We start from the raw sequence: 64299 nt of genomic DNA, 5'->3' as shown, positions 1-64299 counted from the left end.
TCATGGTCTGAATCAAACAGATTTCTCATCTAATGTTGAGACTGTCACTCTAGTGTTCAGTTCATACAAATCTTTTCCCACAAAATCTAAGGTGATGATGGACCACTCATTGAAAATTGGACCAAATAATTATCTGTGCGATCTCTATAATTGGGAAGTAGACCAAAATTTCTTCAAGAAGAATAAACATGCGAGAAGCACACCTTCTCGAGATGTGAAGAAGTTTCCTCCTAGGCACAACTCCCTGGCTTTGAACAATGCAAACAAGTCTTCAAATTCCATTATAAATAAGTGTCATTCTTTTTATCAAAGTAGGTACGTTTAAAACTTGGCTCACTGTATGATAAATAATATGCACAAACACCTAGACTCTTCTATTCATGACTTGGCATAAGACAGTGGACTCATTACTTCCATAAGTCAACATTACTAATATATTTTTGAATATCTTTAGTGCTTCACACCCATATTCGATCATGGTCCCTAAACTCCTCAAATCCTCCTTCAACCAAAGCCTTTGTAAATTTATCAGCTACTTGATCATGAGTCAAACTGTGTTGCATGTGAATCACTCCACTATTGACTTCTTCTCTGATATAGTGATGCTTGATCACAATATGCTTTGTCATTCCATGAAGAATTGTATTCTTGGTGATAATAAAAAATACCATACTAATTTCAATAGTAATCTGATATATGTCACATGTTTAATACACTAAAATGATCATAAATGCAATTCTTTTAAGCTTAAAATTATTTAGTATACTTTTATTTTTATAATGATATTCTGACTGTCCTTATTTTAAAGTACTTTTATGTAATTTTATGACATCTAATTCATAAATAAAATAATGTTATAAGTCAGAATATAGATGGATTTATTTAAATATTTTTAAGGGGTCTATTATATTTTTAGAATGATATTATCGTTTTTATGATTTTCTGGTTTTTTTTGGAATTTTATGTCATTAATAATTGTAGAATGAATAAGTTAATGGGCCAATACTTATGGGCCTATTATCCGATTTATTTAAAATCGGATATATAACGGCTAGTCAAATTAGACATTAGAGCTAGTCAAACTAGCCGTTATACACAGACTGTATAAATACCTATGTTATGTTAATGAAAGTTAAAGCTCATTTTTCTCCTTCTTCCTCGTCTATATTCTATTCTTCTCGCCTTCTGCTCGAAGGATTCAGCATTGTTGACATGGTATCAGAGCCAGGTTCATGACGGCTGGATTCTTCAGAGACTTTGTTCGAACGACAAGGTCATCCTCCGGGGAGGACCGTTTATTTTCGTGACTGTTAGTCTTCCAAGAAGATTGTTCGTCTTCCTTCGAGAAGTCCATTTGTCTTCTAGTGGCGGCGGTAATAAAAAACTGTTCGTCTTCCTTCTGGAAGACCGTTTGTCTTCTAGTGGCAGATGTATTAAAGGACTGTTTGTCTTCCTTCGGGAAGACTGTTCATCTTCTAGTGGCAGCGGTATAAGAGGACTATAAGAGGACTGTTCGTCTTTCTTTGGGAGGATTTTTTGTCTTCTCAGACAGCGGCGTATCAAAGCTATGGGAGGACTAGCTCTGGGTCATCTGAAAGGAGGACTGTCTGAGCTGAAGATCATTCCATGGCTATGGGGGAGGACGTAACAAAAATTCCCATAGAGCTCACTACTATGGCTACCTCCACTACAGGGTCGTCATCATCAGAAAATCCAGTTGTGTTTACTGATCGATGGCGTACTCAACTCCTGATTATTGCTAAATGTAATATCTTCAATGGAAAAAAATTACTCATGTGGGAACGTACTATTCAAGCTGCTGTGAAGCCTCGCAAGCTCCTTAAGTATCTTACAGAAAGTGGTCCAAGCGAAGATCATCCACATTATCCAAAGTGGCTAATGGAGAAAGAATTTGTGTTTGCATGGATGTTAGATTCTATTGCATCCGAACAACAAGCCAGATTTTCTACGTATGGGACATCCAAAACTCTATGGGAGGCCATTCATCGAAGTCACCCAAAAAGAAATGATAAAGCAAAGATCATTGATCTGATAGTGCAATCGTATACCCTTAATCAGGGTGATATGGATGTTCCAACTTATTCTAACAAATTAAGAGACATCCATAATGAGCTAGATCAGTGTCGACCTCCTTCTAATGATCTGGTAGCTCGAGCTCATGAAGCTACAAATCGCCTATGTGAATTTTTACAAGGCCTCCAACCCGAGTTTGAAAAGATCAGAAGCCAGTTATATAACAGGGAGGAGGAACCAACCTTCGATGAAGCAGTATCCAAAGTCATGCAAGGAGAAAGCTGTCTGAATTCAGCTCGAGGACACATTGAAAGTACGGCCTACACTATGAAAAATCAAAATCAACAGAAGACTGACTCAAACAAGGTGAATAAAGAGGAAATAATCTGAAACTATTGCAAAAAAAAAGGACACATTAAAGACAAATGCTGGAAGCTCCATGGAAAGCCTCCCCATATGGCAAGAGCACATCTAGCACATCAAGGAGAAAATTCTGGGAATGATCTTCCCTCAGCCCAGGACCTCCAGAAGATGATGGAGGAACTTCAAAATCTAAAGACAATAATCCACACCGGATCCATCTTTGGCTCTACTTCTACTGCCAATACTGGTAAGAAATAATTTTTGATGAATATAGCTTTATTTACTTGATTCAGGGGCATGGACCTAGCAAATGCACGGATCCTTGATTCATGGGCGACTGATCATATGTCTTCAAGGAGAGAATCCTTTATTACATATGAAAAGCTCACTCCTGGGAAACATGTTCAAACTGCTGATGGCACACTATTCTCGGTTGTAGGCATTGGCAATTTGAATATACAACCAATTGGTGAAGTGCAAAATGTTTTGTATGTTCCCAAATTTTTTTTGTGAGTTTAATTTCTGTACAGAAATTAGCTAAGATAAAAGAATATAATGTCTTATTTGATAATATGGATGCCTATTTATGTCATAAGGAACTCGGGTGGAGAATTGGACTAGCTGCGAGAGGGCGATAGGAAAACGCGTTTCTTTCACGCTTCGATCCGCCACAGAGCACAATCGAACTATACGACCCTACTCGAGATGCATGACCAGGACCTTGATCAGCTAGCAGGCGTAGGGGTGGAGTATTATTACTCCCTCCTCTCCTCACAGCCCATTGTTATGAGCGAGGCCATTCTCTCCTCCATCCCCTCCTTGGTGACAGACCAAGAGAATGCACTTTTGCTAGCCCCCCCGACGCGACCGGAGATCAAAGAGATAGTCTTTTCCTTGGGCCGTAACAAAGCCCCAGGACCGGATGGATTCACGGCCGAATTCTATATAGCATGCTGGGATGTTGTCGGCACTGACTGGGTACTAGCTATCAAGGAGGCGTTCCAACGAAAAGTCTTTGCAAGGAGTTGGAAATCCACTTTTTTGGCGCTCATTCCAAAAGTGGATACCCCAACTTCCTTCCGTGACTTTCGTTCGATCAGTCTTTGTAATGTGTGCTATAAAGTCGCATCAAAGATCATTACAAACCGACTTGGATGCTTCCTTGATAGACTTATCTTGCCAGAACAATGTGGCTTTGTCAAGGGTCGACATATCCATGACAGCATCACACTAGTACACGAGCTAGCCCAGTCGATAGACACTCGTATTCCGGGCTCCAATGTGGCTTTGTCAAGGCCTTTGATCGAGTTGAGTGGAAATTCCTCCTCGAAGTGTTACGGCGCTTCGGATTCACAGATGCATTCATCGCACTTGTTGATGCTTGCATTAGGGAGAATCACTTCTCCCTTTTGATGGATGGAAATTCTACTAGCTTTTTCATGGCTACGCGGGGACTCCGGCAGGGTGACCCCATTTCACCTACCCTCTTTATATTGATGGAGGAGGCCTTTAGCCAATCGCTCACACGGGCGATCAATCAAGGCCTCATCCAACCGTACTTCACGAAGAGGGGCTGCCCGATTCTTTCGCACTCCTTATTTGTTGATGATGCCATCTTATTTCTTAATGGATCTAAAAAGTCCATTAAGGAATTTATGAGTGTCCTTACAGTGTACGAGCAAGCATCCGGCCAGCTCGTCAATGCTTCAAAGAGCAGCTTCATTGTTGGCCCCTCCACCACTATGAGGCGCTCGGAGATCATCCGGCATTTCACACAATACTCACGAGGACAGCTTCCGTTTGACTACCTTGGATGCCCTATCTTTCTCGGCCCTACTCGACATCATTACTTTGATGCCGTGCTAGGCAGACTGAGAAAGAAATTGGAGGGATGGAAACTTCGTTTCCTATCCCCAGGAGGGCGCATCCAACTCATCCGGCATGTCCTAATGAGTATCCCACTACATACCTTGGCGGTACATTCCCTGTCTCTTACGGTTCTCCGCTCTGTGGAACGCCTTTGCGCGCGCTTCTTATGGTCTGGCCACCTTGAGGGAGAGAGGCGTCATCATTGGGTTTCTTGGGAGAAAGTGTGTCGGCCGACGGATGAGGGGGGGTCTAGGGATCAAACGCCTCTCGGACGTCCAAGACATGCTTCAAAAGAAACTTGTTTGGCACATGCGAACCACTCACTCCCCATTGGGGACTTTTATTCTAGCCAAATATGGCGAATGGGCCCGGCGCGAGTCTGATATTAAAGGCTCCAAGAGGTGGCGGACGTGGCAGCGTCACTGGCTCGAGATGATTCATGTGACCCGTTGGCAAATCGGGCGAGGAGACATTAGCGCGTGGTATGATATTTGGCACGCCGACGCGCCACTTGCTTCCCATCCTCAGTTTGTACCACACCACGTGCGCCTCACTGTAGCCCAGTTGCTTAGAAGCAACACACCCCACCTCTGGGAGCAGCACGGTCTCCCCTTGGACACCTTCCTCGAGGTCCAGACAATGCCCCTCGACTCTCATTCTGATGATGCTACCTGGACTCTCACACCCCATGGCACCTACACGTGTCGCTCCTCTTGGGAGCATTACCGCGAGAAATTCCCCCCACAGGCCTGGGGTCCGCGCATCTGGCATCCAGCGATTCACACGCGAGTCTCCTTTTTCTTTTGGAGACTCATACACCGAGGCCTCCCGACGGATGATCGCGTGACTCGCATAGGCTATTCCCTTAGTTCACAGTGCCATTGCTGTCCCACCCACCCTCACGTGGAGACGGTTGACCACCTCTTCTTCCACAGTGAGACAGTAGTGGCATGCTGGCGTCTCATTACCGATCGCCTTCGACCTCTTACCCCGTCTAAGTGTTTTGGCAAGTTTATCCTCTCGCCAACTCGCTCTGTACGGAGCCCCTTCCTCCCCATCATCATAGCTTACTTGCTATGGGAGATTTGGAAAGGGCAAAATTCCTCTCGTTTTGCAGGTACACCCATGCGTGCGGCGGACATCATGAGACGAGTTCAGTTGTGGCTTCGGCGGATTTATCCTCTTCTGCCCCCCCGAGTTGGCTGATCAGAGTTCGCGTGTAGGCTCCTCCGCTCCATTGGGATCTCGGTGACCCCCGTTGTGACCCGCATCCAGTATCGAGTTATCCATTGGCGTCCACCGTCCATAGGCTACCTCAAACTAAATGTAGATGGTGCAGCGAAAGGGAACCCGGGGCCTGCCGGAGGCGGAGGCATCCTCCGAGATCACACAGGGAGTTTCCTTTTTGCCTTATCTTCCTTTTATGGTGTACAAACTAATACGGTAGCCGAGGCTATGGCGATACGTGACGGTCTCCTCCTGTGTGAGGAACAGAACCTTCATAATATCGTCGTGGAATCGGACTCACAGCTATTAGTTGATATGTTTCGTACAGGCACATGCTCTCAGTGGCGACTACATCGAGCGTGGAGAGACATCACGAGGTGCCGCTCGCGTATCGCGTGCTTTCATCATCAGCTGAGAGAGGGCAACCAAACAGCTGATGCCCTCGCCAACCATGCGGTACAAGCTTGCACCCCCACTTCACTTTTCTATTCTTGGCAGGAGCTTCCACCCATGGCTCGAGGATGCCATCGGCTCGATCGTCTTGGCCTGCCCTCCCTCCGCACACGCCGCCTCTGCGTGAGGACAGGCCCGCGAGATTGGAGGATTTCCTGGAGCACTGGCGTACGAGGCATGGACCGCGCCTGCCCCGACTAGAGCGTCACTGCGCACTACTTCCAGCACACATGACGACGGCAAAGACCCACCCCCACTAGAGCGCCGCCAAGCGCTACAACGACCTCGTGCAGCCTCCCTAGAGAGACGCCGACGTACACTCTTCCCCGAGCGTCAGTGAGGTACCACCTATGTATCTTTTCTTTTCCCTAACTATGGGCATGGACGAGTGGGATCCGCGTGTAATTGGGATATATATACTCGATCCACGCCCACAAACATTGAAAAACACTACACTTTATAAATAAAATCTCCCTGGGTGGCATCCAGGGCACGGCTGATCGGACTACGGGCACAACCCTAGGGTTGGCTGTACCCAGCACCGTGATTTTTGCTTAAAAAAAAAAAGAAAAAAAAAGCTAAGGTCCAACAAGGACTCTACTATCTGCCCTAGCAAAACCCTGGATCCTTCGGAGGAGATAGAACCAAGGTGGTAGCCATAGCCGCATCATCAAAGGAGTCACTCATGGAGATCCATCAAAGAATGGGTCATCCATCTTTTCATCTTCTCAAACACATGTACCCCCATTTGTTTAAAAACATTTGATGGCGCGGTACCGTCCGACACCACAGGACCATCGCTCAAGGAGTCGGCATCGTCATCGAGCCTGCCACCGACGCGCGCCCAGCCTGCGCGACAAGCCAAAGCGACGATGCGCACGCCCGGGTTCAAATATCCCGGGTGACGGCGCCATCTTCGACCCTGTGACCGCTTTCATCTCCCGCTTTTATTTCCCACTTTCATAGCTTTCTGTTCTTCGTACCTGCGTTGTAGCGAGGGGAAGTTCCCGTATGAGGATATCTTCCCCTCCCGCTAATGGGCCCTAGCCCTTAGCCATTTCCCTTTATTTTGTTTTCTTTCAAGGGGCCTATCCACCTATTCCACTTTAAAAGGAAGGGGTGGGTGCCCTCCTTACACACTCTTGAATTTCAATGAAAAAGCTATAACGTTAGAAGTTGAAGAGTCCCCCGCTGAGGAAGAAGGAAGAAGGAGGGGGAATAAGGAAGAGGAGAAGGAAGAGAGGGGAGAAGAGAGAGGGACGCCACCGCCGCCACCGCTCTCCGCCACGAGCGCCGCTCTGCCGCCGCTTCCACCGCCCTCACTTTCGCCGCTCAGTGCCATCGCTCCAGCCCCCGTGCGTCGCCGACCATCAACCAGTGCGCCGTCCGCGCCACCGATTGCAGCGCTGCCGTCCGCACATTCGGACGCGCTGCCGAACGCGCGTTGCCCCCTACCACCCATGCGCCGCGGTTGTGCGGCCCCGCGCCTGCTACCCGCCTCGTGCTCGTCACCCCGACGCGACTGCGCGCTCTGGCCGTGCCCGCTCCCCGCCTCGCGCGTGTCACCTCGGCGCGACTGTGCGCTCCGCCCGCGCCCGTCAGCTGCTGCACCGCGCTCTTGCGGGTGACGCAACCCGTGCGCCCGCGCACCGCTGCCCGCAGACCCGAGCGCGTCACCACCCATGTGCCGTGCGTGCGCCGTTGCTTGTGTGCCGAGCTCAAGGGTGTCCACGTGATGAGCAGCCTCTCTGCACCGCGTACCCGCGTGTGCCCGGGCGTCGCGCTCCTGCACCCCGCTGCTGTGCCACCAACGCCACCATACCGTCCGCGTCGCCCGCGCCATCGAGCTGTCGCTGCCTCTATCTACCTCCGTGGTACCACTGATATAGCTATCGCCGGACGCGACGAAGGTACCCCTTGCCTGCCCTTTTCGTCTCTTACATTTTCCAGTATACTTTCGAATTGCCTCCACCGCGCTCGGGTTAGACATAGGTGAGAGGGACAGGTTGAGAAAATGATGAAGTATAACTCGAGAGTCTTTCCTGTATGGTACGAGTCGGGTTCGCCCGTCGCGTGTGAGCATCTTGGCGGGAAATTCCCGTTCGGCCACATAGTCGCCCTCGACCCTCTCGAACGAGGCTCGAGAAGTCTGGACTACCCGTCCCTAGGGGACCCCGTTGGATCCCGGGAACGACATGCCCCGCGAGTCGGCACTTGCATGTACTACAGTTAGTACTGTTGCATTTCCGTCATTTATCATATCTGTTCATCGTCATTATCGGACGACACTTCCCGTCGTTGTCCGATAGAGATCCTTATTCGATACCAAGCCATTACCCTTGGTGACGACCGGACGGCGTCCTGACGACGTCCAACATCAACATTTATGTGGAAAATTTGATATGTGAAGCGTGTCAGTTAGGAAAGTTTAAAAGAACTACCTATCCTCCCAGTAACAACTATACAACTAAACCTTTCCAAATAATCCATTGCGATGTTTGGGGACCTTCTCCACAACAAGATATACTAGGAAAATCAATATTTCCTAGTATGTGTAGATGATTATAGCAGATATAGCTGGGTGTTTCTTCAGAAACACAAACATGAAGTAACCAAGAATATAAAAGGTTTGTGTGCATTGAAAAAGACAGTTTGGAGATCCAGTACAAGGACTTAGAACAGATAATGCCAAAGATTTCCTGAACAATGAATTTCTAGAATTTATTACAACTGAAGGAATAAGACATGAAACCTCATGTCCTTATACTCCACAACAAAATGGAGTGACTGAAAGGAAAGTAGGAGATATAGTGGACAAGGGAAAAACTCTTCTAATTCATGGAAACGTCCCTGCAAACTTTTGGGTTTTGTTGTAATGACTACTACCACCTGATAAATCGACTACCTTCAAGGATTTTAGATTTTGAGAGTCCCCTAGAAATAGTGGAAACTTATTATCCAAATGCGAGGTTGAAGACTGGACTACCTGTCAGAATATTTGGATGTGTTGGATATGTGTACAACCATGCACATAAACAGATCAAGTTATCTACAAAAGGATTGAAATGTGTTTATATTGGATATTCTATTACTCAAAAGGGATACAAATTATATCATCCAATTACCCGCAAGTACATAGTATCCAAGGATGTGGTGTTTGATGAGAAATTTTTTTATTACAAGCCTCAAGGTACCGAGACCCATAGAGACATAACTCAGTGACTAGCAAGTGAAACAACAACAACACCAAGTATGGATGCTAACCAAGAGCCATATGAGGAACTTAGATTACCTGAAAATAGAACTGATATCATACCTTTTGAGTCAAGTGAGGTTGAACCCCATATCAACTGAGGAACATCAAATGCAGATTCATATCAACCAAGTTAGGTTGAACCCCATATCAACTGAGGAACAACAAATGCAGATTCATATCAACCAAGTGAAATTGAGAAGGGACAATCGGAAGAATTACATCAAGTAACCCCATATCCAAAATACTATCAGAGCAAGAAAAAAGAGAGATTACTAGGACCTACGATTTTGGATGAAGGGGGAGTACATTCTAATGCAGGGGGAGAAGTAGATGAAAACGAAGAAATAGAACATAATAATGAAGGGACAGAGCGGCCAATTGCCCTAAAGAAGGGAAAACGAGCATGTACCATATCCAATGATAAACTACTTAAACTATAAGCAAGTTTCACCTGGACACAAAGTATTTCTCACCAAAATACAAGACATTCCAATACCGAAGTCTCCACAGGAAGCTATGAAGAACACCAGACGGAAGGAAGCAATAGATGATGAAATGAGGGCCCTATTACAGAATAACACCTGGGAGATAGTTGATCGGCCCACGGATAAAAAATCAGTAGGCTGCAGATGGGTGTACACGATAAAGTGAAAATCCGATGGTACTTTAGACAGATATTAAGGCACGTCTTGTAGCCAGAGGATACACTCAAACAGACGGAATTGACTACCAGGAAACTTTTGCACCAGTTGCAAAGATTAATACTATCAGGATCGTTATCTCTCTAGCAGTCAACTTGTATTGGCCACTGAATCAGTATGACATTAAAAATGTGTTCCTTAATGGAGACCTGAAGGAAGAAATTTACATGGATATTCCCCCTGGATATGAAGACAAACTAAATCAGTAAGGTATGCTGATTTCGCAAGGCTTTATATGGTCTAAAACAGTCTCTGGAGCATGGTTTGGAAAATTTTCCCAAGCTATGAAAGGGCTTGGTTACAACCAAAGTAATAGGGAACATACTATGTTTTTTAAACATCAAACTGAAAGAATGATAACAATCTTGTTAGTGTATGTGGATGATATCATCATCACCAGAAACGATTATAGAGAAATTAAGACCCTTGAAGATCATTTAGATAAGAATTTTAGAGTTAAACAACTAGGGCCCCTAAAATATTTTTTAGGTATAGAATTTACAAGATCAAGTGAAGGGATACTAATGACACAACAAAAATATATTCTAGACCTCTTAAATGAAACAAGACATATGAATTGTCATGTAAGTGAAACTCCAGTTGAAGTCAGCCACAAGTTAACTATCAATGAGAACGAACCTAGGGTAGAAATTAGCTCATATCAAAGCATTGTTGGAAAATTACTCTATCTCTCACATACACGACCTGACATATGTTATGCGGTAAATGTGCTTAATCAGTTTATGCATTATCCAAGAAACTCACTTTCAGGCTGCTAACAGAATTCTCAAGTACTTGAAAGGAACACCAGGACTTGGAATCTCCTGTAGAAGGACAGGTAAGTTAGATCTTGTTCTGTATACTGATTCTGACTTTGCTGGTTCTCGTCTGGATTATAGGTCAATTACTGGATACTTCACATTCCTTGGGGGAAACTTGGTGACATGGAGAAGCAAAAAGAAAAGCGTTGTATCAAAGTCGAGCACTGAAGCAGAATTCAGAGTGATGTCAAAAGGGATCAATGAAGCAATGTGGATAAAAAATTTACTGGACGACTTAAGGATTGTGTATTCAAGGCCAATTCTCATCTGCTGTGACAACAAGTCTGCCATCATCATTGCCCACAATCCAATTGATCATGATAGGACGAAACACATGAACATTGACAGATTCTACATACAAGACCATTCGGAGCAAGGAATCCTAAAGACTGAACATGTCACCTCTAAGGAGCAATGTGCAGATATCTTCACCAAGGGCTTACCGATCAAGAACATGCACTACCTGGTGTCCAAGCTTGGAATGACTAGTATACATTCCCGCGCTTGAATGTATAAGTTAATTGGCCAATACTTATGGGCCTATTATCTGATTTATTTAAAATTGGATATATAACGACTAGTCAAACTAGCCGTTATAGCTAGTCAAACTAGCTGTTATAAATAGACTTTATAAATACCTATGTTATGTTAATGAAAGTTAAAGCTCATTTTTCTCCTTCTTCCTCGTCTATATTCTATTCTTCTCACCTTCTGCTCTAAGGATTCAGCATTGTTGACAATAATTAATGGATTTATTTAATTCACAAATAAAATAATTCATAAGTCAGAATTCATATATTACTGAATATATTTAAATAATTGCAGTATATTTTAATGGATTTTATGCAGCTCTGCTAGATGTCACAATCTGATTTTTTAGGATTACGGCAAACAAATGCCATCAGAAAATCATTAGCTGTGGCCAATGACTGCATACTGTATTGCAATATATATATTATTATTATTTACACGATAAAATGTGTAGCCAATAGAAAAAAATATTGGACTGATTTTGGAAAAAATATTGAGTAATGTGCGTGGCAGCACATCGTATAACTTTTTAACGATGAGGAAATGCATCAAAAGAAATAAAATTCCTTCTGCAGCTTTATCTTTTTAGGTAAAAGTGGCTGAATGTGATTAAATGCATAACTTAAATGCATAGTTCCATGCCAATGATTGCTGATTTTTTTGGCAAAATCAAGGACATATGTCAGTACATAAGTGATGTTAATCATGGATTTTAATGATGAATAATTGGGAAATATAAGGATTCTGGTCCATGATGGTGATCATCGAAAATAATCGAGGAAGGGAAGAGAGAATAAATGAAAATTCTACAGAAAATCAATTTCAAATGATGACTAACAATCTAGAAGGAGATTTGGACTCAAATTCTTGAGAAAATCAACTACCATATATATATCTTCTATAGATAGAGCTCCCATAATTATTAAGAAAATACCCTTGGAGTTTTTCTTAATTATAATTAGTAGAGTGATTTTCTAATTAAAAATATCTGGCATTATCTCTGGCACAATCTTCCAAGGTAAAACCACTTTTCTCCACTCACTTCATACATACCGCAATCCCTGTTACCTAGGGCTACCAAAATGCCAGTTAATATAACTTAATTTGAATTAATTATTCTAATTTCATTATAAAAATCCCAAATTATTTTACATAGGTTGGATAAATAAAAAAATAGGAGTAATATTTTCTCACCTTTCTAGAATTATTTTATAGTTAATTTTCATTAGTTTAATTTTATAAAATTATTTTTACTTCCTAAAAAATATAAAAAACCTAAAATATAAATTATCTAAAAATTAATTTTTTATGTACTTGCTCCTCGGAATTTGACCCTCTTACCCACTCAATGCTTGTAAGGAAAATTAAAAAAATATTGTTGTATAAATAAAAAACCTTAAAAAACATATTTAAACTTATTTTCTGTTTGATCACTCGGCGTACCAATGGTTGACCCGTTATCACACAACAACATAAAACTTTTTTCTTCATCAGCACCAAGATCTTTCAAAATCCTCTAGAGCCATATATCCTGTTGAATTTCACTTTCTACAACCACATACTCAGATTTTGAAGAAGATAGGCAGTCAAACATTTTTTACTTCTTTGATCTCCATTAAATTTTTTTTCTACCCCATATGAAAAACATATCCACTTGTGTTTTTGATCTCTGACACGCCCAATCACTACATACATAACCATTCAACTGAAGATTAGATGACTTTTCCTAGAATAACCCATGCTATTTGGTTATATTCATTCAACTGAAGATTAGATGACTGCCTATATTTCATAATTCTTTTCTCTGTTCTAAAATAATTAGAAGGATAACTCAGAAATATGAACACCATAATCATAGATATCATAATATTTAGTCTTGTATTTTCAAATAAATTAATATTCTGACCATACTTCTATATAATTGCTCATTCACTAAAGTCATATAGCCACTTAAATACGCCTTTTATTTGGTTCTTATTAAAAGTGCACAACTTGCATGATATCATATTAAAAGTTTTCAACATTTTTTTGCATACCTTCCTTTAGAAATAAATATTTCATTTTCATCTTGACATACTTGCAGACCAAGAAAAGGATGAAGCAAAGCAAGATTGGTCATCTCAAATTCAGACGTGATGAAGCTCGAATTCTTGAATAAGATAATAAGAAGATCCCATATAAACCATATCATCAACATAAATGCTCAAATAATTACATCACATTTGCTCATCTTGCTTTATAATGAAATTTTTTTTCACTTCTCTAAAAATTATAATTTATCAGAAAAGATGTAGTCTTCCATACTATGATTTTGGTGCTTGTTTCAAACCATATAGATATTTTTTTTAACTTGTATTCTTTATCTTCTTTTTTTTTAATCTCAAATCCTTCAGGTTGCATGCATAAAATCTCTTTAAAAAATCAACAAAGTATATTTGACATCAAAATGTTATCCCTTCCATGTCTTTCGAGTTTCAATTGAGAAAAATATCCTATTTAAAATCTTGCAACATGTTAAAAGGCCTCAGAATAATCAGTTCCTTAATTTAATGCATAGCCTTTGGCTAATGACACTGACTTACACTTATGTGCACTTCCATCCACTGCATGATTGCTCTTTTATATCGATTTTAATCCAATTGGCATGATTGACCATGATAGGTCCATATACTCCCATGAGAGATTTTTCTTAATATTACATATTGATTCATCTCTTGCCATTTTCTGCTCCTACTTTGTCTACCCTTGTTCTTCTTGACATTTAGGAGTTTCACTCCAATCCTAGGACCTTCCTCCATAAAAGGTTATAAAATATGAAATCCTTGTTTTTAGTGTTGTACCAAAAAAAGTACTTTGATCAAATTTTTTTAAATGCATCAAAATAGTCTTAAATGACCAAAAATTGATTTCTTCTCATATTATGCTTCATAAGGTGTCATACTACTTACTGGTTTTGCAGAAGAAATATTGTGAATTTGAGCTGCAATTGCTCCAACTTAACACTCAATGGCATTATTATTTTTATGCATCATGCCCCTATTTGCTTCAAAAAGATTCCTGATCCTCTGAGAAACTCCATTATATTGAGTCTTCCACAGAGTAAACTGCCTCTGAATCTCAACATTTCTTTAATACTCATGAAATAATTTTGAAAGAAATTCTCCTATGTTTTGTGATAACATCATATTAAGTCAATAAGAAGTGCTTTTATGCTTTATTTTTTCCACTTATTTTAGGTTTTCAATTTAGTTACACACCATTTATTGATTTCTTAGACTAACCCCTCATGACTCCTTAGAGTCAAGTGTGATTTTCTCACATCTTTTTGGAGTTTTGTTTTGAAATACAAGACTCAGGTGAATTAAACAGTGAATCTTGGATGTAAATGGGAGCACAAGATAAGTGTAATCCACATCCTCAAACATATCATGAAATCTAAGCCATGAACAAAACCATAAAAAGATGCCCAATACACAAGAAGTTCATTCTTCAGTTCCATTTATGCCTTTTTTAAGAACGGGGTCAAACAGAGGTAGGAATTATTGAACAAACCCACAATTTGAATCTGAAAGGCTCATTTTAAAAAGAAACAAAGGAAATGATGTATATCCAAGATGGGATTCAAGTAATCCTAGCCCTTCAAACTCTAGAATTCAGTCCGAAGGCTGGAGAGTTAAGGCACTTCCATTTAAACTTATCTCCCCTCTCTTTGTATCCCATCATGGAGTTTCGCTCCCAACTTATTGTTGGTGGTTTAGTGATAAAGTTAAATTTATGGTTAGATGTCATTTTTTATTTGATCTTAATGAATTAAATTTATAATCCAACACACACTTAATAATTCTAGCAAGTGACAGGTTGTCTCCAAAGAAATGGATCTTTGGGATTTAACTATCTCTAGATAGTGATCTAGGTAGGATGAGAAGGAATATGTGTAAGGTAAGAGGTAGTTATGCGATGGAAACTGTGAGATGAGAGGGAAGGTACAAAGTATTTAAGGAAAAAGCAACCAACAATAGATGAAGAAGTAGGGAGGATGACGTGAATAGAGTGAATGGAAATGAGGGAATAAGATAGGCAAAGACAAAAGGGGAAGATGGTGGATGTAGGAGATGACTGTGAAGGGAGATGGAGGATGATAATGTGTTGGGGTTTATGACTCAAATAGAGGAGAGAACAAGGGACGAGATCATGACAACGTAGAGGATGTGTGATTGAGACGATGGATTATGGTGGAAGTGATGAGGAAGGTGATATGAATCTAATTATTGTATGTGATGGAGGAAGACAATACAAGGCAAGAAAATAACCTTATATTCCTACATTCTGTTAGAATCAGGGCTACTTCCTTGTGCAAATCAGCCTTTTCACTTCTTTGTTGACCTTCTCCATGCACTCAAGACACCAAAAAAAGCTTGATGGAACTTCAAAACCTCACGCTCTTTCAATTGGCCTCTATAGGAGGAAGTGAGCTCAAAAAAGTTTTTTACAAAGATTGAATATTAAAGTTATAAATCCAAACCATACATATGGATAGAAGACAGAAACGCAAAGCTACCCTCAAAATTTCACCTCAATCAGCCTTTTGATAGTCAGATATCAAGCCCTAAAGTTGGAGACTTCTTGGTTTTTGATTTAATTCATTTATTTCTCTCTCCTTATCCTTGTCACCACCGCCACATCATTTTTAAGATTTTATCTCTAGTTTGGCATTAAATGTGATGATTGGCCATGATTGTTCTGCTTCATCCTCGATTGATCGATTGCATCCTGCCACGTCTCTTTGCATGCAAAGACAAAAAAGAAGGAATAATGGCATATCATTATTAATAATGCTATATTAAAAAGACAGTATGACATGGCAACACATCAACATGCACCACATCAATGCAAAATTAAAAAAACCCCAATACATGGTGGACACATCAATATCATGTGTACACGTGGTGCCATGTGTCTTGTGACATGTCGAGTTGGTGTCACACTTTTTGACCAGTCAAAAAACAATCAATAATAAAATAATACATATTTAATTCAGATTTTTTCAGCCTCCACATCACATCAGTTAGTTCCTAATCATCGAGTTCTAAACAATATTAGTTTGGGTGCATAAAGAAGTTCACGAAGACAATTGAGTGGTCAAGATGGGATCTTCCACCGTCAGTATAAAAACAGATATATTTAGGAAGATGATGCAAGGACTCCCCTGGCCAAGGCAGTGAAATATTAGAGAGGAGTTCTCTAACAATTTCTGAACTCATCCGTAACAACTCGGATGATCGATTAGGGCTTGACAGTGGACCGTAACCCAAGTCATTTTAGGAGTGTCAAGTGGATAAAGGACTATACATACACAATGTCTAATGAGACATGTTCCATGAGTGAGTTGATGCATACTCCTTTCTATCTTCTTGAGCAAGAGTGTAGCTTGGCACCCCATGGCTGGAGACAACCTATTGGTTGTGTTAAATTAATCTTCATTAATTAATATATATGATGGTATATTTAACTAATTTAGAAGGCCAGTAAAGGTCACTGGGCCACCAGAATCGTTAACTAGATATACATGGGCCTAGAGGTCACACACAAATGGTATTTTGGATGTCAAAAGATATACATAAAGTTTTGTGCTTTTTATGAAAAAAACCCACTTAGTATAAATAAGAAAAATGCCTGAACGTAATTCAACCAAGGAGGATTTATTTAGGGGACTTCCCCTTGTTCCTCCTTCTCCCCATAGCTTATCTCCATTCCTAATGCAATTGGGACGACGCAACGATAGAACAAGGACAAAGCTCGTTTAGGTGAAGGAGGAGGTTCAATGTGCCAATGATCACGTGGATACATTTAGAAGCTGCACACATGAGCAGCTCAATATGTGTCACTCTAGGATCTAAGAAATCATAGATGTGATCTGTGCCCAAATGATTTGATTCATTGTTTTATTGATGTTATTTTGATTATATTTCAAGTCTTTTGTTGCAGGAATCATTTTTTTTCATCTGGATCAAGGCCCTAGAACTCAAAACCCTATCATAAAAAATCATCATTATTCACTGAAATCTCCAATATCAGAATTTCTCTTCAAGCAACCTTGGAGCTTATTCACGATAAGCCAAAGGGCCACTGTCCATCACCTGTAGCATGATTTTTTTACCCAAGAGTTGAGCTTGTGGTGGTTCACACAAGTCCAGAGATGACCTCAGGACAATAATAAAACTCCATAACATTTGAAGCAGATTGACTCTATAGCATTTTTTTTTGATTCAGCTCATTGACTCCGAGGAGACTCGCTGAAATCAGCCAATAGCAATCATCATTTGCGACTCTATAGAAATTGACATAATGCACCATTTGAAAAACCTTATTTAAAAGGAATGGATTAAAGTCACTCCTTAATATTTTGACTGTATATCTCTCATTTATTGAAGAATATATGTGATTTTTAAGGCATATGAAGCACCACTGATATAAAAAAATTAGGCTTATTAATTCACTTTGATGAAATCCCTATCAGGATTGGCCCATCAGCCATCACTACCAGCTGACGCCTTCTGATTCATTTGTGTCGGCACCCACCCTCACCAATTAGCTGAACGATATTCTTTAAGAAAATTGACTCAAGGCCCACAGTTTTTCTTCTTGTTTTGTTAACACTATGCTCATGGATTTCGTCTACTTGCCTTACGTCCCACTCACTCATCAGCTGAAAGCTCTAACAGAGGCAATAGCATACCAAAAGTGTTATAAGTTGGGAAGCCTGTATAAACAGCCCGCTATAATGAATTTTTAATTTAAAAATAAACATAGCCACAAGGAATGCGCCTTATGAATGTAAAGCTGCTGGCCTCTATGCTTATTTGGTTGTGTTCTACGACCTGCCCTCAAGTCACCATGGCCGCAACTGCTTGAGCACTATGCTTGTTGTTTGTGTTTGCTAAGTGTTGCTTTAGTGCAGCCATGGCTGTCTGGCATATGAGGGCTGCACCCTTTTATTTTATTTTTATTTTCCTTATTAGATACAAAAGATATAAGAGGACCATTAGTTCTTCATGTAATTGACCTGAAAAGTTAAGTATTACTAGGGATTTTGTAGTCAATTTAGGAAATTTGTGAAATTCTTTGAAATGCTACGACTCCTTAGAAAAGCAGAAAATTGATACAAAATAATGGTCGCATGAATCTATAAACTTGCTTTAAAACAAGTAAAATGAGCATGCATGCATGGCTTAATTTTGATAAATGAATCATATTTCTGGGTCTAAATTATTAAATGAACTTATATTTTATAGACGAACTGTGCACTTATATCCTCTGTAAAATATGTATTGGAGTTTCCTAATTTTCTCTGGTGCAGTGACTCTCTCCCATCTTTGATGAAAATCCTTCATATTTTCATTTGGTTCAGGAAGATATTCCACATAAGAAACAAAAGGTAAATACATAGTTTCATCTAGAAAAAAAGAAATAAGGGGGTGATTGGGTTTCTTGACTCTGAAGAAAGTTATATTTTTTTTCTCTTTCTTGACACTGAATCTGACATTTTATTTTCTGCTTTTTTAATCTGTTATTTTCTTTACTAAATATCTCTTATTAGTTTCTTACACTTATTTAATGGATCCCATTTTACGTTCTGTTATATATATATATATATATATATAACAGAACTCCTTTCCCCTACTTAAATATTTCTTAGTTTGCTTCATTTATTTTTATCCTCATGGTGTTTTTACATCTTATTTAAATTTATGTAGTCTCACATTAGAAAAACTCATTAATCCACAAAGATATTACTACGTCATTCATTGATCTTGTGGTTATTATCCCAGTTATCTTCTCTTTCACCAATAGTTTCATATATCTTTGTCACTAATTTATAATGCAATAAATTGCTCGTATATTCCCTGTATTCATACTACACATTCTATGTGCAAAAAGTTACAAATAACTAGTTCGAAGTTGGCATTATTTATGATATAAGCTTTTACATATCAGAAGATATTATATCATTAATGAATAGAGTAATTATAGAATTCATTATGGCCTCTTGTTTATATATTGCCTTAGTGATGATACATAGTCCTCAATCGTGCTGAGTAAAGTAATTTTCACGAGTTTCTCAAACTGCACTTAGATTTACTTCTAAACACCTTTATAAGTTTTAGTAAAATGAACACCTTGACAATACTTATCAGACTGGAGGCTGATTTTTGGTGCATCGAGGAAGATCATATCAAGTCTAAGGCCACGTTGAAACAAACATAACCGAGTTATTAGTGCATAATCAAAACTCCAGAGCTGGCCAAGATTAGTGGTATCTGGGTATTTGAAATCCACAATAAAATACTGTTGTCTCTTGGAAGAAGGCTTTGTCTTCTTATTCTAATAGAGGGAATAAGAAGAGCCCTGAATATTTGAATAAAATAGAGGGAAGGCAATATACTTATACCTTAGTCCCCCTTCTTAAGGGTCTGGGAGGACGTAATTATTATACTGTTAAACCTTCACAATCAAGTAAATCAAACCAGACTATTATTCCCAGAAAAATTGAACCAATTCGAATTATGCAAAGAAACCAATTATTGCATTTAGTTGAAACAACACGGTTTGCGTTGGGTCAGTATATTACTGTCAGATGACAGAGCTTTCTACTCTAATACTTAGCGACACAATGTGTTATCCAATTTATCTACTTCAATTTTAGATGAAAAGATGATACGGCTGCTACTTAGAAAATCAGTTGAGGTTAGAATATATAATCCATTGGAAAGTAAAAGATTATGAGTATCATTGGGCCGGAAATGTCAATACGGATTTTTTAATCATTCAACTATGCTAGTATTCTCTCACAATTTCTTAAATTAGCGAGGGAGTTTTTCGTCTGATTGTAATCTTCATTAAATCCTTTAGAAAAGAATGGCAATGTCGAACTTTGAGCACAATATTTATAAATAAGAAGAAATCCATGCCCTATAAATAAGAGTTAAATAAGAAGCTAATTCACTCCGCTCTTACCCAGTTCACCACGCATGCATTGTTTCAGCAAGTTCATCCTAAAAATACCAATATTTCTTGTGCAGCGTTACTGCCGGTAAAATTGAGTGACGCTGTAGGATTTATCATTAGGTTAAGGAAACGTGTCGTTAAATTATTGATCTTTAGAATAAACTTTGGAGAAATATTATGGTAATACCACATTTCAAATCAGCCCGTGAGGGAAGAAGACGCAGAACCTATATCAGCTTCCGCGGTCATCCTTCCCATCGGTGACAGTCTCCACCTCTGCTTTGATTTCTTCCCGCGGTTGATCCTCCGAGGCTGCAACAACACTCAAATTCAGTCTTCAACCAACATCATGAACTATACTGGGAATACAATAATTAAGAGAAGAATTAGCACTAGTGTTATGAACTAAGAAATATTTCTGGAACATCGACTATTCTTTCTGGAACCAATTTTATCTTCGTATATTTCTCGAGATATCTTCTCACATCACGGAGTAGGAAAACTGCGAGGGAATATTTCTTAGTTCAAAATCCCTCTTACTTACTGGAATAAAAGTATTAGTAAAAGAACTAACGCTAAGGTTATGAACTGATGATGAATGGTTACTAAGACATGAATTTCCTTGTTGAGAACCAAGTCCACCTTCATACATTGCTCGAGATATCTTCATCCGAAAGCAGAATAGGAAAATCACGAGGTCTATCTCTTACCTCTTTCTAACTGGAATAAAATAATTAATAGAAGAATTACAGCTGGTGTTATGAATACACAATGATAATTAATTGGTGGTAAAATATCAATCTTTTTTAAGAACCAATTCAATCTTCCTAAATTTTTCGAGAATTTTTTTATTCCTAAACAGAATAAGAAATCCGCGAGGGTCTATTTCTTCTTTCAAGATCCCTCTTACTCACTGGAATAAAATTATAAAGTACGGGCATTACAAAAAATGATTGGTAGTAAACCGTCGATTTTCTCGTTTGCAGCCCATTCTATCTTTATTCATTTCTCTAGATACCTTATAACGAACGAAGAACTGTAAAACCGCGATACGATCTTTGAGTTTAATATTCTTCCTACAAAAAACAAAATAACCAGTACAGGCGTGATGATCAAATAACGATTGGCAGCGAAAGAATAGCAACGGTTTTTCTCGTTGGCAACCAATTCTATCTTCATGCATTTGTCCATACATCTTCTTAATATCGCACAACAGGAAAACCGCGATACCATCTCATAGTTTAAGATCCTTGTTACAAACTAGAATGAAAGAACACGATAAATAAATAGTGCTGACGTTACGAACTTAAAAGATCGATTCTTATAAATTTCTCGAGATCATGACTTACAGAAGGGATCTGCGCGCGGCGAGTAGTATTCGCTGCCGACGTCGTCGTCTTCTCTGGCCTCGTCCTCCTTCCTCGACGAGAAGAACCGCGTCGGCGAGTCGCGAGTCAAGAGTTTGCCGGCGACCGAGGCGGGCGGTCGCCTCTGAAATCTCTTATTACCGCCATGGCGATACCGATCGTGCTTGATCGGGGCGATCGCCTCTGGCTTCGATCTGCCGCAACCCATCTTCGCCTATCGTGGTGCAGAATGGTGGGGCGTACCACCGGTTGTCATTAACGGCTTCTCTACACCGCGGTTACTCCGAAGGAACAGAGACGCGTGGCACGTCGACGAGAAAACAATCCTACTAACAAGCAAGCTATATCTCTCATATCAAAGAAAGAAATGTATTCATCAATGTTAAGGTTATGCTGAATGTTGCGTATTTTGTTCTGGGTTCTGTAGAATACGGTACTGCCCTGTTTCCTTTTACTTTCCTTTGAATTGAGTTCCAACTCGCAAACTCAATCTTTCATTAGGAGAGAAATGCAATACTACATATTTTTAATATGGGTTAATGGCACGGTACATCCCAAACCATGTCCAAAGTCTGCGAGTTAACCTTAGTTTTTTTTTTGGCACGGTATATCCCAAACTCACTAAGTCGTCTGCGATATATTCCGGTGATGACGTGGAGTCCATCGTGGCTGCCAAGTAGATCTCCGGCCAGATTTTTACCTGGCGGAACCCACCTGGCCACCACGCTGGATTCCACGTCATCACCGTGATATGTCTACCTGCCAAGAGAGCGAGAGAGAGGCGTGCTAGCGAGAGAGAAGGAGAGAGAGGTTCTAGAGAGAGAAAGAGAGGTGTTCTAGAGAGATAAAGAGAGGTGTTCTAGAGAGCAACGACTCTCTCTCTAGAACCCCTCTCTTTCTCTCTCTAGAACCTCTCTCTCCTCTCTCTAGCACGCCTCTCTCTCCTTCTCTCTCTAGAATGCCTCTCTCTCTTATCAGAAAACCCTTGGCAGGTTCTAGAGAGAGAAAGAGAGGTGGTCTAGAGAGCAACGCCTCTCTCTCTCTAGAACACCTCTCTTTCTCTCTCTAGAACCTCTCTCTCTAGCATGCCTCTCTCTCTCTCCCTCTCTCTCTCTCTAGAATGTCTCTCTCTCTCTTTAAGTTAAACCCTTGGCAGGTAGACATATCACGGTGATGACGTGGAATCCAGCGTGGCGGCCAGGTGGGTTCCGCCAGGTAAAAATCTGGCCAGAGATCCACCTGGCCGGATATATCGCAGACGACTTAGTGAGTATGGGATATATCGTGCCAAAAAAAAAGCTAAGGTTAACTCGCAGATTTTGGACATGGTTTGGGATGTACCGTGCTATTAACCCTTTTAATATTGCACATTCTCAGTATTGAACATTGCATATTTTGTTCTGGGTTATGTAGGATACAATAATACACTTTCGTTTTACTTTGTTCCAACTTCCAAGTGAGTTCCAACTCGCAAGCTCAATCTTCCATTAGAAAGAGAGAAATGAATTTATCAATCTTAGAGTTATGTTGAATGTTGCATTTTTTGTGTTTTGGATTTTGCAGAATACAATCCTACATTGTTTCCCTAAACTTTTCCTTCCAAGTGATTTCCAACTCAAAAGGTAAATCTTCCATTAGAAGGAGAGAAATAGATTTATCAATCTTAGGGTTTTGTTGAATGTTGCATATTTTGTTCTGGGTTAAGCTCAATCCTACACTCTTTCCTCTTACTTTCTTTCCAAGTAAGTTCCAACTCAGAAACTAAATCTTCCATTAGATGGAGAGAAATGTACTTAGTAATCTTAGGGTTATGTTGATTATTGCATATTTTCTTGTTTTGGGTTATACAGATTACAATCCTACATTGTTTCCTTTTACTTTTTCTTTGAAGTGAGTCCCAACTCACAACGTAAATCTTCCATTAAAACAAGAAAAATGGATTTATCAATCTTAGGGTTATGTTGAATGTTGCATATTTCTTGTTTTCCTTTATTCAGAATGAAATTCTGTATTGTTTCCTTTTACTTTTCCTTCCCTGTGAGTTCCAACTCTCAAGGTAAATCTTCCATTAGAAGTGGAGAAATGTATTTTTCAATCTTAAAGATTTGTTGAATATTGCATATTTTGTTCTGGGTTATGTAGAATACAATACTACACTGTTCTCTTACTTTTCTTCCAAGTGATTTCCAGCTCACAAGGTTAATCTCCGATTAAAAGGAGAGAAATGTATTTATCAATCTTAGTGATTCCTTTTACTTTTCCTTCCAAGTGAGTTCCAACTCACAAACTAAATCTCCGATTAGGAGAGAAATGCGACTGGAAGGCTTGAGAGCTCTGATTTTGGCCTGCTTGGCCCATTTCATACATGTTATAGTGAATACTTACCAAGTGGAGAGGTTTAGACTTTAGAGACTTATGGAACAATATTCTAAGCCACCGGTTCAAGGCCCAGTGGATTAAAGAATCTGCCGAGGGACGAATAATCAAATATGTCAAATTGGCCAAGATGAATATCAAAGTTGGAGCAGACGTCTATTAACGTGGCTGATTGGACCAGACAGAGATCATTGACAGAACTAGTCAACTCAGCCAACATGGCGGACAGAAAATCAAAATGGGATCAACGGCGGGTCCAACAATGATCCTGCCAAACTCTACAAGGATTCAAACAAAAAAGAATGAAAATATAGTTAGATAGCTAGTAGATAGATTGCTAGATAGCTAGCTAGATAGATATATAGATAAATAGATAGATGGATGGATGGATAGATAGATAGCTAGATAGCTACATAGATAGATATTAAGATCGAGAGAAAGATGGACAGATAAATAGACAGACAGACATATAGATATAGATATATATATATATAAATATATATAGATATATAGATATATAGATATATAGATATATAGATATATAGATAGACCAATCGATTGAAAGATAGATAGATATATAGATGGATGGATAGATAGATAGATAGATAGATACACAGACAGATTGGTAGCTAGATTGATAGAAAGATGGATAGATAGAACGATAGATGGATTTATAGAAAGATAGATAAATATAAGGATGGATGGATTGATAGATGGATGGATATATAGATATTTAGATCGATAGATAGAGAGAGAGACAGACAGACAGGTTGATACATATATATATATATATAGATAGATAGATAGATACAGATTGATATACAGAGAGATAGAGATAGAGTTAGAGATAGAGATAGAGTTAGAGATAGAGATTGATAGACATAAAGATAGTTCTCTCTCTGAGTCGAAGAACTGATTCGAAGATCAAATCAGGCAAGTTGGTCAATCAAAAAATAAAATCGAATCGAAGACAGGTCCCAGTAAGATCGCGTCAAACCCTAAAAAGATTCAAACAGAAAAGATGAATACCGAGGGCTTTTTCTTGATCACTATGCCCAAGTAAAACGTCAAGCTCACGCTGACGTTGATTTCTCGCGTCCGGAAAGAGAGATTATGGAAGGTGGGACGAAAGGGGGAAGGAGAAACAAAGGAAGGGGTGGTATAGAGAATTATAGATAGTGATGGAGAGAGAGAAAACAATTGAAAGAGAAAAGAGGGAGACATAGAGGAAGAGAGAGTGTGTGATAGAGAGAAAGGAAGAAAAGACGACAGAGAGAGAAAAAGAAAACAAGAGAGATAGAGTGGGGGGAGAGAGAAAGAAAAAACAAGAGCGAGAGAGAGATAGAGCGGGAGTGAGAGAGAAAGAGAGAAAGATAGAGGGAGAGAGAGAGAGCTATAGAGAGAGGGAGAGAACGCTAGAGAGTAGAGATAGAGGAAGAGAGAGAGGGAGAGTGAGATCGAGATAAAACGAGAGAGAGAGGGAGAGTGAGATAGAAAGATAAAACGCGGGAGAGAGAGAGAGAGGGAGAACGAGATAGAGAGAGAAAACGGGAGAGAGAGAGAGAGAGGGAGAGTGAGATAGAAAGAGAAAACGGGAGAGAGAGAGAGAGAGGGAGATAAAAAGAAAAAACGGGAGAGAGAGAGAGGGAGAATGAGATAGAAAGAGAAAACGAGAGAGAGAGAGGGAAAGAGAAAACTAAAGAGAAAGGGAGAGAGAACGAGAGAGATGGTGTAAAAAACGCGAGAGAGCGAGGCAGAGAGAGAGATAGAAAGAGAAAACGAGAGAGACAAAGAGAGACAGAGAGATAAAATGAGAGAGAGACAGAGAGAGAAAACGAGAGAGAGCCAAAGAGAGACAGAGAGATAAATTGAGAGAGAGACAGAGAGAGGAAACGAGAGAGAGACAGAGAGATAAAACGAGAGAGAGACAGAGAGAGGAAACGAGAGAGAGACAGAGAGATAAAACGAGGGAGAGACAGAGAGAGGAAACGAGAGAGAGACAGAGAGATAAAACGAGAGAGAGACAGAGAGAGGAAACGAGAGAGAGACAGAGAGATAAAATAAGAGAGAGATAGAGAGAGAAAACGAGAGAGAGATAGAGAGAGAAAACGAGAGAGAGAGAGCGAGAAACGAGAGAGAAAACGAGAGAGAGACAGAGAGAGATAGATAGAGAAAACGAAATAGAGAGAGAGGGAGCAATTAGAATACTAGATCGTCTTCTCGGCCTCTTTCGCGGTCAATAGAGAGACCTTTGAGACGGCAATTAGATCGTCTGTCTTCTCCCCGCCCCTTTTTGCAGTCAATCGAGAAACCTCGACGAGGAATAAGAAGAGGAGAGAGAGAGAGAGAGAGAGAGAGAGAGAGAGAGAGAGAGAGAGAGAGAGAGAGAGAGAGACAGAATGGGCACGGTCTGCTGCAGCCAGCCAGAAGTCAGCGGCGGAATCGACCCCATGGGCCTCCTCGTCGCCCTCCTCATCGCCTTCATTCTCATCCTCCTCTGCGCCTCGCCGCCCCGCCGCCGCCTCGTCGCCATCCACCACCACCACTGCCACTAGCGCCTTCCATCCAAGCTTCTCCAGAACCCCCCACAATAAGTAAAAAGAAACAAACTTTGCAGTTTGCACTGATTTCTTCATTCTCACCGTAAAATTTAACGAAAATTTGCGATTTTTCTTCTGGGTTTTGTTGGATTTCAAGTGGGCTTGTCTAGATTGCCCTGGAGGAGGTGCTCGATGCCATTAGCGCCTTCAATCCCAGCTTCTCCAGAAGCCCCCAATAAGTAAAAAGAAACAAACTTTGCACTGATTTCTTCATTCTCGGCGTAAAATTTAACGAAAATTTGCGATTTTTCTTCTGGGTTTTGTTGGATTTCAAGTGGGGTTGTCTAGATTGCCATGGAGGAGGTGCTCGATGCCATTAGCGCCTCCAATCCCAGCTTCTCCAGAAGCCCCCAATAAGTAAAAAGAAACAAACTTTGCACTGATTTCTTCACTCTCAGCGTGAATTTAACGAAATTGTGCGATTTTTCTTCTGGGTTTTGTTGGATTTCAAGTGGGCTTGTTTAGAATGCCCTGGAGGAGGTGCTCGATGCCATTAGCGCCTTCAATCCCAGCTTCTCCAGAACCCCCCAATAAGTAAAAAGAAACAAACTTTGCACTGATTTCTTCGTTTTCAGCGTAAAATACAAACGAAATTATGCGTTTTTCCTTCTGGGTTTTGTTGGATTTCAAGACGGCCTGTTTAGAATGCGCTGGAGGAGGTGCTCGATGCCATCAGCGCCTTCCATCCAAGCTCCTCCGGAACCCCCCAATAAGTAAAAAGAAACAAACTTTGCACTGATTTCTTCGTTTTCAGCGTAAAATACAACGAAATTATGCGTTTTTCCTTCTGGGTTTTGTTGGATTTCAAGTGGGGTTGTTAAGAATGCCCTGGAGGAGGTGCTCGATTCGGTATCTCATGATGGGTTGGCCTGAGCGTGTCCTCTTGAGCATTTTCTCTCTCTGGGCCTTGCGAGAGGCTTCTGCTCTTGCTCGTTCTTCCTTCCTTGCCTCAATTGCCGCCTCTTTCTCTCTCATCGCCTTCTCTTTCTCCTCTCTCTTCTTCTCGTATTCCTCTCTCAGGCTTTGCAGACGGGCGTCCTTCTTCTTCTTCTTCCTGGGCTTATTGTCCTCATCCTGCCCAATCTGAAAAAAAAAGAGCGGTAATTATCTGAACGATTAATCTTTCTGAATTGTGATCTTACAACTCTTTGATTATTAAAAAAACGTAGGTACCTCGTTTCTTAATTCTACGGGTAGGTGTTTTTCTCCATGCTGGGTTTGTTCTTTCACGGTCTTCTTGTATTTCTTTACAATTTTCGCGTTCTTGTAGAATTCCCTCTGCTTTTCTGGCAAAGAGAATCGAAATTTTATAATTTTAAGGGAGAAAAAAGCAGAACTGTAGATAAATTCTGAACCCTAGAACGTTATCCAGTACTACTGAGCTGCCGTAACTAGGAGACTAGAAAATTTCCAAGCTTTTCGATTTTCCTTGGAAACTCACGCATTGTCTGGTTTCAATCTATCACTAATTCGAAAAAAAAACTCAACAATTATCAGGAAATCAGATCATATGTTACCAATCCTGTCTAACAACACAGAAAAGACCGAAGTTGAACACGGATGCCGAAGATTTAGGCGTTTCGGAAGCGAAGAAATCTGGAAAACTCACTAATTATGGCAGGATTGTAGCCCGTGTCCTTCGATTTGGCGTTTGCAAAGGAAATCAGCGACAGCCCACCGCCTCCCCCTCCAAGTTTCTGCCGATTCTTCGCCCTCTGCGCAGCGGCGGCGTTGCTTCCACGAGGACGATCGCTGCTCTTCATACTCTCCTCTTCTCGCCCTCGCTCTGCCTCTAGGGTCAGAAAAATCCCCAAATTCTTACTTCTAGAGAATTCCGCTAAAATTACAGGCGAGAAATTCTATTTTGGGCCTTTATCTGGCCCATGTTCAGAAAAAAAAAGATTTAACCTGACTAATACTCGGGACGGATGACGGGTTTAATTTTAGGGTTCTTCATCTAATAATTGAAATAATTTCTATGATGGATATCAGATAATGATATCAATAACAGAATGGATAATGGATAACGGATAAAGTTAGTCGTGAATTTAGAGTAAATCAACATCACCTCGAGATGCAATCAGACGGAAAAGAACGTACATCATCAAGGCTTTCGTGGCGTTTCCTATTCGAGGTCAGGACGGATGACTGATGACAGATGGTCATCTGCTACAAACCCTACTTTAGTCAGACGACTCAGTTCTATTCAGACCGTGGCCATTGGTTGACGATTTCAGTTAAGTAATATTTTATAAATTTTTTTTGAAATATCGGTAATATTTTATAATATATTAATAGAATATATCACAGTACCAATCCTATTTCAGAGTCCCTCATTGGCATGCTCCCTTTATCCCTCTTCCCCCGTCACATTGAGCTTCATTTTCTTCTCTTCTTGCCACATACTGAAAATTTTAATATATTTTCTAATATGTAACTTTTTGTTATCATTTTGATAGAATTTTATTGTCGGCAAAGAGTAGATGTGATATTGTTCCCTCTTGGTCTGTAAACCGGCATTCTCAGCAATACTAAAGTGGTTTTATGTTTTAACATAAAGGAATTTTTTTCTTGAATCTAACAGATGTGATATATAACAACTTAGTTATTAAATGTGAGAATAAAATATGAATTTCGATCAACAAAAAATAATTGATATCAATCAATGCACCACTCAAGACAAGAGGAAGGGTTTTCTGAAGCCACATAAAAATCTTGAAAAAATAACCATGTTAAGAGATTAACTCAAACACAGATATTCTTGATGGTGGAAAATATCCTGCTTTTATAGTCTCTATCACAACTATTTATGATGTAGCTTTCAAGTATTTATAAAACCTGATCTAACTCACAAACGTTGAAGTAGAAAATTTTTGTCCTCTAAAATATTCTTAGTATAATAATAAACTATTACTCAAAATTTGCAAGTTCAAGACAATCTTTCATTTATTATTTAATATTTACTTTGGAATCTGATTTTGATACTTCCACTTCATTTTTGACAATTGCCCTGATTACATAATCTCTATCACAACAGTAGTAACTTTCAAGTATTTATAAAACCTGACCTATCTCAGAAATTTTGGAGCAGGTAATCTATAAATTCTCAAATAGTCTTCGTAGAATGATAGACTATTACTCGAAACTCAGAAGCTCAAGACATCCTCTTCTTTATTTTTTGTATTGCCTCAACCAAACTGTATATTTATTTTTTAATACTGACTTTGGACTATGGTTCAGATATGTCCACTTCATGTTTGACAAATGTCCCGCCTCTCAAATACAAACGGACACACTACCATTTCGTCTCATCCGGGCTGTCATCTTTTGTCCTCTCTCTGCTATTGTCCTTTCACGAGCCTTACGAACATTTTTGGAACCTTGCTTAATAATAATTCCCGAAAATTCACTCGAACCAGGTTGAGAGAAGATTTTCACAAATAACTAAAACGAAAAATAATAAAACGCGGATATTACTGTTCTTAATTGACAAGACAGGGGGCCGTCAACGGCTACGACGGTAGAGAGAGAAAGCGGAGAGCCAAACGAGAGCGACGAGAGAGACTGAGCCAACGATGGAGAGGAAGACGGCCGATCCGATGTGCCGGCAGAACAAGTCAAATCGGTTGCAGATCTTACCCCAGTTGACGTGGCTGTCCCCCTTGAGCCCCACGTACCCCACGCTGCCGGCGGTACCCGTCGCCGACGCCAACACCCCGAGCACAAGCTACCGCCACAGAGAAAACAAGCTCAAATCCATCAATTCCCCCCCAAACTTTGGCAAAATTGAACGAAATTGTATAGTATTCGAATTACCGCGTCAGACGCGAGCAAGAAGAAGAGCAGCTTCGGAGTTGCGCAGGACTTGACGAGGGTGATGGCGGAGAGCGCGAGAGTGAGTAAGCCGTACAAGGAGGTGACGGTGAGCGCCACGAGCAAGTATCTGAACAAGAAATTCGATCAAAACTTGAAAAATACCTAAGATTTTGATCCGATTACCGAGATTTGGGGATCACATTAGAGCGGGAGAGTTCTGGAATTTGGCGCTTAGCCGGATCAGGAGGGGGAGAGCCGGATGTTGAATCAGCTTGTTTTGCTTGCTGGTGGCCAGAACGATTAGGGCTGTAAGCGAGATCGCGACGAGGAAGAGCCGGAGAGCGAAGTCGATGCGGAAGTAGCTGACGGCGCCGCCGCGAGGCGGCGGAGATGCGGCGGCGAACGCCGCCGTCTTGCCGGAGTCGCCGTAGCGCTGCTCGTCCGTCGCCATGGCAAGCCAGATAAGATCTATTGACGAATAAACGGCCACAACTTATATATAATACAACGAATGGAATATTATATTAAAACCCCCCCATTAAATAATTGCAGGCTGCTCATGCCAGACTAGCGAATTAAATGCCGAGGCTGATTCTAGCCGTTGGATCGGTGCTCTTTATATGAGATGGTTTAATCTGCGCCGTCCGATGAGCTCGAAAAGAATGAAGTTGACTTGTTTGACTCGCTTGCGTGACCCGGGGGCACACGTTATCGCGGAATTGGCAGACTTATCCCGTAAGTTGATGAATGTCCTAATTTATTAAGTTGCGATAAGGGGTAATAATGTCAGCTGTCAGAATGCGACGTGGAATGGGCTTAATTTGGCGGGGATATGTGGAATACATTTGATGTGAACTGAACTTTGATCGAATCGAAAAGGGGGAAATGGACATAAATGATCGGAATTAATTAACAGAATTATTAGTCGCAACTAAATTAGGGGAATGATGAATATCATTAGTATCAGCGAAGAATAACTTCATTTGGCGTAATTTGGTCTCTCCTCATGAAGATTGTCATTCTTATTCATTTCTTTCAAGATGGGAGTATATTTGTGATTAATCTTTTTCAGGTGTCGTGGAGATCTCAGAGAAGGGCACGGTCCGCCTGGCTTGGTCTTAGCAAAAACCTAAACCTAGAGCTAAAGTTTGGCCCCGTCTTTGTCCAATCAAAGACCAGTTTGGTACACTCTCGGTTTTGTCGACCAATAAATGTGAAAGTTAAAGTTCAAAAAAATAAAGGTCATGGTTTTAAACAAAAACTTATAGCTCAAAGACAATATTCAAATACAACATGTGATTTTATTCGTGGAACCAATACAATAACTAAACAATGACCTCTCCTAAAATTTATTAAGTCACCGTTCTTTCTCACTAGAAGATCTAGATTTAGTGTTTCCAAGCACTAAATCATGGCACGATAACCCAACATGTCTCCCTTTTGCTCTCTCGTCGGGTCTCTCTCTCTTGCTCCCTTTCTTTTTGGACCTTTTGATAAGTTCAAAAATATGTGTTCATATGTCGCTATTTAAGGGTCTTTCGAACTTAAGAAATAAAAGTAAGGGGTCGAACCGTTGGCAGGAGGTGGTGATATTCAATTTTCGATCGAATTAGGAATTAGCATTCAAACCTAAATGAGATGATGAGTTAACTACTTATGAAATACAAATGGTTGAAAATTGCGACTAAACTTCTATCTTTTTGAACTCGAATGACTCCAATAGCTCTCTGTTATTTAATAACAGAGATATATAATCACTTGATTTTATTTTTTTAAAATCTTAAATTTTTTTGAATTATATTTTAAAATTATTTTTAGTGATTTTGAAATCTTTGTAGAAAATTGATTTAATTCTAAGTGTTTTGTAAATGTTTTAGTTATTTTATTTATCAGAAGACGTTTTACTATTCCTAAGAATCAGAATATATATTTTTTTAATCTTAAAATCCAAACCTAGTGAAAAATTGTATTGAAAAATACCTTAAATTGGCAATTCTTGATTAAGAATTGCTAATTAAGGAAACTATGATTTGAAAGTGATTTTAATATAATCTAAATTCGGTTCAAGGTTTTTTAAACTTCATGGATGGCTGTTTAACAATTGAAAACCAAGTAAATTCGAAATTGAAAGGATTTAAAATTGAATTTAAGAAGAAATATGAAAAAATCAAAGAAATTATGAAAATAAAATAATTTGGGAACGAAATCAAATGTAAATGAATTCAAAGGATGCCTAGGAATACCAGGACGAGATTATGGATCCGTTTGAGGAAAATTTGCTCAACGAACAACACTGAATTTCCACATATTGGAAGATTGAATCTGGGGAAGAACGGTGGCCGGATCAACAAATTCGAGCTAACCCAAAAAAGTTTGGTCCCCCATAAAAAGACATACTTATGGTCTCAGCTTGGTCTGGTCTGACCAAATTTTCACCAAACTATGATGTTCCCTACATCTAATCAATTCCAAACATGAAATAACTGATTCCGTTTTGGATAACCATGAGAACATTTATGCACTTCTCTTGAAATCATTTAAACAAACATTTGGAAGCCTAATTTGCCATCTCGTGTCACAGGACAAAGGTGAACGACAGAGACCTTTCTGTAGTTTCTGAGCCATCTGAGATCATGACAGCCTCGGAAAGTCTTGGGATCTTCAAGAAGGTTCTAGAGGAGGCTTAGGAATATGAAGAACTGGGGCATGACATAGGAGAAACGAGGAAGAAATTGCAAATTGAGGTTAGGGGGCAGCGAGTGGCGTCCCCGGCCATTGTTCTTAAAATTGGGGCAGATTTGGTACTGCTCTTGACTAAATTTGGATGAAATTTAGTTTATCACCATAATATATTGAGTAGATTTAATTTCCACTCAAAGAGGAACGTGATTTCAGAGTGTTTTCATAGCGCGACTTCTTTGAGGCATTCTATCGAACATTTATCGGATGCCGGCAGATTTATCTGGTTTTCCCCAATTTTTAATTGATATTGGAAAAGAAATTAAATAATTGAACTTATATTGACATATTTTTTTCTTATAAACTATCCCAAGCCATATTTTATGATTTTATGATTATAATAAAAATACACCAAACTTTAATTATTAATACTCTTCTCGATTCCTCCCATCATCTACCATTACCCTCTCTCAAATTAAATAAAGTATATTCAATCACTATCTCTACTAACATGAATCTCTTCTTGTATATAAAGCTTTATGTGCTTTACAAACTTACTTATAATTAAATAATAAAATATAACCTAATTATAATCTCCCCTATGTATCCTAATGCTTTCCACCCTTTTTATTTTCTTCCTTATCTTACATCTCATTAAAAAAATCCTCTTCACTACTTACCTAAATCTATTATCCCTTTATTTACTATATCTATCTCTTCTACATTACATAAAACCTACTAATCATAGTATATTTACTAATTTGTCTCTTCACCTTATTTCCGTTAGATCTTAGTTAAAACTCTAAACATTATTTTTCCAATACCTATGTTATTAGCATCCTTCACTATAATACTAAACTTCATTTGAACATCCTACTTCCTCGCTACCTCTAATATCTGTAAAAATACTAGCCCTAGTAACAATACAAATAATATCTTACATTATCTATTTCTTTCTACCCTAAAACTATCTACTGTCACTTATTGCATATTATTTTTAATTCCATCTTCTTGTAATTACTTCCTCTCACTTACTAATAGATTATCTTCTACCCTCTAACTCACTTTATTATTACTCATCTCTTATATTATCTTCTTATGTCCTTAATTCCTCTAATCACTCGTTTCATCATCTTATTATCCCTAACCCAAAGTCAATAACTAGATTTACCCCTGAAGTCTAGTCCATAAGGAGACTGCCTCAGTCCCATTCTACGCATTTGAGTGAGTTTTCTATTATTACAAATTTATTTGATTTAGGCTGGCTACATTGATATCGACATTAAAACCAAAAACATAATTTTCCTCCATCAAATTGGCACTGTTGCCGAGGACACTGAAGCGACACTAAAACACATCCATTAAAAATTATATTGTTGAAACATGATTTGCATGAAAATAAAACCAACACATAGTTTTGGTTTTACGAACAACACCATAAATTTATTGAGGCACTAAAACCAACTATTATCTACACATACTCATATAATCACATGTAAATGAATTTCCTAAGGTAGGTTTATAATGTTTCTCAAGTTCATGAATTTTAACCCTCAACTTAGATTGATGCATAACATTTGAAAAAATGAAAGTTTACAGAATAAATCCCCCTACTATTTAATGCATGGGCCTCAATGCATATGAAAGGAGTAAATTCAAGAAGTAAAATAGTTCAAAACTGAAGGGGTAGTTATTCTCCATGCATCATGCCCTTCATTTGATTGTTGCGTTGGCTTTTTATTGATTTTCCCTGATAAGAAAGGTAAATTTTTTCAAAGAAAAAAAACCAAGAAAATCAAAATAAAATATTTAATAAATTAAATAAAAATCATAGCCTACAGTTGACTGTGGCACAATTATTAACGGGGAACATGCAACCCCTATGGGAGCAACACGATATTCCGTTAGATTCCTTACGGCAAGCTATGGCTTCTAAAATGGGGACCTCCCTAGATCGCCCTATATGGAAACTCATGCATGATGGGAATTTCTCATGCCGGTCCTCTTGGGATCACCTTCGAGAGAGATTCTCTAGACAAACTTGGGGTGGACGCATCTGGCATCCGGTGACTATTACTCACGTCTCGTTCTTCCTTTGGAGATTTTCATGCACTATGTCCTCCCTACTGATGATTGAGTGACCTGTATTGGTCACTCACTCAGTTTGCGCTGCCATTGTTGTTTAATCTCTCCTCTGGTTGAGACTATGGAACACTTTTTCTTCCGCAGTGAGATTGCCATAGACTGTTCACACCAATTTACTCACCATTGGCGTCTGCTCTTACGCATCGATGTGCTAACACTTATAGAGTGTTTTATCTTTATCTCGTCAACACACTCTAAGCCTAGTCCTTATTTACACATCACCATAGCATACTTGCTATGGGAGCTACGCAAAGGGTAAAATTCCTTTCATTTTGTAGGGTCTACTATGAGAGCACTAGACGTCATGCAACACATCAAGCAATGTCTACATAGAACACCCCATCCTGTACCACCCATTGCCCAAAACTCTCCACTTACATGCGATATACTTCACACTTGGGGAATCTTGGCAGCTTTGACTTCTATCACCACTCGGCTGTAGATTGTCCATTGGCATCCACCACCAATCAGCTTTCTAAAGCTCAATGTGGATGGTGCAGCCAAAGGGAACTCGAGCCCAACAGGTGGAGGTGGTATCCTAGAAGACCATACATGGATTATCATTTTTCCTTTCTCATTTTTCTATGAAGTACATAATAATACAACATACGAAGTTATGATGATACGTGATGGTTTGCTCCTCTACGAGGAGCAAAAATTTCACAATATCATCCTAGAATTAGACTCATAGATGCTGGTCAACATGCTTCGTGCAAGCTCATGCTCCTAGTGGCGTCTCTAGAGAGTCTGGCAAGAGATCATGTGATGTAGCCCATGATTGACCAACATTCATCATAAGTGGCGTGAGGGGAACCAGAAATTAGATGCCCTTGCTAAATATCTGATATGCTCTCACACCCCTTGCCTTTACATCACTTGGCAAGACCTTCTTCAAGTGGCTTGTGGCTACCACTGCGTTGTGAGCCTCAGCATGCCCGCTCTCCATACATGTCTCATCCTATCAAATGATGGCCCTCAAGTGGCATGGAACACTAGAGGTAAGAGTGCGCGACCTCTCACCTAACTGATGTACCATGTGCGCACTAATGATGGCGTGAGGACCGCTTATACTCCATTCCACGAGACACGAGCACGCTATGGGCGCCCGTGGCCTTCTCCGGGAGCTGCACTTGTATCACCTTTGTATCTTTTTATCTTTTTGCATCATGGGCGTGGGCGAGTAGGGTGTGGGTGTAATTGGGACATTTATGCTCACTCCACACCTATAAACACTTAAAAAATACTTCATTTAATGTATAAAACCTCCCTAGGTGGTATCTAGGGCACAACTGGATCAGTCTAGGGGCACAAACCCTTGGTTGGCCGTACCTAGCACCATAATTTTTGCTAACTTTTTTAAATTAAATAAAAAAGAAAGAAGGCTTATAATAAATGCTTGGTGTTATTCTCTTCTAAAGGAGATTCCTGTAGGTTGAGAGAGACTGGTTGTTGAAGGGGTTCAACTTCCACATATGGTTTGAGCCATTGATTTTAAAGCTTTGACCTGTCTTAGGCTGAGCAATCATCACCTCCCAACATTCAAATACTTAACAATAAAACTCCCACTCTATCTAAACTTTAATTATCTAGGAAATAGTTTTGAGTCTGATGTAAAAAGCCAAAATATTTGATTTAAAAAATCCTCAGAGTTCTCATAAGCTCGATATCAAATTTCCTATAATTCATGGAGCTGAGGCATTGTAATATTCCCTGCGCCATCTAATGAATACATTATCTTCCATCAGGTCTCAAGATTTTATTGAGTATCTTCTGAATCTCCCTATTGAATTGAAGTTAAGTGAAATGAGGCCACCATCTAATTATATTTTCAACTAAATTTGGATGATAACTTTAGCCATATAAAAACATAATCATTATACATTAGAACATATTAAATCCCAATGAGAATTAGGCAAAGGTCACATAATCTTAATACCCCATGGATAAAAATTCCACTTCTATGACGGGTTTTAAAGGTGTATGATCTTTTTTTCTCATGTTCAAAGATTAATGACATGATAGACATTCTAGATAAATGTCATGAGCATCTTACTAAAAGCGACTTTTATGTACCTTATAAACTTCTGCCTTTGATGAGAAGTGGTCCCCTCCTAGACTTGAGCAAGGCAAGTCAAAGATCTTCATTTTTTGTTCTTCGGGGATGCATCAAATGTTTGTTCTTCGGGGATGCATTCATTTTTTGTCCCTTGAGAAATTGGTAAATCCCTAGGTCAAACGGTTCTGGCTCATTGATAACAATCAAATTATTGGGTTACTTCTATGTGGTATACACGTTTTTATGCATTAAAATTATTAAACATGTTTATTATCAAGCTTATAGTGATTATATATCTATTCGAAGAGTGAAATTGTAATTTTTGTGGATTTGATGGTATTTTAAGGATTTTTTTCCAACATCATTTTGTTAAAAAATAATGTTCTGATCTGCAATAAGTTTTTATGAAATATGTTTGAAACTATATTGATGGAGATATTAATTCTAATCCAGAATATATATTTATTATATTTTTATGACTTGTAATTCATTTAATAAATATTAATTATTATATTTAAGGTCATAGAATTGCACTCACCATATGGCACTATTTGATTTGATCTTATGTCAACCAATCAAGAGTTTTGGAAATGATTGAGATAGTTTATCATTTCAAAAGGATGTTGTTATGACATCACAAATCACAATGCCACGATGCCTAATCATTGACTAACAACATTTCTTATTTTGAAATTCACATGTGATGTCGACCAATAAAGAAAGAATATATTTAAATCAAATTAAATGTGATGAAATCATAGAGGGATAAAAGAATAAAATGTTAGATTAAAATTCAACATTTACAGCATTACAGGTGGCACACACGTGTAATGTCAACATTGGTAAAAATCATATGTGATGATGATGTGGCATAGAAATGTGTCATCAAATTACACAATCACTGGTGACTTTTCTATTTTTTTTACATGAATGACACATGTCAGTGTGTCATTCTAAGTAAGAAAATAAAATAAAAAGAGAGAAGATGCAAGGGACAGCGGCAATCCTTCGCCATGTCACATAATTATTGATCAATAAAAAATGAATTTTTTTCTTCTCCTCTGTGCAGGGACACGACATTCTCAAAGGAGGCGATTGATGAGGACGAGAGAATCATGCGAATGATTAAATAATGACTATTGAATTTTCTTACCGTCAATGGAAAATGTGGAAGCAACATCTACAATGATGAGGAGAGAGAAAAAAATGGGCAGCCAAGAATGCTCCAACTTCAGAGCTTGATATTTGATGATCTAGAAGGAAAATTGAGCAGACATTTTGAGGGCCAATCCCCCTCTTTACATCCATGCCCTATGATATATATATAGAGGCATGGATCATTATCAAATTCATACTTAAACTTGCTTCCTACACTTGTGGGATGATTGAAAGCTAGTGAGTTCTTGAGATCCATCAATCTAGTTGTTGGTGTTCTAGGTGTGTGAGAAGAGGAAACATAGAAAAGGGAGAGCTTACATGGACTTTCAAATTACCATTGATACACAGAAAGTATCCTCACCTTAGATTGGTTATTCTTGGCATCATCGTTAGGCTAGGCCATTTCACCTTCCCCTTCTACTGTCACTTTACATCTTTATTCCATCCGAGCATGTCTCACAGATCACCCTCTTGTCATCATATCGCTCACTATTCTTCATCACATCGCTCCTGTGTATTTTCTCCTTATCATTAATCCATTCTCATTCTCCCTCAAATTCTGATTATCACTATCTATTATCAACTATTGTCATCTTAATTATGTTACTCATTGTCACTGTCTCCCCTTAATTTTTATTTTCATTTGATCCAGTATTTATACAGATCTCATCTCATCTCATAAACCACAACTTAAAGAATAACATTAACTACTTGAAGAATAATGCAACCTTAATTACAGTTCAATGTGGTGAAGACCCCTACTCATTACTAGGTAAATTTAATTGAGAATAACTATATATTTTTATTGATTTAAGTGTTACTATAATGATGTGAAAATGGCCTTAAAATATGTATAATTAAATGTCTCATTTTGGTTTTATCAAATACCCCCTACTTAAACATTGCTTGTCCCTTAGCAATGATGCATAACCCATCCAAAATATTTCCTCATGATGTAGGTTGACCTTGGAATCTAGTTCTTCTTCAAGCAGGTTAGCTCCCTTTGAAGGTGGGGATATGTAGGAGAATTTTCTCACCACATATCAATCTTTATGCTCCCTTGGGCTACTTAAGAGCAGAGTCCTATACGGATTTCTCTATACACAAAGAAAAATTCAACTCCCTCTCTTTCTTATGGTACTTTCCAACATCTATTGATCCCACCATCTTACTACGCATGCATACTGGCGGCTGCTCTATTCGAGGAAACATGGATGTATAAACTTGATGACTTTGAAACTTTTTTTTTTACTTCCCATAATTTTCTTTGGCTTTTGCTTTTGAAGGGTTGAAAACATTAGGGCATATAGATCACATATTTCTTTGGCCCTGGATCCTTACCCTGCTTATTGCACTAATTTTCTTAGCTTTCACCATTTGTAGGTTTTGGGTGTCACAAATTGCAAGATGCATAAATACGTGTGAGCAGCTTAGGCATGGGTCGAGAGATTTACGACACACTAAAAGCTACTGGGTGAGAATCAATGACTGAAAAATAGGCTCAGAAGGTCTGATTGGTCATGTTCATCTACTAGGTACTATAGAGAATCACACACTCATAACCTATAGAAAGAGTGTAAGTCATCATTAATTCTTGGATTAATAATAAATTTATAATATTACCTTATTAAGTATAACCTATGACCACAGAGAGCCAGAAATCAATTAGAATATGTTTCCATGTTATTATATATTTATAGTTTCTTAAATAAAAATAAAAACTAACTCTAAGATAAGCAATAGTTTTTTTGAGCAAGTTCAATGAAGGAAAACCTAAATAATGATGGAAATAACTTCAAAGATAAGCTTTATTTCAATCTTGTAATATTCAGAAAGCAAATAATAACTACTAAAAATAACTTAGAATATTTGCTTTGGTAGAGGGCGCCAGGATAACCACGAGAACAACCCGGACTTGATGTATCAACATCGAAAAACTTGCAATGAATATCTGGTTTTTTGGTTCAATAAAAATGCAATAGCGTGAGATGTGGGATGATTTTTGAACAATGTTTGCGGAGGATGAAAGATTTGGGTCTTGGCTATCATATCCTATAATAACCAAGTCAGGAAAATTCATTGTGGAAGGCAGGACCCTCCAAGAATGCATGTACCTATGCATTCTTCAGTTTCCTCAAAACCTGATGATTTGATTCCCTTATTCACTCAACCTGACATTCAAAAATAGTGGATCCAAGAAACAATGCTGCACTCAAGGCTGCCAAAACAGAGTTTGTAACAAAAATTCAGGGATAGTTTTAGTGTGGGAGAAAAGAGGTGATGTAACACGAGGTACGCCGGGATCAAACGACTCGTGTTACACCATAGGGAGGGTGATGACAATCATGCAATGTAGTGAAATGTAATGCGAGGGATGACGATGCAACGTTGAAATCACTGGGAAGTATAAATTTGGCGTCGACATGCACCAACATCCACTAGGCTACGACAAGCAAGACCAGGGAATGCCACTAGGCTCCCAATGATCCAAATATCGGGTTGAAGGCCGATGGTGTGAGCCCAGCTACTGCCGCTTTTGCACACACCCTCGACGGTCCAAACCAAGAACATACCAATTGAAATCCTAATCCTCAAAACGTGAATCCTATCTATCACTAATCTAACCCCGGCGGAGGAGAAAATGTTCGGAGGCATCGAAGGAAATAATATAACGTTGAGATGGGAATAGATAAGTGTACCAGTAGCGCTAAGTGCGAGCGTTGTTTGATTCGGCAGCACTGGCAAGCGAGCAACTCGTAGAAGCGAGGACGGCGCAAGTAGATGCGGCGACACAACGTAAGCAGGCGGCACTATTCGGTTTGGCGGCACAAATAAATGAGGCGGCGCAAGAAGCCGTGGTGACGCAAAGAGGTGCGGTGGCGCAAGGAGGCGCGACAATGCAAGTACCCACGGTAGTGCAAGTAGGCGCAGTGGCGCAAGCAGACGGCTAGGCATGGCAACGGTCGCGATACCGAGGCACCGCGGCAATGGACGCGGCGACGAGGCGCAAAAATGGTTGTAGCCACAAGCACGGTGGTGAAATGCAGCTTCGGGTGCAGTGATTGTTGTAGCGACAGTTGGGCACGGCGGCAATGATAGGGCCCAACAGCGGATTGCGACAGCCTTCGATCGGCTACGGGGCGCGACGGCCTAAGGTCTGCTGCAGGAGCGGTGGCCTCAAATCGATCGCAAGGTCAGCGACCTCGAGGCGGCGGCTGGGGGCAACTACGGCAGTGTCTGGTCGGCGAACGTGGGCGCCTGCAACGGTCGCGGGTGGCCTGAGCGGCAGCGGGCTGCCCAGGAGACGACGGACAGCCTAGATGGCGGCGTGCAGCCCTAGGCGGCCGCACGTCACCTGGGCGGCTGCTAGCAGCTCAGGGCGGCCGCTCGTGGCCCTGGGCGGTCGTAGGTGGCCTGGGTGGCCGCCTGTGGCTTCGGGTGGCCGCTCGTGGCCCTAGGCAGCCGCTAGGGGCTGCTAGCGGCCTTGGGCGGTCGATCACAGCCATGAGCGACCGGTGGCGGCCCATGGGCGGCCGTTGGCGGCCCAAGGCGGCCGCTGGCGGCCACTCACGGCCCTTTGCGGCCGGTGGCAGCCCAAGGCGGCCGCTGGCGGCCTTGGGCAACCACTAGCAATCCTAGGCGGCCGCTAGCGGCCCTAGGCAGCGCTGGGCTGCCTTAGGAACCGCTTTAGGAGCTCCGGCAAACACGGCAACGGTGGCGGTTTCCGGCGATGGCGGCGGCAGTTTCTGCCCAACTTTAGGGTTTCCTTTCTCTCTCCTAACTTTTCAGTGGCATTTTTGTAAATATGATGAAAACTCAAAAAACACTAAAAAATCAAGAAAAATCACTAAAATCACATTTGTTTTCAATCTTCTTCTCCTCTCTTCCTATGGGTGGGCCCCACCTTTTATAGGGGCAAATATGGGCCTTCCCCCCTTAGAAATAAAGGAGAAAGGCCCAATTAAGAGATATTAGCCCCCCCTCCCCTAATAGGAGAGAGAGAGAGAGGCACACGAATACGTCCACACTAAGGTTTGCCATTTTTTACCAAATTTTGGTAAAACGGGACCGAACCGATATCGTCGGTTCGGGTCTCTCTCCTATGTTCGGTAAAGGTTTTGGTTCAGACCACAAACACCTGACCGAAAAATAAATATGCAAAATATTTGGTTCATTTGTAGGAGCCAAGATTTGAACCCTACCCTCCTTTTACTCAGCAGATGCCTTCTACCAACTCTGCCATAGCGCTCTTAGGAGAAATAAATAAAATACTTGGTCATATACATATAAATTTATTAAAACGGTTTCCTGGCTTCTAAGGGAGGATCTTGCACGAGTCATTGCTCGCGGTCGCCGCCTGCATTTTGTGAAAATTTCAGTACATTTTTCCTCGTGAAAATTTCAAATAAATAACTCTTTAAAATCTTACATGAATCTTCTTTGATTATGTGGTGAATCAATGGTGAAAAATATTTTACTACATTCTAAAATTGATTGACTCACTTTGTAATTAAGCATTTTACCTATATTATGATTTTAATTTTGTAACTTTGATCTTGATTTTGGGTTGGTATTCATGACCGAACTATAGGTTTTACTGAACCGAACTGAGACCATGCCGAAGTTTAGGTATAGTTTTAGGTTTTTCCAAAAAACTGATACGGAGACCGGCACCGTGATTCCCTAGTCCACACATGCGCTAACACACGCGCAACGTGTAGTCGTACAGCGGTCCAAACGCGTGCGAATAAACAAAAAAAACAAATAAGTGGCGGACAAACATGGCCTACTAAACAAGGAAATGCAAGGAAAGATAACGTCAACCTTTATGGGCCATTGACGAGTCTGGGTACTCCGAAGGCTGGGTATCGCGTGTGTGCCTTTGCGTGACGAACGGGTTGACAAGGTCTTCAAAGTTAGATGGTCCCCCATCAAGAGGTATAAACAAGGATACAAAATTCTCAATCTGAGAAATCTAGAATGTCTTTCCAGGATTTGGCAATTTGGCCACTTGATCTTGTGCCCCCTTTATAGGAAAGAAACATCAACCCCCCACTTGGATTTCTCCTTAAAAATAGGCCTCTCCTTTGACTGGAGTGGACCTACTCCATAATGGGCTTAATTAAGCTTTAGGTACTTAATCTTCTCCATTACTAATATTACAATTACCTAAGTCCTATTATCAAGGAAGCTCCAAGGAAATCAGGAGAAAAATAAACCACTTGATTCAAGGGAATCAATTGGAATTAGTTCATAAACCATTACACCCCATTAGGTAGGACCATTTACAAAAATGAGTGTCAACATGAACAAGTGATATTTTTGTATATTATTAATATAAATAATAAGATAAATCATAAAAACACATATTTATCACTTAAAATTTTGATGTCATCACACACTGACTCACCTACTCTCAAATGAGACAAAAACGAGTTTCAATCATAGTAAAGGTGATAGGTTTCTAGCTTCACCCCTCTATTTTTGTAGGTGGTTCATTACACTCTTCTGGGGATGCTAGATCTCTTGGCCACTCTGCATCTAAGAAATACGTAGCATGGGGTTTTAATAATGGAAGGTGTAGATGCATATGAATGTGTTGGATATGCATCACGTACTATGAAATTAAGTTCTCTACCCTGTATATCAATTATGCTTATATGAGATGTGCTTGAGAAAAAAATTAGGGGATTGAAAGAACCCCATATTTTAAGCTCTTTGATTTCAAAATGGCCAGACTTCTTCATGATTGGCTTGATCGACAGCTCGCAACATGTCATTGTGAGCTCACCTCCTTGGCATTTTATTGGAAGTAAGGAAAAATCTAACTGTAAATGAAATCTATCTAAGAATTGGGAAAATAATCAAGATAGTGGACTTGGTTGTCTCCAAGCAAGCTCTGATTTATAGTCTTCAGCCAAACTTCCTAGATTTTCATGAAAGTACTATGCCCGTGTGGATGTACTTGTACTTCAAGGTAAAATCAGAAATAGACGTTAAAAATCATTAGAATTTCAGACCATTATAGAAGTAATGATCATTATCAAAATTAGTTGAGTTTCAGAATGATGGAAAATCAAAATCGGAGGTCTATTTTAAAAATGATAGAAATAGAGTTTCAGAAAGATAGAAATTCACAACTGAAATAGAATTTCAGAATGATAGGAGTTTGAAACAGGAACGAAAATCTTAGAAATATTAGATTTAAAAGACAGAAGCTAAAATTCAGAGAGAAGGATTTTTTCATTGAAATTGGAACCTTAGAAATAATACTTACAAAATAAAAAAGAAGATTTAGAGCGAAGCAATTTTAGAAGACCTAAACCATGCTCTTGTTACATAATTGAGATATGACCTAAACCGTGCTCCTGTGAGATTCCCAATGAGCCAAACTTAAGCAGTGGTTGTAAGGAGCAATGATTTATCTAGTTACCTTAGCAAACCACACTCAAGTGGTGGCCCAGATGCGCCTTAATAGTGTGGTGGCCCTAAGGGCCTTGCTCATAGCCTGTGCACAGGTGGTTGTCATAATGGGCCATGATTGAGTCAGTCCCCAAGGACCGTGAAAGACAATAAAAAGGCCACTAGAGGTAAACCCCAAGATCTGAAATCACCATGGATCAAGGAGCATAATAGAAGGTGACAGAACAACAAAAACTGGTCACTTTACTCCTTGGACTATACTTGATGGCACTGAATAAACTCCATCAAGATGAGAAGTTTCATTTATGGTACAAGGACCTAGATGACTAGGTAAGCACTAAAATTTGATGCGAGGAGCCCTATTGAAAAATTCTTTTTAAAGGAGACGAATCAATTATGTGCACTCCTCAATTTGAGAGTGATGATCATGCCCTTACATGTGTCAGGTTAATTAGGTCAATGCAAACAATGTGATCATACCACAATTTAAGAATTGAGTGGTATGATTTGCGCCCACAACACGAGTTGACAGTAAAGTAAGTATGATTCATCTAAGGATCATAAATCCATAACAAATACTGGTAAGTGATGGGCATGATGGTGACAAATGGGATTTTGTGACGTACAAGAACAATGTATGAACATGGCTTAAATTCACAATCCCTGCACTACTTGAAATAGCCAAGTCCTGAATCCATAGAACTAGCTTCTCAAAACCTTGAGTGCTTAAGGGTGTTGTGGTTGAGTCCATAAGCACTAAAACACTCTCTAACCAACAGACCATTTACAGGGAAGAAACAATAGTTTCAACAAAACAACATACTTCAATAATGATCCTTCAGGGATACATAATGATATACCCATGAAAAAAAAACTCAAAACATTGAGAAAAACAACTCTAGCAAGCTAAAATAAAATATTAGCAGCCTTATAGGCCTGAGAAGAGATATTCTGCAGATTTTGGGGCATGTAAAATAGTAAGAAGATGTTTTGTGGCTCACAAAGATCTTGAAAAGACAAAACAAAAGGTTTATATCTTCACAAGCTGTAGTAGAGATATTTTGCTGATTGTGGCATAAGAAGAATCTGTCAGAGCATTCAGTCAGAGATGAATGTCAGAGAAAAATCTGTTAGAAGATTCTGTCAAAAAAAGATATGTTAGAGGATTCTGCTATAGAAATATTTTTCAGAGGATTTTGTGGGTCTCTAAATACTTTACTGAATATCCTTTCAGCTTCCAGCAACATCTCCTTATTGGGCCACCATTTGCTTCGGGGCCTCAAGAAATGGATGGATGATGAATGGATGTATTTCATCATCCATCCATTCAAGAAAAAATCCAATATTTACATGTCCCTGAATGGATATTGTATCAAAGAATATCCATTAAAACTATTTTCTGTGCATTTTTATCATCCGATCCATTATACTGTTTTCGCATGTCTATTAACAGATAGACGATTAGATAAATTGGGAAAAATAACACATGGACCATGTAAAGACAAATGCCTTTATTGTGATTTACCTAGTATGTTAAATCCAATGGCTAAAATTGGTTTAAATTCATTTATTCATAACTTTTGCTCCTAATATTCAATTGAGATGATTTTTTATGGATTTGCTCGTCTTAATCCCCACTTTCTATCATTGGAAATTTAGATCAGGCCTACATTGACGGATAAAAATTAATTACTAATTAGGGGTAAAATGGTAATTTTTACCATTTAACCCAAGTATAAAAGCCAAATTTCAAGAGGAGGGGGTCATTCTTGATGGTTCTCTATCACAACTGCAAGACAGAGAGGAGCTCCAGCTTGGATCAATTTTTTGGGTGCTTTTTCCTTCATTGTATTTGAATTTTTTGGTGTATTATGGATGTTGTTAGTTGAATCTCTTAATCGTTCTTCTTAGTTTCTGTCTGAACTTCTAAATCGCTTGGCTTGAGTGGCATGTACAAGCCCTGACTAGGATTGAAAGGAGTAATTGAAAGATTTACCTGGCTATTCAATTGCATTTCACGAAAACTACAAAAAAACATTAAAAAGGTTAACTTTCTTGGAGATTGAATTTCCCATTCCATTATTCAATAGAGTAGTTGTTCCTGAATTATCAAATCTACAGAATCAACCAAAACAAATCTAAATTTTCTTATTAATCTCTCTAATTGAACGCTTTGATCATTTCAATTGGATCACTTAATTCAAATTAGAGCCCCTTATTTCTTCTACTCCTCTCATCTCTTCTACCTCCCTCTCTAACCTCCTTGTCTAATTAGGTTGATTTGATCTTCATTGAAGATCAAATTTACTCTAATTAGGGTTGAATTACCAAGAAAATTATCAAATTTAATTCCTTACTAGCTTCCCATGGATGATACCTTTACTTATCTCTATACATCTTAAGTTAAGGTTTTATAAATTTTATTGTATAAGCTAAAGTTAACAACGGCAAGGGATTATAAATTTGGTAAAATTTACCCCAATTTTGGAAGTGTGACTGGCTTCATGAGGACACACAATCCATCAGTTGAGTCTTTGGATAGTGGGTTAGAGAAGCAATTGAAGATGTGTGAGCATAGCAGCACGTACCAGCCAAAATCATTGATCGCATTGTCCTAGTACAGTATCACCAATGCTAGGACGACGATAACCAAACCACCGCCCCCTCATCATTGAAAATCATGCTTAAATATGTACATCATATGTCATCAGGTGTAATCCATTGTCAACTAAAATTCATCTATCCTCTTTCATCATTAGGCATCTTCCCCTTTCGTTAATTGACATGTTGTCCATTCGTTCATCCATCCATTGAATTTGATTTTATCCACACAATAGGGATGATGGAATGAAAAAAGGATAGATAGATAAAAACAAGAAAGAGAAACGTAAGAGAGGGAGAGGGCAAGTGAATAAGCGAGTGAGTGAGTGAATGAGAGGGAGAAAGAGAGGAGAGTGAGCCACCGAGACATATGGAGAGAGAAAGATAGGAGAGTGAGCCACTGAGACTTATGGAGAGAGAAAGATAGGAGAGTGAGCCACCTAGACTGAGAGAGAGATAGAGCATAATTGAGGGAAAGCACATGATATATATATATAGAGAGAGAGAAAGAGAGCAACTAAAATAGAGAGTGAGTGAGCAAGTGAGAAAGAGAGAGAGCAAACACGAAAGAGAGGGCGAGTGATAGAGAGTGAGAAAGAGTGAGTGAGAAATAGTAAATGAGAGGGAGAGAGAGAAATACATGTATATTTAGAGAGAGACCAAAAGAGTGAGAGATCAAATGAGAGGGAGAGACAGCAGGGGAGAGCAAGCAAGGCAGAGAGAAAGATCAAGAGAGAGATAGCAAGTGAGTGGGAGAGAGAGCAAGTGAGTGAAAGAGATAACAAGTGTGCACAAGAGAGAGAAAGTGAGGGAAAGGGAGACAAAGAGAGTGCACTTGAGAGAGAGAGAGAGTAAAATAGAGAAAGAGAGAGCAATAGACAAACAGACACAGAGGGAGAGAGGGAAAGAGAGAGCAATAGAGAAACATACATAGAGTGAGGGAGAGAGAGAGAAATAGACAAATAGACACAGAGTGAGGGGGAGAGAGAGAGAGCAATAGACAAACAGACACAGAGGAAAGGAGGGAGAGAGAGAGAAATATACAAACAGATATAGAGGCAGGGAGAGAGAGAGAGAGCAATAGAGAAACAACCACAGAGGGAGGGAGGGAGGGAGGGAGAGGAAGAGAGCAATAGGCAAACAGACATAGAGGCAGTGAGGGAGGGAGAGAGTGTAATAGAGAAACAGACATAGAGGGAATGAAGGAGGGAGGGAGGGACGGAGAGAGAGAGAGAGAGAGAGAGAGAGAGAGAGAGAGAGAGAGAGAGAGAGAGAGAGGCTGTCCTTATCAAATGATAAACGTCATGGTCATTGGCAACATTGAAAACAATTATTGTGGTCATCATCCACATCGATGAAAGTTGCCATACCTGTTGTTGACAGTCACCATTTTTAGAAATTGTGATCATAGTCTATGTCAACAATAGTCATTGTAGTCTTTCTCTACATTTACAATGGCTGATGTATCCATTGATGATGGGCATTCTCCCTGACTAGCATACATTTTCTTCCCATCGACAGTCATTGTCTGTATCAATGCTCATAGTCCCTACAAATTATGACTGTCATGTTCATCTCCGATCCACAACATTCATCATCCCCATTGATGACAGCCGTCATTGTTGTTGTCCATGTTAACATCAATATCATGGTTGTCATCCTCGTCCACGACAGTCATTGTCCCAAATAATGATCACTGTCGTGATTGTCATCCCCATCAATGACAGTGGTCATCCCTGTCATCCATTTCTACAACCCTCATCTTGGTTGTCATCCCCTTTGTTGACAGTTTCATCCCCATTGAATTCCAACTTTTATGTTCATCATCCCATTGTCCATGATGATTCTGTCAATGTGTTGATGATGATTCTAACAATGTGCTGGTGTTCTAAGACTCTTAGTCGTCTTCAGTCATGATTGCAGAGCTTTTGATTATAGAGTACATAAGTTTATGTTTTAAAAAATTAAATGCATTATTATAAATATGTATCAAAATTATTATTGACTTTTCCCCATACTTCCATCATCCAATCGCTATCAGTCATCCTCTATCATCTGTTGTTGATTTTTGTGATCAGTCTTCCTCATCTCAAAGGGATGACTAACCATCTAAATGATTCTATCCAATCACCCATCCATCTGTCCGGACGATGACGAATGATAGAATAAATAAGATGGAAAAGATGATGGTCCATCATTAGTCCAACAAGCCTACAAGACAGGTCTATCTCTTCATTTTGAGAGTGCATTTTCCTGAAAAGGTCGGAGCTCAAAATGTCATTTAGTGTTTTAGTTCGGCTTGTGATTGATACACTTAACACTTCCCACACTTGTTGTCTGACCTACAGGATGAAAGAGATAATAATTCAGCAAAGTACTTAGATGTTGCTAAGGGACTAGCAATGTCTAAGTAGGGGGGTATATGATAACACCCTAATTTCGGTCTTTATTTCATGTTATTAGCATGATTTATGCATTTAAAAGACTTAAAATTGGGTTTTTATCATATATTTACACAAAAATAATGCTTTCAAGTAATTTCTGATTTTTTCCTAATTTTCTGTTAATTATATGAATTTGTAAGGATTTTTTGAAGCTCAAAATAATTATTTTTGGATGAAAATGGCACATTAAAAATTTTATTTCGACATTTATCAACATGGGAATGAATCAGGGAATTTTATAGAATTTTCTAGAATTTTTTACAAATTTTTAGGAATTTTCTGGGATTTATTTCAAGAAGAAATGCATTTATTCTATTAAAAAAGGGCATATTTATAATAGAAAAAGAAGTATTTTTATTATTTTCAAACTTTCAAGGGCCTTTTTGCAAACTTTCGTTGCAAAAAGACCCTGAAAACAGCTCTCGGTCGCCATTGCAGGCGTAAAGATCCAATTTAAAATTTTACAGGATTTTATTGCAATTTTTAATATATATTTTTAATGTTTTAGGAGAAATCGGAGGAGAGAGAGTGCGCTAAGGGCATATACGCAATTACTTTTGGGCGGCGTCCAAAAGCAATTCCAGGATTTTTAAGGACTTTTCGGCAAAAAAGAGGATTCAAAATGCGCCAGCCAATGAGAGAGCGACACGTCATTGCGTGTTTAAAAACGAAACTAATAAATAAATCAATTTTAAATCCAATGGATTAAATTGGTTTAAAATTGATTTATTAATAACTTTTGATCCTGAAGTCCGATTGAGATGATTTTTTTATGGATTTGTTTGTCTTGATCCCCTCTTTCTATCTGTACGGTTGGATCATTCAGATCTAGCCTACATTGATAGATAAATATTAAGTACTAAACGGGGGTAAAATGGTGATTTTAACCATATAACCTAAGTATAAAAGCTAAATTTCGAGAGGGGGAGCTCATTCTGGAGGGTGCTTCATCACAGCTGCAAGACAGAGAGGAGTCCCAGCCTGGATCAACAGGTTTGGTATTTTTTTTCTTTCATTGTATTCAAACTTTTGTGCATTTTGAATGAAATAGGTTAAGTTGTTTGTTTCTTCATCTCCATTCTAGTCTGAACTTCTAAATCGCTTGGCTTGAGCGGCATGTACAAGCCCTGATTAGGATTGAGAGGAGAAATTGAGAAATTTTACCTGGGCATTCAATTGCATTACAAAAGAAAATTCTAAAAAATTTAGTTTTAATTATTAGAATTCTCAATTTCCCCATTTTAGTTCTGAATTATCAATCTGCAAAACTCAACCCAACTCATTTTAAGAACCCTCTTTCAACCTCTCTAAATGACTTCTTGGATCCTTTAATTAGGATCAAAGAAGGAAATTTAGAGCCCTTAATTCTTCTAGTCTTCTCATCTCTTCTATCTCCCTCTCTAAATTCTCACCTAATTAGGGTGACTTGATCCTCATTGAAGATCAAATTCACTCTAATTAGGATCTAAAACACCAAAAATAAAATCAATTGAAATTCCTACTTGCCTCCCTTGGACGACACTCATACTTATCACTATACATATTAAGTAGAGTTTTATAAATTTTATTGCATAAGCCAAAAATTCACAACGACAAGGGCTAAAAAATTTGCGTAATTTTCACCCCTATTTTCGGCTTATCAGGCACCTTAAAGTTTTCTGACTAGGCCGAATATATGATTTTATATGGAAGCTCCATGTTTATATTTTGTTTGATTTAATATGGAGGTTTACAACCGAAATGTGTTGGGTTATCACAGTATGATTTAGAGATTGAAAAACAATTTTTCTAATGCAGTGGAAGAGTTTATCAATTCAGAATTTTTCTATAAACAAAGTAAACTTTGAGTACCTTGTGGGAAAAATGATCCCTAGAAGAGTGTTTCAATGAAATTTGGGGATGTCCTCTTCTTCTCCAATTCTTCTTGAAGATCTGGTTGATTTTCTCACCATCAAGGGCTTTTAGTTGAATGAGTGGAGTGTGGCAGGAAGAAAGGGGGGCACGACCCAGGTCTGGCTGGCATGGGCACCTAAAATGGATGTCTTTCCCTATTTATACTTATTGAAGGAGTTTTTAATATCCATCAAACTGGAAGGTTTACTGTTTAAGTTATACTTTTAACTTATAATTGCCTTGATTGATTTTTACTATAATTTTGGATTATTTTATTTGACTTTGAAATGAGCAATAGACTTGACCAAAGTTTAGATTTTCTAGAGTTGATAGGTTTTACAATAAACTTTTAGGTTTCATAGACCTAAGAAGTCAACCTAATTGAGCCCCAACCACGCCACCCCACGCCCTCTCGCCACCCATCACCCATCTTTCTCCCATCCCCCACTCACCACCTGACACCCACCCATCTCCCATCCCCCCCAACGCTCCTTAGCCACCCGACACTCACCCCTCTCCCTGCCTGCCAAACCCACCCCTGTCCCTGCTTGTCGTCCACCATCTCATATACAATTTGGTAGGGACGAATGCTTGACCAAACGTCAAGCTTCTCTACCTTTTTTTTTACGAAAATGGCAAAATCAAGGTGCCTGGTATGTCCAACCCTGTAATTATGATAGATTGATACATCCGTGCCCTGGATGCCACCCAAGGTGTGTTTATTTACAAAATGTAGTATTTTTCATCGTTTTTAGGCGTGGAGCAAGCATACAAGTCCCAATTACACACGTACCCTACTCGACCACACCCATGTTGCAGGAAAGAAAAAGGTACATAGGTGTTACCTAGTGAAGGCCGGGAGATGGTCACTCTTGCCAGCAGGCGATGGGGGAGCCCTCGTAGCGATGCAATGTGTGGAGTGCGTAGTCCACCCCGCCATTCACAGTTGTCATCGTGGAGGTGCGCGACTTGATGAACTATCAAGCGAGAGGGTCAGCTCTCCCGCCTCCAGCACTCCATGTTATCTGCCCCTCTTGCGGGCCTTCCTTCAACTTAGTGTGACGCATACAAAGGGCCATCAAGTTGAGGCGTTCAACGCGATAGCATCCACAAGGTATTGGAGGGAGTGCATGCCAAGAAAGGAAAAGGGAGGAGGGGGTTTATGTGTGTACCGCACGGTTGGCAAGGGTATCTACTATCTGATTTCCCTCACGCATCTGGTGACAAACACTAGTTGTGTGGGGGCGGCACCGCATGATGTCCTGTCATATGCGTTGCAGTCACCAATGGGGGCATTTGCCTGCATGAAGTATGTCAACTAATACCTGTGAGTCTGATTCTACGACGATATGGTGAAGGTTTTGTTCTTCGCATAGGAGTAAACCATCACGTATCGCCATAGCCTCGGCTATTGTATTAGTTTGTATGTCGTAAAAAGAGGAGAAAGCAAAGATAATACTCCCTGTATGATCCCATAGGATACCACCTCCCCCTGTTGGGCCCAGGTTCCCTTTGGCCGCACCATCCACATTTATCTTTATGATGCCGATTGGTAGTGGGTGCTAACGAACAATCTTTAGCCGAATGTAGATGGGGGCAAGGGTCACCAGAATACTCCAAGATCGAAGTAGGTCACATGCTAGGGCTGAGCTGCGGGCGTGAGGTGGTAAGAGGTGGTGTGTATGTTGTATCCATTGCTTGACTTATCGCATGATATCCAAAGCGTGTATGGGAGTTCCTGCAAAACAATAAGAATTTCACCTTTTCCAAATCTCCCATAGTAAGCTATGGTAACGTGTAGGAGGGGCTTCGTTTAGAGCATATTGGCGAGAGATACATCTTGCCAAAACACTCTAACAATGTCACAGTAGAGGAGATACCAAGGAGTGGATGCCAATGGTGTATGATTTGGTGCCAACAATCTAAAGATGTCTTACGATGGAAGAAAAGGTGATCCATAGTCTCAGCTTGGAGAGATGTGGGTCAACAATGACAATGCAAAACTGAGAGATTGACTGATACACATCACTCGATCATCAGTCAGGAGGCCACGATGCAAGATTCTCTAGAGGAAGAAGGAGACACAAGTCATGATCACCGGGTGCTAGATTGGGCAACCCTACTACAGGGTGAGAGATTTCTCACAGAAATTTTCCCAAGAAGAGCGACAAGAGAATGGCCCATCATGGGTAAGCGTCTAAATATGACGATCCTGAGAGGGCACGATGAGAGTACTCATGGCAAGGGGTAACATGTCGATAGGAAGGCCATGTTGCTCCCAAATCAAGCTTCTCTACCTAGTGATGATACTTGTGGGGATACTAGTGGATTTACTTCCACAAGGAAAGAGGATGATGCCTCCATATCTGAGGACTCAGATACTGACACACCTCTTCCTCTCGGTCATCATTCGGATACCCCTCATATCCGTTTGGTCTATAACACCCGATCGCGGGTGTGCCAAACGAGCCAATAGTTTTATGTTTTCAAACCTTATTTGGAACTATAGAGAGATTGACAATCCTTGTAACCAGTCCCATTGATGTAACGCGATGAGAGCTAGGATCGGACGGCTTATGTTACAACACAAGGGTGGTGGAAAATGTAAGAAATGATAGATGAATGCATAATTTAAGAATATCCAATGAGAATTACAAAGGAGAACTGATGAATAAGAGACGATCAATTAAGTTTCTGGGACTGGACTGTTACGACCAAACTCCCGATGACCGAGTGAGATCACTAGACAGCTGTGATGTGAGGGGAGTGACGGCCCAGTGGCATCCACGGCTTCCTCTATCAATCGAATCAGTTCGTAACCACAATAAATCCTATCTCTCATCGAGGGTGGCAAATCCTATTAAATCGTCATTTAAACAAGCAGAGGAACAAATAGTGGAAGACAACAGTGTAGAAAGTAATGATACTAATAGGAATGGGGAAATGGTAGAACTTGAATGGAGTCGTAGATCTGTAGTCCAAAACTAGGAATATCAGGGACATTGATGTAGTGTGTTGACTGAGTGAGCAAGCGAGGTTGGAATGATGCGCGAGTGGCGAGGGTTTGCATGCAGGATCACTGACAAGGGCGTGTAGGCGTGATCACTAGTGCGGGCGCTGGTGCGATCTCTAGCAGGGGCGCCGACGCGGGCGCGTTGTGGGGCGTGTGGGCACTAGCGCAATGGGTGCACAGCGAGTGGGCGGTGGCACCCTATGGGTGCGCGAATGAACGCGAATGCGCGGATGTGCGGGAGTACACGAATAAGTGTTGCGTGCAGATGGGCAGGTGCGTGGGTGCGCGGATAAGCCCAGCGCATGGATGGGCGGGCGTGCGGGTGCGCAGATGAGTGGGGGCATAGTGTGCGGGGAAGACGCGGGCACATGAATGCATCGATGGGTGGATGCAGGGGTGCGCGCGCGCGTGTGGATATTGGGGCTTACGAGATGGGCGAGCGCTGGTGAGTGCAGGTTCAAAGCGCGGACGGCGGTCAGAGATCAGTGATGGTGCAAAAGCTTTGGACTGGCGTGGATCATAGGGTGTGACGAGAAGGTGGATGTTGATTGGGATTTCAAGAGCACCACACAAGGTCCAAGAAACACATTCTTGGAGGATAAGCGGCCAGGAATTGGGTTCTTGGTGAGAAGCGATGCAGAACTGGATTTGTCATGACGGTGGTGAGGCTTGGGCGATCAACAACACGTTTGGAACAATCTTCTTGCAGGACGAACAATTCTTGGAGGGCAAATTCTTGAGAGCTCCAAGGGACGAGCTGACGACGAATGAGAGGGCGTGACATGTGATTCTTCCATGGAGTGTTCTCCATGCGGTTAAACTGGCGACATGGAGATGAATCCTCCCATGATCTCCTATTAGATAATAGTAAAGGTATACTCCCAAGAGGGAGGAGGCGGGAGCACAATTAATGAAACTTTCAAATTTTCAATTAAACTCTCAGAGGCTTCCTTGGCCACGCCTCCCTATATATTGGGTAGAAAGGATGCCTAATTGGGCCGAGCGAGGGGAAACTATCTCTACACGACACATTTCCCCTCAATATACATCAAAACAAATAACAAAAATAACCATGGATGAGGCCCAAATAGTAAGGCCCATCCAATAATTCAGAAAGAAAAAAACCAAAATAAATGGAAATAGAATTAACGCACATGACCTGTCGGTAGGCCGTATACTTGAAGCCAGGGTCACTGATGTCAGCTCAAGGTGCGTCGCATGGTTGATGACGTCCCGTGTCTTGGTTCGCGCGATAGTCCCTCGTCACCCATCTCCTCTCGCTCATCAATAACATAAAATAGGAATAGTTGGGCTTATTAAAAAAATGACTACATCAGATAATACCCAATCCATCATGATGAAACTCAAAATGGATCGTGTGTACTGTCATCCCACCAATAGGCTCTGGTTATTTTAGACAAGAGACTATTCTTTGGAAGTTCTTGCCGAAGGCACTCAGTGGGTTACCTTCGTAGTACCCTACACGATCATAGTAGTCTATGCGTCCCATAGACTTCTAGTGTGTGGCGCCCTATGGAGGGAACTTTTACAGCATAGTCATGCCTTCCCTCAGCTCGTAGATCTCCCTTGGTTTATGATAACTTGCAAATTAACATGATTAATTAATGAATTTTATATTATATTTATGTATTTTAATGACTATATTTCCATGTTATCATATTAAAATAAAGATAGATCATTTAACCTTTCATTTTATTATTAATTCTGATTTTTTATCATTTTTTATGGAATTTAACTTCATTTCAGTGAAGAAATATTTTTTACAGGGTTTTAAATACTTGGCTAAAGGTTGGTAAGTGTTTCCATGATTTTTCTGGAATTTTCCATATTTTTATATATGGAAAATTATTTAATAAATTTGATTATTTTAAGAATATTATGTAATATTAATTGAATTAAATATTGCAAAATTCAAAATTACTTGACTTGATTCATAAAAATTGTTTGAAAATTCTGAATTGTTGCCTCCTTGCGGATCGACCCCTTGCTTGCTCTATATTCTTATTTAGTAATTAAGGGAATTATAAATTTATTGCATAAGTCTAAAAAGCGCAACGACCACGTAATTTTACGTGATTTTTCGGCTTATCAGTTTATACCTGGGGATTTCAACTGCGTCTAAGAAGTCAATGAACGTTTGGGTGGCAAACTATAGAAAAAGCATGGACATGGTGTAATGGGCGCCATGTAGATGAACGTTTGGGTGACCAACCACTATAGAAGAAACATGGACATGGTGCAATGGGCGCCATGCAGATGCACGTATGTATGAGCGGCTTGACTGTTGTTTCACAAATAACACTGCCCTGATGCACCACACTATTAGTATCGAGCTTTTACCATGATCTTAATCAAATCACTCACCGCTCCTACTTCTCTTTGACACGAATGCTCCCATCCTTCGGCCTCCTTTTCACTTCCAACCTATGTGGCTTGACCATGAAGCTTTTCATAGCTTTGTGCGTTAACACGAGAACTGAGCGATTTCTACATCGCCTATGGAGAACTTCAGTTATAGATTGAGGAATCTCAAACTCAATCTGAAATGGTGTAATAGACATGTATTCAAGAACATCCACACTGATCGAAGCACTCAAGATGGAGCTAGCAGTCCATGAGCGACAACTACAAGAAGCCTGAACGGATGTAGTTTGTGATGGAGGACCATCCAATCGAATGTGCCCAGACCTGTCACCAGCCCCATCGCGAAACCCGAGCCAATGTGAAGAATCCACAATTCCACTATCAGACTTGAGAAGCGACATCATCGTCTCGTTACGTGACAATTACTTTTGGATGTAATTTTCCTGTTTTGTGTTTTCATCGTTGTTAGACTGAGGGAGGCCACTCCTGCGCGAGTACTGGCCTCTTGAATGTTTTCTTTATTTGAATTTGATTTGGTGTCCTCTTTAGGGGAAGAAAACCTTGTTGGGTTTCTCTTCTTCTAAAGAGTCCTCTTAAGGGAAGCCCAATAGGCTCTCCTTAAGAGGGGGGGGGGCAATAGGGCCACCTACCCCACAACTGCCACTTCCCCACTATAAGAAGGGAAGAGCGGACGTCGAGAAAAAAAAATCATTGTGTTGAATCCAGATCTTGTTCAAGTTTAGTGGCAGTTACCTTTTTCTTCTTGTTCATCGTTTGTTCCTTGAGAGAAGAAGAACCAGAGTTCATCAAGAAAGAAGACAGAAATAGGAGAAACTCTTGAAAGAAGAAACAGGGATTGTCGAAGGAGGAGCAGGCAATTATTTGTGCTTGAGGAGAAGAAGAGGGTGTTCATTTCCGACGCTCATTTCGAGTTGCCGTATTGTTCATCTTAGAGAATCAAGAGCTCTTATAGTTGTCAAAAGAAGATATTTGGAACAGAGTTTGTGGCAATTCATTGATTGGTTTGAAGAAGACGAGAAAATGGTAGTCTAGCATTTGTCGCATGATCTAAGTTCGTGAAATCTGCCCGACTTCGAGTTTGCTCATACTCGCTCTTCCAGTGAACGTGGACTGCGACCATTGCGTCTCCTCCGGCACTTATTGATCTGTATTTTGTTCATCTATTGTGAGATCGGTGGCATACGGCAATCCAAGCAGTGATTTTGTTTGTTAGATGTCCCTCCCCACCGTCAGTCTCTGAGATCAACCAGGTTTTTGTCTATAGTGAATGAACCTTCTTCACGGGTTGCTTACGGCAATTAAAGTGGTGAAATCGCAGAATTTTTCTCGTCGACAGCCCCTGTAATCAACCATATTGCATCAACGGGCTCACCAGGCGATCTCCTCATTAGACGTGAAAGAGGAATATCGCCCGAACCTTCCCCACTTAGTGTTGTATCAATATCGACGTGCATTGTTTGCCATCTCCAAAGAAAGAATTCTATTTAAACTTGGCAATGCTCCTGATATTGAATTGATCTCAGTTGGGTTTGACCTTCCAAGTTGACTTCTGGCATCATTTTCTAGGTTATTCTTATAGAGCCTAGTGCACCTTCGGGCAGGTCATATTTTTCCATTCCCCTTCTTTTACAGTACTAATTACTTTCTTCAGTGTCGATATTTCGACTGCTCCGCTGCCTCGAGAGAGCTTGGTACAAAATATAGGTTAACCATCCAAATTGATATAAGAATTCATTTGTTGGTATTGGATCCGTTTCGTTCTCGATGACCGTGTGGACACTCACGGACGAAACGCCCCCTACATCGTTAGCTTTGAATTGATTACTCAGACCATTGGGAGCGTGATTGTGTCACACCCGTCACGTGTCGACTGATTGGTCTATGTCTCACGTCATCCGACGATTATGGTACTTCTTGTTAAATTTTTCTCAAATCTTATAACATTAAATCCACATCATTACATTTGCATTTAGAGTCCACCCTTCCGGACGTAATACAACGTGTCAATTCTGACCATCGTGTTATATCAAGTTGGGAAGCGCAAGCTTAGGCTTAGTGAACAGCTTGAAGACGCCATGTGACGACATAACCTTTTCTATTTAAAAAAATTCCATCTCTAATGGCTGCGAGATGGTGACAAAAACACATGTTTCTTTCACACCTCGATTCACTATAGATCCCGACCTAATTATAACACCATATTAGGGGAGTATATGTTGGGTTTTACAGGCCAAGATATGGATGAAGAAATCAAAACGACATACAGCGGAAGACTTTTGCAAAAATGTACGACATCGATAAAATCATTAAGCGAAGTACCTTTGCACATATCACATCCGTGATTTCAAAGTGAGACGAGTCGAGCTGCTCAAGTGTTCAGCCTCTAGACGTATCCACGCAATCCTCGACACGTCAAATCTCCTCCTTCTTGTTGATGAGGCCTATTCTACCTCCACCATCGTCGTTACGTCGTTCCGATCGCATCGGGCATGGAGAGGGGTATTGGGAGAGGGGTATTGGGAGAGGGGAGAAGAAGGGAAGGCCCCTGAACAATTTTCTTATGGGTGAATTTTGTTCAGGGCCTTCCCCTATTTATACTAAGTGGGTATTTTTCATAAAACCCCCAAAACATAAGTATATCTTCTGACGTCAAAAAGACCATTTGTGTGTGGCCCTCTAGGCCCATGTATCAGTCTAGTAAACGACTCCAGCAGCCCAATAACCTTTATTGGCCTTCCAAATTAATTAACTATATCATCATATAGATTAATTAATGTTGGATCGATTTAACCCAATCGATAGGTCGAGTCGCCAACACATAGGGTGCCAAGCTACATCTCGTGTTCTAGAAGATACAAAGGAGTGTGTACCGACTCACTTCATGGAACCTGTTCGTCATTGGATACCGTGTTCCTCCAAGAACAAATAGGGAGTATTATTTTTTATTTTTCATATTTTTATGGATTTAAAATAACACAATAGCCAAGGCTATGGTGATACGTGATAAGTTGCTCCTCTATGAGGAGCGAAACGTCCACAATATCGTCGTAGCATTAGACTCACAATTGCAAGTCACTATGCTCCGTGCAGATTCCTGCTTCCAGTGGCGTCTCATATGGAATGACATCATGCGGAGTCGCCTCTGCTTGACGTGTATCCATCATCAATTGCACGAGGGAAAGCAGACGGCGAATGCCCTTGCCAACTATGCACAATATGCTCTTGTATCCCGACCTACATATACTTCACTTTGCAGGATCTCCCTTGGGCAGCTCGGGGTTGCCATCGCATTGAGAACGTCGACTTATCGGCTCTTCACACACGTCGTATCCTGTCCAATGATGGCCTCCGCAAATGGCATATTGCCTGGACCTAGGCCTCTCACCTACCTGTTGTATCCGTTGCACACCTAGACGGTGACATCTGATGAAGGCGTGTAGAACGCTTCTACCCCATGAATCACCATTGCTACGTGGCACATGCACGCTGTGGGAGCTGAGCAGCCTTCTTCGAACAATACCTAGGTATCACTCTTGTATTTCTTCTTTCACTGCATCATGGGTAGGGTCGAGTAGGGTCCGTGTGTAATTGGGACATTGATGCCCCCCCCATGCCTATAAACTCTTATGAACACTACACTCAAATATATAAAACCCCCCTGGGCGGCATCTAGGGCATGGCTGGATCGGTCTACGGTCACAACCCTTGGGTTGGGCGTACCCGACACTGTGTTTTGCCAATAAAAAATAAAAAAAACCTAATTGAGATAGAATAAAAATTTAAATATAAGTTTGGCTTTTTCTAAAACTGAGACTATCATTCCCTAGCTAATTGATCATGATTATTGTTGCTATAATTTATTTCCATAATTTTTTTCGCTATAAGTCATACTACCTATTCAAAGTGAAGGGGAATGATTAATTGATCATGATTATTGTTGTGTTGTTGTTCTATACTTTAATTCATACATTAATTTTTAACTCAATATCGTTCAAGATCATTCAATATAGATTGGACACTGTAAGTTGTATGTTTGGTGAAATTTTTTAATTTACGAAAAATCATGATGGAGATAAATCGCTTTCTACTTCTATTTATTTAAGTCAGAATAATTCACTTTTTATGATGGAAGAATCCTAAACAAATATAAGCAAACCTGTAATTTCTGACTTAAAGCATTCATTTAATTATGACACAAATGGTGTAAATTTCTAAAAAAATTCATAAAGATCTAAGGAAATCATGACTCAGTGAAAATCCAGAATAATTTTGGTCTTCATTTTTATGTGTAATATTTCCTGTTTGATTATCTATGATTAATGTACAATAGGAAACAATAAACTTATTCATGAAAACAAAATCTGCCTCAAAATTAATTATATCATTCACTATTTCAATCCATTCAATCTGTAAATGATGGTTAACAACATCCTGTATGCATGTTATCAGGGCCTAAGAATTCTTCATAATTGGGATACAACAAGTCCTTTGGAACTATGGAAAAAATGATTTCCTTTATTAATCTTGATCTCTCCCACTGTAATTATTTTTCACAAAACAGTCCTACTTCGGCGGTTACAGGAGAGTATAAAAGGTAACTTAGGTTACAGGAGCCACATCTACATTTCTTTAATATGCGTCACCTTCTAAAATCCAATAAATCATTATTTTTGAAATGGGTCGATGTTAAATAGCTTTATTTTAATTTGAGCGCTGCTCAAGTTCTTGGCCAAGGCGGGAATTTCTCTACTGCCTTCGGCGGAGCTCTCTCTTCCAGCTTTGGGGGGGCATGCTCAGAATTAGCCATCGGGATGTACTCTTCTGCAGCTGCTTTGCTCGGGATTTGCGTTTTTTCTCTTCCTCTCTTCACAGCGATGGGCTTCGTTCACTACCCACCCGCCATCGAAGAACAAGCGCAGACAAGGCGACTATGTCAGCAACAAAGCAATACCCATCTCTCTGCGGGGTAAACATTTACCGTAATCGACTTGAATCTCATTCCCATGGCGTATTTTCTGTGATTAGATCCTCGGGTACTCAGAACCTTGGAAGTGCCGCCATTTCTGAAGAGCTCTGCGCGAAGTTTCTCTTCGAATGCAACAAGTCTAGAGCATTGAAAGAGGGAATTACCTTCCACAGCCCATTAATCAAGCTCAATCTGCTTTATAACCTCACCATCAACAATAATTTACTGTCGCTCTACTGCAAATCTGGAAGCTTGGCGAACGCACGCAACCTGTTCGATGAATTGTTCCAGCGAGACGTGGTCTCATGGACGGCGATGATTTCAGCCCACGCCAAGTCTGGACGAGAAGAAGACGCAATTGATATCTTCGAGGAGATGATTTCCACAGGATCTGCTTCCCCAAATGAATTCACCTTCTCCAGCGTTCTTTCTTCCTGCTCATCATCTTCCAGAACCGGACTCCGATCCCATGCCCAAATCGTCAAACTCGGTTTCCAGTCGAACAACGTTCTCCTCGGTGCTCTGCTCAACTTCTACGGCAAGCTTGGGATGATAGAAGAGACGATCAAAGTCTTCTCCGAGGTGGAGGAGAGAGACATAGTCTCTTGGACGATAATGATCTCTTCTCTTCTAGATGCAGGAAAGTGGGCAGATGCCCATAAGCTCTTTTCCTCCATGGCTGCTCTGAAGATCACTCCAAACGAGTTCACCTTCTCAAGACTGATCACAGCTTCTTCTAATTCGAGCCCAAGAATCGGAGAATTGGTTCACTCCCGAGTTATTTCCTCCGGGGTAGAACTCACCCTCGTTCTTAAGACCGCTCTGGTGGACATGTATTCAAAGTTTGGGAGAATGGGGGATGCTCAGAAGGCGTTTGATCAGAGTGCTGAAACAGATCCGACTCTATGGACGGCTCTGATTTCTGGGTATCTTCAAAATTCAGATTTTGATCAAGCAATCGTTAAATTCCGTGAGATGGGTCTGACTGGGGTTCCCCCGGCGAGTTTCACTTACTCCAGCGTTCTCAGCGCTTGTTCTTCTCTGCCATCGCCAGAGCTTGGACTGCAGCTTCATTCCAGAGTTATAAAATCCGGGTCTTGCTCTGATGCTTCAGTGGGGAATGCTTTAATGGACATGTACGCCAAGTGTTTTACGGGGGGAATCACGCCGGAGCTCATCTTCTCTGAGATAGATCGCCCCAACGTGATTTCATGGACGGTCCTGATCAATTCTCTTTTTCATGATCATCGTCTGGAGGAAGCAGAGTCAGCTCTGACGGACATGCAATTGGCTGGAGTTCGACCCAATTCCTTCACAATCACCGCGGTTTTAAACGGAACGGAATCTCTTCTTCATGCAAGGAAGCTCCACGCGTACGTTATCAAGAGTAAACTAACGTTTCAACAGGACTTCAGCGTGTGGAACTCGCTGGTTGACTCGTACGTGCGGCTGGGTGAAGCGTGCGAGTCTTGGAAGGTCTTCAACGAGATGGACAGAAGAGACGCGATAAGTTACACTAATCTGGCATCTGGTCTGAACAAACTGGGCTTCCATGGAGAAACCTTGAATCTCTTCTTCCTTCTACAGGATGATGAACTGGGGATGGACTGCTTTCTACTGCCTTGCTTTCTCTCTGCTTCAGCTGGATTGGTGGCGATCGAAGCAGGCCGGCAGCTGCACTGTCAGTCCATGAAATCTGGGCTAAACTTATATACATCGGTGGCAAATGGGTTGATTGATATGTATGGAAAATGCGGCGTTGTCGGGGAAGCGAAGGCCGTGTTTAGATCGATGAACAGCCCGAACGTAGTCTCCTGGAACGGTCTGATATCTGGGTTGGCCTGCAACGGCTTCTTCGCTGAGGCCATCTCTGCTTACGAGAGGTTTATTGTCTCTGGGGAGAAGCCTGACAGTGTTACATTCTTGCTGCTGCTCTACGCTTGTAGCCATGGTGGACTTGCTGACCTGGGCTTGGACTACTTTAATTCCATGAGAGAAGTGCATGACGTGGTGCCTGAGCTGGATCACTTCGTCTGTTTAGTGGATCTGTTGGGCCGGGCAGGGCGGGTCGAGGAAGCAGCAGCCCAGATTGAGA

At 40.3% G+C, this 64299-nt stretch overlaps 4 protein-coding genes and 1 long non-coding RNA gene across 9 annotated transcripts in view; 2 read left to right on the top strand and 3 right to left on the bottom strand.

Moving 5' to 3' along the window:
* Positions 1 to 20369: 20369 nt before the first annotated feature.
* On the bottom strand, positions 20370 to 22024 carry LOC144716659 (uncharacterized). Its single transcript, XM_078591857.1, has 2 exons — positions 21611 to 22024; positions 20370 to 20573 (listed from the first exon to the last, which is right to left on the bottom strand). Exons 1-2 carry the CDS (start codon positions 21834 to 21836, stop codon positions 20494 to 20496), a joined length of 306 nt encoding a protein of 101 aa, XP_078447983.1. The 5' UTR covers positions 21837 to 22024; the 3' UTR covers positions 20370 to 20493.
* Positions 22025 to 26118: 4094 nt separating this feature from the next.
* LOC144710548 (uncharacterized) lies at positions 26119 to 28520 on the top strand. Of its 5 annotated transcripts, none has more exons than XR_013583319.1 (4): positions 26135 to 26598; positions 26702 to 27138; positions 27236 to 27704; positions 28102 to 28520. It is a non-coding gene; the product is annotated as an uncharacterized LOC144710548 (long non-coding RNA). The 5 variants fall into 5 exon arrangements; XR_013583318.1 differs by having other exon boundaries at positions 26136 to 26598; positions 26702 to 26783; positions 26880 to 27704; XR_013583317.1 differs by having other exon boundaries at positions 26136 to 26598; positions 26702 to 26961; positions 27057 to 27704.
* LOC144710532 (rRNA-processing protein) lies at positions 27315 to 28721 on the bottom strand. Its single transcript, XM_078584343.1, has 4 exons — positions 28673 to 28721; positions 28214 to 28396; positions 27778 to 27890; positions 27315 to 27687 (listed from the first exon to the last, which is right to left on the bottom strand). Exons 1-4 carry the CDS (start codon positions 28707 to 28709, stop codon positions 27409 to 27411), a joined length of 612 nt encoding a protein of 203 aa, XP_078440469.1. The 5' UTR covers positions 28710 to 28721; the 3' UTR covers positions 27315 to 27408.
* Positions 28722 to 30024: 1303 nt separating this feature from the next.
* Positions 30025 to 30902, bottom strand: LOC144710541 (CASP-like protein 1D1). Its single transcript, XM_078584352.1, has 3 exons — positions 30621 to 30902; positions 30421 to 30547; positions 30025 to 30331 (listed from the first exon to the last, which is right to left on the bottom strand). The coding sequence occupies exons 1-3, from the start codon at positions 30869 to 30871 to the stop codon at positions 30110 to 30112; spliced, it is 600 nt and encodes a 199-aa protein (XP_078440478.1). The 5' UTR covers positions 30872 to 30902; the 3' UTR covers positions 30025 to 30109.
* Positions 30903 to 61954: 31052 nt separating this feature from the next.
* Positions 61955 to 64299, top strand: part of LOC144710522 (pentatricopeptide repeat-containing protein At5g52850, chloroplastic-like) — a 3207-nt gene continuing 862 nt past the window's right edge. The window contains exon 1 of the mRNA XM_078584334.1: positions 61955 to 64299. This exon is cut by the window's right edge and continues 596 nt beyond it. Within this exon, the coding sequence (XP_078440460.1) occupies positions 62028 to 64299 (2272 nt within the window). The 5' untranslated portion in view covers positions 61955 to 62027.

The sequence above is a fragment of the Wolffia australiana genome, chromosome 1, assembly GCF_029677425.1.
Source record: "Wolffia australiana isolate 7733 chromosome 1, ASM2967742v1".
Taxonomy (NCBI): Eukaryota; Viridiplantae; Streptophyta; class Magnoliopsida; order Alismatales; family Araceae; genus Wolffia; species Wolffia australiana.
The sequence above is the reverse complement of the archived record's forward strand: the minus strand, read 5'-3'. Positions and strand labels throughout refer to the sequence as shown.

What these genes read in the sequence shown, in the direction of transcription:
- LOC144716659 (XM_078591857.1), bottom strand. Translation starts at nt 21,836, where the DNA reads ATGGGTTGCGGCAGATCGAAGCCAGAGGCGATCGCCCCGATCAAGCAC. An exon ending in GCCGCGCGCAGATCCCTTCT is followed by an intron (nt 20,574 to 21,610) that starts GTAAGTCATGAT and finishes GTGTTGTTGCAG; the next exon opens with CCTCGGAGGATCAACCGCGG.
- LOC144710541 (XM_078584352.1), bottom strand. Translation starts at nt 30,871, where the DNA reads ATGGCGACGGACGAGCAGCGCTACGGCGACTCCGGCAAGACGGCGGCG. An exon ending in CAGAACTCTCCCGCTCTAAT is followed by an intron (nt 30,548 to 30,620) that starts GTGATCCCCAAA and finishes TTTCTTGTTCAG; the next exon opens with ATACTTGCTCGTGGCGCTCA. An exon ending in TCTTGCTCGCGTCTGACGCG is followed by an intron (nt 30,332 to 30,420) that starts GTAATTCGAATA and finishes CTGTGGCGGTAG; the next exon opens with CTTGTGCTCGGGGTGTTGGC.
- LOC144710532 (XM_078584343.1), bottom strand. Translation starts at nt 28,709, where the DNA reads ATGATGTACGTTCTTTTCCGTCTGATTGCATCTCGAG. An exon ending in CTACAATCCTGCCATAATTA is followed by an intron (nt 27,891 to 28,213) that starts GTGAGTTTTCCA and finishes TCTCTTTGCCAG; the next exon opens with AAAAGCAGAGGGAATTCTAC. An exon ending in CCGTAGAATTAAGAAACGAG is followed by an intron (nt 27,688 to 27,777) that starts GTACCTACGTTT and finishes TTTTTTTTTCAG; the next exon opens with ATTGGGCAGGATGAGGACAA.